Source organism: Schistocerca cancellata, chromosome 3 (genome assembly GCF_023864275.1).
Source record: "Schistocerca cancellata isolate TAMUIC-IGC-003103 chromosome 3, iqSchCanc2.1, whole genome shotgun sequence".
Lineage (NCBI taxonomy): Eukaryota > Metazoa > Arthropoda > Insecta > Orthoptera > Acrididae > Schistocerca > Schistocerca cancellata.
This window is the reverse complement of record NC_064628.1, coordinates 479001067-479073155: the sequence shown is the minus strand read 5'-3', so window position 1 is coordinate 479073155 and position 72089 is coordinate 479001067.

The window sequence follows — 72089 nt, the reverse complement described above, 5'->3', positions numbered from 1 at the left end:
TCGTTTCCTGGTCTGTTATTATTGTTTCAGGCACTCCAGATTTCATTATTCAATTAGTCACAAGTACTTGTGCCATTGTTGCTGTCTGCTGGCTTAGCATCGAGACCATTTCTACATGTCCTGAAAAATCATCTTTGATTGTGGGTTTGTACTTTCTCCCTGAAGGTGTTTCATTGAAAGGACCTCAAACATAAGTCAACAGGAATTAGAATGGTGCTAACGCTTCAGGTAACGTCCTCAGTGGTACTCTCATTCGACACAAATCCGCTCTCTGTGCACACTGTATGGTAATCCGCACTTACTGGTTTACGTCCGTCTGCTCATTCCCCCACCAGTACCTTTCTGCTACTCTACTGCTCGTAAATCTGCAACCTCCATGGCCCCCTAATAAGCGATCGTGAGCTTCTTGTAGCACTCTATTTCTTTTCTTTGCCACTACCCACTCACCCAGCTTAGTTTCTGTGCATAGCATCCCATCCTGCATACAAAACTGTGACTGCTTAAGATTCTGCTCTCTGTGCAATTTGCCCTTGCATATACTCATTACCCCAATACGTAATACTGCAAGCCATCCGCATTTCTGTGCTTCTTCCCAGGTTTATGTGTGACTTCGAAATGAAATTCACTTATTCTTACTGCCCAGCAGGTCAGTCTACTAGAAGGATCCTTTAACCCCATCAACTATTTTAATGCCAGATGATCTGTTATTACTATAAACTTTTTACCGTACTGATAACATTTGAAATATGTGATTCCATAAATAACGCCAACATATCTTTCTCCACTGTGGAACAATTTCTTTCTGCAGATTATAGTTGTCTTGATTCATAAGCTGCCGGATGTTCTATACCTTCTACTACTTGTTCTAACACACAGCCAAGTGCATGGTTTGTGCATCACATGATAAAACAAATTCTCTAACATACAGCCAAGTGCATGGTTTGATGCATCACACGATAAAACAAATTCTCTATTGAAGTTTAAAAACACAAATATTGGACTCTATGTTAAAGTTAATTTTAGTTCCTCGAAAGCATTCTGGCACTCTTCTGACCACAAAAATATTGTGCCCTTTCTTAACGACTGTGGTAATAGTCTGCAATATCTGCAATTCCTTTTACGAATCTGCAGTAATAGCTCACGACTCCTAAGAACGATTGCAACTCCTTTGTAGATTCAGGTATAGCAAATTCACATACAGCTCTAATTACTCTCGGGTCTGTCTTAATCCCATCTTTATTTACGATATTACTAAGGTACGCTAACTCTCTATCGCAACACTAAACTTTTGTGCAGTCAGTGTTAACTTCGCTGCTTTTGGCATTAGGACTACATCCCTTAATAGCTGCATATGCTGGCCAATATCACTCGGATAGACGATTCTGTCATCTAGATACATGAAGCATTCCCGTGGTTTTAAACCTCGGACTACTCCTTCCTACAATCTTCGAAATGTTGGAAGTTCATTTCTAAATCCTAATGGGATTATTACGAATTGTCAGTATCGCCAGGGTGCCAGAAACGCTACTGTGTGTCAATCCTGCAGTTTGACCCTATCTGGTGATAACCATTCTTCAAATCCATTGTTGAAACATATTTGCATTGCCCTAAATGGTCCAAGGTTTACTGTGATTTTTGGCAAAGAATGACAGTCCTGTAGGGTTTTCGCATTTAGATGTCTGTAATCAGAAAGAAACCCATATTTTCGTGTTCCATTCACTAAGTTTTTTGGCATGACGACTATTCTTGCTCCCCATGCGCTATTACTTTATCATTTGTTCCATCTTTCAGCTGTTGATCGATAAATTCCTCCGAAATTGGCTGTAAGTACTTACGCATTGTGTGTGTACTGCTGTGCAATATGCATAGCTGGTAATGGCCCTTTAGTTTCAATGGCACCAGGTGATTGTTCGTGGCTGGTACCAATCGTGTTCCATTATTCTTCCTCCAGGATATCCATATAAGCCATTAACAACGCCTTTGTTAAACTTATGTCTTCTACGCTAAAATTATGTATAGAAACATGTACCTTCTTTTCACCATTTTATTTCTTATAAATGTACAATACTTCTGTTAATGAAACAACCTTCTAAAAAATTATCCCCCACTCCGTGCAATCTGTACCGTGATAGGTCCCATTGCTTACTCTTCCACCAGATTACTACTGGCGACCGACACATGCGCCCATTTATCCAGTAATACCGTGCAACCCATTTTTCCTACTATTCCTATTATCGCACACTCCACCTCTGCATACGATTTCGTAGTATCTAATCTTACTGCAAATAACCGTAGGTAGACCAGAGATTCTCACTGGCTCTTAATGACTTATTCTTTCCCAGTCCTTTACTTCTATAACTATTACTTCTCGTTACTTTCTTCACATCACCCTGAGGCTGGCGACAATGCCTCCTTGCATTCCCTATTCGTCCACACCTGAAACATTAGACCTAGCAGAAAAGCATGTCCGTTTACCTCGCATTCCAGTCGACAAATCGATCTCCTCTCTCTCTATAGCTAACCGCACTGCTGTGTGCAAATCTAGTGAACCGCCTGTTGGTTCACGTCTCGACGTTTCTGCAAGTAAGCTTCTCAGAAGTGCATCGATGCTCTCTGCTCAGCTTCTTGCAAAATATTTTCGTTGACTGCACCATGCTGTCCTAATCCATGCTGTCCTTATCCTATCTGCAAACTGTTCCAAAGTTTCCCTATTTCTTTTAGTTATTACCCATATTTGTTTCCTATTGTGTCTAGCACTGTTTCGTTTCGTATATCTTTGAATTAACCCTTCTTTAAATTCACCGAATATTGTGGCTCCGTTAAGAGTATACGCTACATAAGCTTTAGCTTCCCATGTTCGTCTCAGTTTTGCAACACTCAGTAACTCCTTATCAGACAAACCTTCCACCTCAGCCAGATTTCAAAGGCCTCCTACAAAAGCCCGCCCATCCTCAGTTGCCTTGCCAGAAAAACGAGCAATTAAAAACATGCGAATGACAAATATACACCCCGTTGTGACAATTGGAATTTTACCAACCCATATAGTTCTGCATTATCCACTGTTAATTCTGCTACCTTTCCTAACAAATATGTGTGTTGCTTTCAGCTTTGACATACCTTGTGTCTGGTTCTGCCAAAGTTTTGTAGACAGCACTCATTTTCGGAGCTAACATTCACAAGACCAGAAAACAAAATACATTAATTTAGTTCTTATGTTCAATCATGAGTCATCTCGATCCCGGCTTTGCCTAGCCATGTGACCCTAACGATTAAATGTACAACATTTTGCTAGAATCGATTCTGTACGTTGTACTGTGTGGCCCTCAAAGTTACACTATCCACATGTAACAGGAACTAAGTAGTCATGACTTCCATTAGGTCTAAGACGAGACAAATCACCTGGTTCTCTACTCATAATAAAATCTGCCCTTCAAAATGTGTGATCGGCAAAGCTTTTCACCATGAGTAAAATGCAAAAACAAATTTTTGGTGATACCATACCAAAGGCCATAGGTTCAAATGTTGATCTAAGAAGTTGATGATTTGACACCATTATTAGATGACCCATGATTATCATCCATTGGAGAGTGAAAAGAGACACCAGGAAAATCACAGATAATTATAATAAACTTCTTTATTCCGGCTGTCGACCGTAATACATCAGGAACAGCTTGGTGGATGTATCCGTTGCCTCTCATGCGAAACAATAGATGTCTGACAATGCCGCAAAGAGTAGGGCTGAGCGCGGCATCATTCGAATGCAGCTCTCAGACACGACTCCAGCTCTCAGACACGACTCCAGCTGCGACGCTGGCTACAATACGGCAGCGCGGCTGACAATAACCTGAAGGTGGCCATGACCTCCATCCAGTTAGCAGGCGGCTCTCTGCTCCGGCGGTGGCAGTTCCCATGACTCAGGGCAGGCTGCCCCCTCCCGTGGTCAAACTGTGGACCCTCTACTGCATTCTGGAATGTCGCTCCGGGTGTCACAGGCTCTTGGTGTAAGTTGTGATACTGCGAAGCGAATATTTTAGTACATGAAAGGCTGAGTACTTATACACTCCAGACTATGTTCGTTTAGGGCTTATGTGGCGACGAATGAGGAAAGGCTTCCATACTTCAGGCAGCGTATTGCAGCATCGGCTGTTGCTGTATCAAGTGCAGATGCCCCTGCTTCGAAACACCTGTAGCTTTGCTTTGCTTCGCACTGCACTTCTGCTTTGGCGTACTTTTCGACCAAATACAGTCGATACACTACAACATGCTATATTTATCTTGATTAAATAGCGGTTGTACGGAAGGAATCAGGAATGAGGTGCTTTGAAGTGTTAGCCAAAGAAAAGAAAAGGTCGCAGTAAGACACACAGCCTACTCCTCAGTGTCATGTGTCAAGAGAAATCAGCGTAATGAAAAAGCTGTGCAATGTCAACGATTGGCGTTCTGTAATTTATTTCAATATGTGTGTTCTTTAATTTCGTTTGCATAATGCTATACGCTTATAACAAACGTAGAATAGAACTGCGTGCTTATTTCATTGCATTTACTGATACAAAATGTGAATGTAATCACTAGCAAATTATTCCTGTATTTACACATTAGTTATTAATTGGGATCAGTATATTCTTGTCCATTGTATTACAAACTTTGGACAGGCGTGCAGAAGAAGCTGAGATTAAATACTAATTATACTCCGGGTCCTGATCACATTACTGAACGCACCGTATGGTACGTACGAATTTCGAAGTGCAAAACAATAATTATTTGGGCAACTTATCTACTTTTTTCCTTTTTTTGGTCGTCTTACACAGGTCATATAGTTTATACAGTGCTGGGAATAAGAATAAGGGAAACACCTGTCTCTGCATTACCTGAGGTTGCCTGTGGTGGCGTATATTGGCGATAGTGCACAAAGTTTTGAGCTACTGGATCAGTTGATGTAAGTCTCTCAGTCTCCCAGCCTCTTACTTTTCAGCAGGATATGTAACTGCCCCCTAGAGGAGAAAATATCGTCTCCTTTTGTTGAGAACAGTCATTCGAAAGTACTACTGTGGCGTCAGCTTCAAGGCGGAAAATGGGGAGATGTTATATGGTAGATTAAGTCTTATGAGGTAGAAGAGCTTTGGTCCAAATTTAGTTTGATTTTAAGTACAAGCAAACTCTCTTTCTGAAACAGTGTATTTTGATTTCAATACATACTGTATTGTTACATATGTGAAAGATGTAAATTCACTACAGAGGGAAAAAGCACAGCGATACCGTCTGAAGAGCTGTTCCATATTCTGTGTTGCATGGAGATGTGAGACATCTTCCGGGCTGCGCGGCTCCCTGAAAAGTGTCGCTTTGGCAGAAAGGCAAGCTGCGGAGTGTTGCGAAGTTTGCACTGGGTTCTAAGGTGCACATGCTTTGACATTCGCATAGCGTTCGGTAGGTACAGACAGACTGCATTTATAATGTTAGTGTACGTGTTCAACTTTATGCCAACCACTGATTTTGCAGTGTGTTAGGAACCATTGGAACCATTTTCCACAATAAATCCAAATTTGTGCCTGTAACGTAAAGAAATAGCTGTTTCCGACTTTTGTGGTACTCATAGTTATCAGATACGGGAGGATACCGTGTCTCTTAAATGAAAGTATTAGAAACTCTTACTCTTTGCAGTAGTGCTTCCAAACTACGATCACTGTGTTTTTATATTTTGTGCTTGCAGCAATTCACTCATGAGGTAAGGAGAAAGAATCTGCAAAACGTACCACGCAAGAAATATATCTTATCTTTATTCTGTCTTTAGTGTACTCACTAGAACTGTTCAAATCATATGTAAAAATCGAATAGCGAGCAACGTATACCTAGGATAGTATTTCCTCTGTTGGTCTCTAAGCAGTAGTGAGAAATACGCCGCTACGGTCACAGGTTCGAATCCGGCCTCGGGCATGGAAATGTGTGCTGTCCTTAGGTTAGTTAGGTTTAAATAGTTCTAAGCTCTAGGCGACTGATGACCTCAGCAGTTAGGTCGCATAGTGCTCAGAGCCACTTTTTGAGAAATAGGTTTGAGGAAGAAATTCCTGTACTACAGAGTTTCTCTTTCAGCGACAGATCAAGTTAGCTGAATATCATTTCCCAAATAAGCAAGACTTTATGAAAGTTTAGTGCACATAAACATAAAACTCTCGACTACATAAAATATTAATTCTGCATGACAGTCGTTTACTTCATTTTCCATGTCTGAATGCGTTCCCATTCAAAAATCTCTTTGCTTAAATAAGGTGAAGAGTCAATCATTTCAGAACAGATAGACAGAAGGCAAAGCGAGCCTTGCCGTTTCATTTCTCGGTCCAACGCAGTCCACCTTAGTATTTTTGCACTTTTCAGGGAATGCAGCAGTCGCAACAGGTGCTATGTTTCCGTCTTCGCCGGCCGCGGTGGCCGTGCGGTTCTGGCGCTGCGGTCCGGAACCGCGGGACTGCTACGGTCGCAGGTTCGAATCCTGCCTCGGGCATGGGTGTGTGTGATGTCCTTAGGTTAGTTAGGTTTAAGTAGTTATAAGTTCTAGGGGACTTACGACCTAAGATGTTGAGTCCCATAGTGCTCAGAGCCATTTGAACCATTTTTTTTTTTCCGTCTTCAGTTAGTTTTCAGGAAATAACACATTTACTTTGGCTTTACCCGCATGAAGCAGTTCATAGTAAACGAAAGTTTCTCAAACAAACGTTGACAACTTGTGGGTGTCTGAGTTAAGTGTTAATCAAACTGCTACGCAGAAGTAAAGATTTATTGGGAAAAAGTGCCTATTCCGTACCGGAGCTGAAAAACTGTATACAGAGATAAGTAATTTTCTATCAGTAATCGAAGCAACAAAATTAAACAGAAATTTCAGAAATGAAAGGAGTCTTGTGGACATAGCGCGTGTTAATGCTTAGCATTGAAGACGATAGCCAGATATTGCTCAACCAATAATTGAAATAAATAAATGAACGAACGAACACGTTGAGCATAGAATCGATCGATAGCCTGAGGAACAGAGCTTCTGAACAAGCAGAAGCTGCAGTGAAGAGGCAAGATTGAAGTGAAAATGAAATTCAACAAGTCAATAAAATGAAATTATGCACTTGTGATTCAAATGTTACACACAAATGTACTAGAAATCAAAAGGAAAATAGAACCAACTATTCATTCAGAGTTATTATATTCACAAAACTGTCTTTTAAATCAGAGAAGGTAAAAACTGCCATGGGAAGTCTCGCTGAACGGAAATTTTAATCTTACTTTGAAGCAATAGTTTTTGACAACGTAGCTCAAAGACGAGCACTTACAGGTAACATGAATGCGTGATATCTACTCTCTCGGACATTTCCGACAGAACAGGCACCACGCATTCACATAATTTGATTGGCCTAGACGGACAATGGATTCACCTTCTTCAGTGAGGATGCACAAATACGTCCGACCTCCTGTGGGAGTCTCAGGGGGGGAATGTGCAGGAAATGGACAGGGATTGCTGATAGGTAGGGCTCAATGGGAATGGGAATCGGCCGTGACGCGTGCCGAGATCTTACGAACAGTTGCAATATCCCTGTGTCCCGGATGGCGCAATGGTTGCTGCACCTGTCTATGCCGGCACGGGCAGCTCAGCGTGTTCGTCAGAGAGGCCCTGGTCCTCTAAAATAAAATAAAAATTGAGTAGAGGAATCAGCGATCAAATTGAACGGATGTCCTGTGACGTCCGCCGCGACCAAACACCAGTAACATTACCGAACTAAATGAAAAATAAAAATAAAACGAAAAGTAAACAACCCGAAGATCGAGTGTTCGAATCTCGTTTCGATGCACATTTATACTCGTTGCCGCTGATTCCGTGTAACGTCCCGAAAATGCTGAGAGCAGTTCTCCCCTTCCTTTCCTCTCTTTCCCTCTCCACCTCCAATTTACACATAACATTTCGTTTTTTTTTTTTTTTTTTTTTTGGAAGCAGACTTGTTATTACGCTCTGGACGATGGAAAGAAGAAATTATTTTCAGAAATGGTTGTGATATGAAGGTGAACTGTAAGAATATAGAAAAAACTACTTAAGTCTCGAAAAGAAACTTTTTGTTTGGATTCGAAGTCAATGAACTTCGAACTGTAACTTAGAACGAAAAAGTCAGCAACACAAGGAGCAAGTCGATACACCACTACTCACATATTTTTTTCCGTCTATTTTGAGAGAATAAAATGCTAGAGAGGATTTTTTAAACGCTATTTCGTGAACAAACTGTATGTGCCTGTGCACGGTGGTTTGGGAAAGCGTTTCAATTTTGGAAGATATTTATGTTCCGTGATTAATTTGAATTAAGACTACAAGAAGAGAATGAAATTTGAGTTTGGTGCATTTAACTAGGAGCCGTGGTGGCTCGCTCCGAGCAGGCAGTCGGGAAGGGGCGTGCTTGGCCGTGCATTGCGGCGATTGCAGGTGTGTTTTGCCGTGGGTCTGGCAGTGTATTGGAATTGTTGCTGTGTTTATCTTGCCGCCGTGGATTTGTCGCATTTTTTCTTAAACGTAAGTGCCTTAGCTTCTTCTCGCATCAAACGATAGCTGTTTTTGGGCAGACCTGAAGGTGAAGATTTCTACTGTTTGGAAACTAGGATGTAATACATGGGTGTACCCTTATTCTATGCTTTGTGCCCGCTTCTGCCTGAATGGTTTCTTGCTCATTGTGTGAAGAGGGAAGTGACCTCTGAATTATTTTGAGGGGTTTGACCCCTGATATATTTAAAATATGTTATTGCTTCTCGAGACTAGTATGTGAGCAGCTTGATTCACTTCTTAAAAGATATTGCTTTACGTAACGAACAGCTCCTTGTCATACTGACTGTAAATTTACGTGCTGTGGCTTGTCTAATGTTGCATTTTAGTGTGTTTTAGTGTTGCGTACGGAAGTCCGGTAAGACTCAGTGTGTACACGGCGTCAGTGTGCAGTCGTGTCGATTGATATTCAAATGGCTCTGAGCACTATCGGACCTAACTTCTGAGATCATCAGTCCCCTAGAACTTAGAACTACTTAAACCCTACTAACCTAAGGACATCACACACATCCATGCCCGAGGCAGGATTCGAACCTGCGACCGTAGCAGTCATGCGGTTACAGGCTGAAGCTCCTAGAGCCGCTCGGCCACTTCGGCCGGCGATTGATTTTCAGGACGCGTTATTTTGCCCATCTGTCTGCTTGTGAGAGCGGGGAAAACTGTAAGCCATAGGCAAATTTATAACTCCTCTGAGTACGTAAGCCTTATTGAATTTCAGTCTGGGACATACGCCCTCTTAAGACTCTGAGCTGTTTGTAGTTTTAAGGTTCTATTAAGTTGCTTTTAGTTCCTAATTGGTAAGAAAGGTGTTTATTTGGAATTACCAGTCATGCTTATCTGTGTTCTTAAGGCGAAAAATTGAAGACACTCTTATATTTAGGCTGATCTGTTTGGCATGCTTGTTAGCTCAACCGCATGCAAGGTGCAGGAAATATTGTTTCAGCGTCACTGTAGATAGACAATAGCTGTGAAATTGTATTTTCGCTTTTTGGGCGTTATTTGGACAATTGTTCGCAATAAAATTTTGCACTTTGGTTACCGAGCGTCTCCTGCTCGCACGTGAGATTTGTTCTTCAGCAACAAGTTTGTAGTTCCAGTGCGCCTGCCGTATTTGTTATTCAGAGGTATAGATAAATCTCGTGCCCTGCGTGTGTGGCCTGGCCGGGCCTTGTATCCAAATGAGCAAGTACGACTGCCTTTCGGAGTGATCGGTCGGTGGCACCGGCTCCTTGGTATCCGGTCATCCGGACAGACAGTCAACACATTGGAAGTGTCAGCCAGGGTGTTTAACGGGGGACGGGCATCCCCATCCTATAATTAAATCCTAACGCTTGTAATCTGCGGCCTCTACAGAGAAGTTAATTTTCGGCAACTCTGAAATCTTGACTAACTGTCTAATTTGTCTACTTGTATTTTTTGTATGTAAATGAGCCTCGGCCTTTGAAAACCTTGGGGGAGGGGGGATTAGCGATATTCACAAATATTATTGTTATGATCTTTTAATTTGTATGTGCGGTGATCGTATGTAACTAATGTTGCATTGTGTTGCGCGCTACATAAGAAGAAAGTGTATGTAGCCTCAATCATGATTTCAGAGATGTGATTATATATCGTCAAGGACAGAAATTTTTTTCAAGGTCTTGGCCTAATTCCAAGCCGTGTAACCAGTCGATGCTTCTGTCTTCAGCTTAAATCAGAGCCTGTACTTGCTCAGAATGTTTTAAATGCTACTAAGATTTTCCTTATCACCAAGTTTGACCCAGATAATGGTTATTAGAGCCCTTTTAAATTATTTCTATTATTTAATCTGTCACATTTATTTTCGAAATTTATTTGTTGGTACAATAAAATTGTACTCGTAATTTTGGTGTAACGGTGAAAGTCGTTGAGAAGAAAACCTCTGGGGTGCAGTCTTCCCATTTGGGCCGTTTCCCGGGTTTCTTTTGGAATTGAATCTCTGGGTAAATGAGAGTGGTCTCAGACACGCAGAGGACATGATAAATATTTTTCTCCAAAGCGATCAACGAAATCATTGTGCGCTTCATGCTGTATCCGACAATTATCATACGTTTCCAGTCGATAAAAAGAGATTTTATTAACGAAGAAGAAATTTTAAAATAAAGTTTCAGTTTGTTTGGGAACGTGAACTCCATGAATGGCGCAAATTGCCTACAAGTAGCCGAACACAAACATTTTCCGTGGAAGATCGATTATCAGTGGATGATAGATTCAGTTCGACTACAGGATCCAGTCCATTACATGTAGACACAGTTCACTCCATTATGGAGCCACCATCAGCTTGCACAATGCGCTGTTGACAATCTGAATCCAAGGGTCTTCGTGGTGCCTATGCGGCAATCGAATCATACCATCACTGCTTACCAACTGAAATCGACACTCATCTGACAAGGCCGCGGTTTTCCTGTCGACTAAGGTCCAACCGATATGTTACGAGCCCGGGAGAGGCATTGCAGACGATGTCGTGTTCTCAGCAAAGGCACTCGCGTCGGTCGTTTGCTGCCATAACCCATTAACACCAAATTTCGCCCCACTGTGATTCATCGAACGTCCCACATTGATTTATGCGGTTATTTACGCGGGGTTGTTTGTCTGTCAGCAGAGACACCGCAGCTGTCGGTCGTTAAATAAAGGCCGTCGGCTACGGTGTTGCCGTGATGAGAGGTAAGGCATGAAATTTCATATTCTCGGCATACTCTTGACACTGTGGATCTCAAAATATTGGATCTATAAAAATTTCAGAAACGGAATGTCCCATGCGTCTATGTCCAACTACCATTCCGCGCTCAAAGTCTTTTAATTACCATTGTGCGACCATCACCATGTCGGGAACCCTTCCACCTGAATCACATGAGTACAAATTGACAACTCCACTGATTCTCTGCCCTTTTATACGCTGTGTACACCATACTACCGCCATTTGTAAAAGTGAATGTCACTGTCCCACGAATTTTGTCACCTCAGTGTTTTGCTGTCTTTATCCTTACGCTCCATTTATACACCTTTATTACAGTGTTTCGATCCTCTGTTCTTTTGTGTGACCTGTCAAATATTAATATGTTTGCTGTAAATGGCTGAAGAGTAATGAATAGATATAGTGATACTATTTGCCAACGGCCTTGCCGCAGTGGTAACACCGGTTCCCGTCAGATCACCGAAGTTAAGTGCCGTCAGACTGGGCTAGCACTTGGATGAGTGACCGTCCGGTCTGCCGAGCGTTGTTGGCAAGCGGAGTGCACTCAGCCCTTGTGAGGCAAACTGAGGAGCTACTTGACTGAGAAGCAGCGGCTTCGGTCACGAAAACTGAAAACGGCCGGGAGAGCTATGTGCTGACCACGTGCCCCTCCGAACCCACATGCAGTGATGTCCCTGGGCTTGGAGGAGTAAACGGCGCCCGGTGTGTACCGTTGGGCGTTCCAAGACCGGACGGAGCTAATGCTACTATTTAACATTTAAAGAGTAAAGTGGAATAAGGTATTCGAAATCACGAGTGCTGTAGTGATGACGCGTAATAGCCAGGAGCATCCAACGCTATGGGACATGTTTCATACCTTGTCGACAGAGACGTCTTTAGAGACGGAGCAGATGGTCGGATCGGGAAAAGATTTGGAGGGATGTCGCTCGTGGCCATTTTAAAAGAACCACCCTGACATTTACTTTAACCGAATAAGGAATTGACGGAAAATTTACATTTCGTTGGCTGGACAGTAATTTGAACCACTATCTTCTTGAATTAGAGTCTAGAGACTTTTAAACTATATTGATAAAGTCTGAGCACAAGAAAGATAATAACATACATGAGTAAACGTGCTCGGTTGGTGCGTTAGTAAAGAGATAACATCATACTGTGGAGTGAATAAACATTCCAGGCACTATTGCAAGTGGTGTTTATCTGGATATGTCATATTGTACAGCTTATGTCGCATCAGCCTCCCTTGTCCTTCCAATCATTTGACAAGGAATCTACCCATATCGGGTGTGAAGAGTAGGGGATTTGGAGCAGACGTATTTAAATGAACGTGGCGTGCTGCTGCTCCAGGGATTACAGGTGCTGAGTAAGGCGAACCTGAGGGTTGTGGACCGTGTTTACCGTCGCGGTATAGTGAAGCATCCTTGCGTGTCGTCGGTCCACAGACAAGACATTGAGGTAACTATTGCGACGAAATCCTTTGCCGTTGTTGGGTTGGGTAAGTATTTCCATGGTACCTCGCATTTTACTCTTGAAAACATTTTCCTAATAGGTACGGCATGCACGTGTGTGTAACTGTAACTACGTGACGAACCGCATTTATTTTTGTTCCTTCGCCATTTTCTAATTTACGATAAGTAACTAGCACTCATTTTCAGCTTCAGATAAAATACTACTGTCGACAAATTCTTTGAAACACTTTGACAACGTCGCTTCAGCAAAACACAACGAACATATCCACTTTAGGAATCACTACAAAGAAAGCAATGCTGCAGTTCAAATTAAGACTTGACGAAGGATATTGTGCGATGTGTGCCACAATAACGATAGAAGAACTTCATACTTATAACACCAGTAACTGTTAACATGACTCTCCTAGCATCATAACAGCACACAAAGTTCGTTTGGTCGCCTCATCTTAAACATTAGCATCGAACCAATTACTCTGCTACGAAAGTAACTACTGAGCACAAAATGCGTGTAAAGAATAGAATCTCAACGCAAGTAATGCCTTTGGAATACTTAAATGATACATCTCTTTGGAAAAGAAAGGTTTAGCTTGACAGTCTCTATTGCTTATACACAAATCAAAAAAAGTTTTGCAATACTCCGGTACGCAGAACTCCTATAGATAGACGTTGACTGTGGATATTGTATCACAGACACAGTCCATTTGACTGTTGAGGGATGTCACTAAACCCACCCAAAGATGTACATAACCATGCATGAGCAGCGTATATTAGACAAAGAGTTCCGATAGCCGATCAGTTCCGGTCATTCCACCAGGAAGGAGGTACACGTCTCGTGTTATCTGTAACCATGCCTAGACGGTCAATACCGCGGTTCGATCGCGTCCGCATTGTTACTTTGTGGCAGGGAGCGTTCTTAATAAGGGAAGTGTCGAGGTGTCTCGGAGTGAACCCAAGCGATGTTGTTCGGACATGGAGGAGATACAGAGAGACAGGAACTTTAGATGACATGCCTCGCTCAGGCCGCCCAAGGTCTACTACTGCAGTGAATGACCGCTACCTACGGTCTGTAACTCGGAGGAACCCTGACAGCAACGCCACCACGTTGAATAATGTTTTTCGTGCACCCACAGGACGACTCAAACAGTGCGCAATAGGCTTCATGATGCGCAACTTCACCCCGACGTCCATGGCGAGGTCCATCTTTGCAACCACGACACCATGCAGCGAGGTACAGATGATGCCAACAATATGCCGAATGGATCGCTCAGGATTGGCATCACATTCTCTTCACCGATGAGTGTCACTTATGCCTTCAACCAGACAATCGTCGGAGACGTGTTTGGAGGCAACCCGGTCAGTCTGAACGCCTTAGACACACTGTCCAGCGAGTGCAGCGAGGTGGAGGTTCCCTGCTGTTTAGTGGTTGCATTATGTGGGGCCGACGAACGGCGCTGATGGTCATGAAAGGCACCGTAACGGCTGTACGATACGTGAATACCATCTTCCAACCGATAGTGCAACCATATCGGCAGCATATTAATGACGCGTTCGTCTTCATGGACGGCAATTCGCGCTCCCATCGTGCGCATCTTGTGAATGACTTCCTTGAGGATAACGACATCGCCCGACTAGAGTGGCCTGCATGTTCTCCAGATATGAACCCTATCGAAAATGCCTGGGATAGATTGAAAAGGGCTGTTTATGAACTACATGATCCACCAACCACTCTGAGGGTTCAAAATGGTTCAAATGGCTCTGAGCACTATGGGACTGAACATCTTAGGTCATCAGTCCCCTAGAACTTAGAGCTAATGAAACCTAACTAACCTAAGGACATCACACACATCCATGCCCGAGGCATGATTCGAACCTGCGACAGTAGCAGTCACGCGGTTCCGGACTGAGGTGCCTAGAACCGCACGGCCAACGCGGCCGGCCACTCAGAGGGATCTACGCCGAATCGCCATTGAGGAGTGGGACAATCTTGACAAACAGTGCCTTGATAAACATGTGGTTAGTATGCCACGCCGAATACAGGCATGCATCAGTGCAAGAGGACGTGCTACTGGGTATTAAAGGTACCGGTGTATACAGCAATCTGGACTACCACCACAGCTGAAGGTCTCATTGTGTTGTAGTACAACATGCAATGTGTTGTTTTCATGAGCAATAAAATGGGCGGAAATGATTTTTATGTTGATCTCTATTCCAATTTTCTGTACAGGTTCCGCAACTCTCGGAACCGAGGTGATGCAAAACTTCTTTGATGTGTGTATTATAAATTGTGGTTGGTTTCGATCATAGATCGTCTACAGGTCAAGAGATCACAAATCTTAATGATATAAAATTGCAATCTTTGATTAATCAGACCTTAAGATGATCACTTAGTAGTAGCAATCATTTCTAATAAGTGTAAGTGAGACAGTGAAAGTATTTCTTTAATGCAACGAAATGTTGCCCATTATCAATTTATGAAAAGTAGCTATTCAGAGACACCCAAACAACGTTAACGCAAAGGAAAGCCTACAGCGATACGAGGAGATTTCATATCTGGACTTCGGACTGCCCAAGATATAATATATTCCGAAGACTCCAGTTTACATCCTCGTGTATCGCTGAAGTTATTCATTCACGCCGAACACCAAACTGGTACCTTCCAACCATGAAGCTTGTTGGAAGTTTGTTCTCAATATCTGAATCGCCGTAAATGGAGTTAAATTTCCAACAATGGTTTGATAAGCGTGTGGATGAAATATCAATTTGTCTCTGGCCTCAACATCGGCTATCGAGCCATCGAGCTAGATACTAGGTAACAAACTATCATTTGATGTTTCCTTTAATCTCGTAGATGTATTAATCAGTTAATTTGTTAGTATTGTTGCTAACTGTTCGGGATTTATTTCCACCAATCACGATAACTTAATGGCGCCGTGTCATATTAGATAGTTTCTGTATAATTACGTCCAGTCTCCTCTAAGTGCGTGTTTGAGTCACCATAGCAATAGGAATTGGGTCATGGATATCTGTTCTAGTGGACTCTGTTCTTCTGCTGATTTGTTAACACTCGCACATGTCACAAGGAGTGCAGGTGCTGAGCAATTTACTGTCAACTTGCAGTGACTGCTAATGTCTTAAAAACGCACTATGGGCTGTTGACTACTGTAACTTTTTGGTAAAAATTACAACGCCCTGAATCAGACCTGGCTTCAAGTGTACTGCATATTTGAACATGGCAGGCAAAACTGCAAAATGTACTAAGAGGTTATGATTTAAGTGCAGCTACTCAAAGAGGCCCATACGTCAGCGAAACTTGGTAGATATTCTAATCCGTTAATGCAGAATCGAGCTACACTGGAGAAATAGTTCTAGTTTTGGCTACCAAGTGCAAAGGGGGCACTGTGAATGTAAGGAATACGTAATGGATTAGGAACGGGACTTGTTCAGAAAAGGTCAAAAATGAGAAAGGCATAATGTTTATTTTATTATTAACTGTCACTTACATAATTGGTGCCATATGAGCACCGGAGACGTCGACGAGATGCTGCACCCGTAAAACGAGCTTATCGAAAGTTGCTCGCAGCAGCTCCGGTGGAATCTGAGCGTTCAAAGAACGTTGTGTTAAACAGATGTGGGTGAACGACATAAAGTGTTGGCCCATCTTTCATGAGAAGGAGAGGTTTTTGAAAAGCTGCGTTCTTCCAAAACAGGTATCACATGCATGCAAGGAGGCATCGAAAATGCGCAGACGTCACGATACACCTGGCAGAGCCTTTGAGTGTATTCTCTTCTGAGAAGAACGTATCGAGAATAAAGGTTAATCTACATCACACAGCTCATATACGGTGCCGTCAATGGCTCTTCATGCACAACACGCAGTTTAACAGTACCTCGAATTCGGGAATTCTGTGCATTCACTGCACTCTGTGGCGTAAAATGCGCTTCGCCACTCCGTGGAGTACTGCCGGGCTACATGTCAGCAACTTCGATCCGTGCCAAAAACCGAAGAGGAAAGTCATAACCCTGCAGCGAATCATGAGGTTCCAGTTGCTGGATCGTCTGGAACTTGTACGACTACAATGTGAAATAGACCTCTATACTTTCTGTAATGTTGACCGTGGGAGGGACAATTCTCGTGACACTGCAAGTGTGCAAGCACTATCCCAGTTCAATTGCTGCATAATCTCTTGCAACCTTGTCAACACCTTTTTCTTCAAGATTAGTCTTGTTTGCTAACTTATTTATTATCAGTATGCGTTTCTCCCTTTTGGGGCATCACCAGATTGTGCGAAAGTAGCTGGATATAAGATCCATTCGTCGTAAAGCAATGACAAATGGCACTTTATATCCAACTACATTTAAAGAATGTGATGATGCCAGAAAAGGGTAAAACGCGCCATTGCCATTAAATAATTTCGCAACCGAGTCTATTTATATCCTCAAATACACTGCCGTTTGTGAAAAGTGCAACACCGAGAATGAATTAACCGAATAGCCCCACACTTCGTGGAAGTGACGACGGGTGTGAAAGCAATACGTGATACGTTTAAGAGATGGGGTACACGTAGGCCGAGCAGAGGCTTCTCGTGTCGGTCCCACAGGATCGCTGTTGTGCCCAGTTTAGTCGGTGCAGAGCTGTCACACAAGGTGGAAACAATACAGTGAGTGCTAGTATGCCTCGTCGCCGTCAGAGGGAGCCATATCGGCATTATCGGCATGTGAGCGAGCTCGAACGGGGCAGATTGATCGGTCTCCGGTAAAAGGGGATGTCATACTGTGACATTTAGGATCGCACAGGGCATGCTGCTACGACAGTGATGCGTATGTGGAAGCAGTGGATAGAGGAAGGTCGTGCGCAGCGACGAGTGGGATCTGGACCACGGAACCTTATCACCGCACGGGATGACCGTCATATTGTCCGCATGGCCATTACGGACCATACACCGTCATCCAGAGTGTTGGGTAGTCGCAGGAGCACTGCAGCAGGTGTGAACGTGTCTGCATCGACGGTTCGGCGCCGTCTGCTGCAAGTTGGACTGGTTGCACGCATGGCATTACGTCGGCTTCCATTGTCCAGAAACCACAAGTTCCTGAGACTGCAATGGGCACGTGAATAATGTCACTGGCGTACTGAGTGGCAACATGTAATCTTTTCAGATGAGTTCCGCTTCATCGTGTCCTCCAGTGATGGCCGCATACGTGTCCGGCGGAAACCGTGGTGAGCACAACCTGGAGGGCAGCATTGTGGAACGGCATAGCGGACAAACACTAAGTGTGATGGTTTGGGGCGCCATTGGTTACAACAACTGATCTCGCCTCGTACGTATTGCGGGCACTTTGAACAGCAACCGGTACCTAACGGAGGTTATGCAGCCTGAGGTACTCCCCGTGCGTCAGGCATTTCCACAGGCCAAATTTCAACAGGACAATGCCCGGCCACGTATTGCGAGGAATGTGCAGGCCTTCTTCGAAGAGCGACGGGTACCATTTGTTCCCAGGCCTGCACGTTCGCCAGACATATCGACCATAGAACATGTCTGGGATATGGTTGGTCGGCACCTGGTGCGTCGCGGTCCTCCATTACCCGGTCACGGATTTGTGGGCTCGGATACAAATTGCGTGGAGGGAAATCCCTCAAGAACGTATTCAGAACCTTATTGATTCAATGCCACGGAGTGTAGCAGCTCTAATTGCAGCGCATGTGGGCCACACGACATACTGAATAGTAGGGCTCGAAGGACATGTTCAGATTTGAAAAGGTAATCACTTGTTACTTGTCATGTACCTAACCTTTGGTATTAAAATAATTGTATTCATGGGTTTCTTTCTTGGTGTTGCGATTTCCACAAACGGAAGTGTATTTAGTATCTATTTGCTGTAGCACCCTGCCACAGTGGAATGGAGTCATTTTGGCTCGTCAATAACTTCCACCGAGATAGGATGTCTTCCTCTTCCAGGAACCACACCAAGCTCACCTTTGCGTTCGGATTTCGTTATCCTATACGTACAGGAATCTACGCTTGATATGGGTATGCATGCACCAAACGAACTGACAACACAGTTAGTATTTGGCACTCGAAAAGGAACTACGATTGGATGGCGACTGGCCCCCAGTGCTCGACTCGGCGATATTTCAAAGTTATTTCAAAAAATTGCTCTGAGCACTATGGGACTCAACATCTTAGGTCATAAGTCCCCTACAACTTAGAACTACTTAAACCTAACTAACCTAAGGACATCACACACACCCATGCCCGAGGCAGGATTCGAACCTGCGACCGTAGCAGTCCCGCGGTTCCGGACTGCAGCGCCAGACCGCACGGACATCGCGGCCGGCAAAGTTATTTCAATCGAGGTATAAATTATTTATGCATGGAAAGATTACGCAGCCAATTTCTCATGTAGACACATCATTTGAAGGTTTTATTTTGTGCGATGATCATGTTTAGCCGCATGTGAGGAAGATAAACGCCTACCAGCAAGTGGCCTATCTACACTGCGGCTTATCATAGAGCGATATTGCTAATTGAATTTGTCGGAATCACACGTATATGTAATAGGCGACTTAATAGGTCCCCTACATCTAGCGCTAAACAGAACTGATAAATTGTTCACTTGAGTCGGAATAGGTGTTTATTTGCACAAAGTATCGATGTGGAGAGTGTGATGTGATCTCCCCCACCATAGTTTACACAGCTACCATTACTAGCGGCTTTTCCTATTTACAAGGTAGCGAAGAGGGGTGCACCAATGACACCTCTCGACACATGAGTGGTACTAGCAACCGTTACGTGTTAAGCCGTACTACAATGATCCATCTTTGAGATATTCGCAACATTACCTCTAAACAAGATTTCACAAGACCGCGTATTACTTCTGATGTTTTGGCATTCCCTGATAAGGAGCATGTTCGACTGCTTCCCTTGTCAACACGATACTCAGATCGCTCTCGCTATGGGTTGCCTATTGATGAACGCTGATACAGATTATCCGCATCTGTGTCATCGAAGTTCATTTCATATCGATGTCCATACGTGTTAGAGTCGTTGTTACCATATTTCGCAGTTCTGTGGACTAAATTTCGCTTATTTTCATCGTCCCAATTCACCTACAAATTTAATCATTTAAATTTTTATCAAAACTCTATGCATATGCACAATAAGTAATACAGGGTGTAAAAAAAGTGTTCGGCAGAAATTGAGGACACATTCCTCACACATAGACGAAGAAATTATGTTACATGGACATGGGTCTGGAAACGTTTTGTTTCGATGTTACAGCACATTTTCTCCAATGAGTTTGAACGATATCAGGTTGTAAATTTTCACAGTCGGCAAATATGGGCAAACATCAATCCTTACGCAATTGTTGAAACAACTCATCAACAACGATCTTCGGTCAATATTTGGGCCGACATTGTTGGTGATCGTTTGGTAGGGCCTCACTTCCACCCAGGCTGTATGACCTACCTGATGTGTTAGCAAAAGTGCCTTCAGCTATGCGACAAAACATGTACTTCAGGCACGATGGAGTAGATCTTCATTTTACTGTTACAGTCCGTCTCTTATAAATAACAGATTCGGTGACGCATGTATTGATAAGGAAGCACCAATTGTCTGGCCTCCACGGTCTCCGGACATAAAAAACGACTTTTATTTATAGGGACACTTGAAAGCTCTTGTATATGGATTCCCAGCACAAGACGTTCAGTCTCCGTGCCCGTATTGTGGAAGGCCGCGAGCCCGATACGCAGAACTCCAGGCAAACATCAGCGCATCCGAGATACACAACGACGGCGAGTTGGTACATGTAACAATGCCCACGGCGGGTGTATAGAATATCTTCTGTGAGAAAGAGTTTCTTGTGGTACGTTGGTGCGTTCTCTTCATGTGTGTTTCCGGTTATTAATGAGCCGGAGAAAATGAACTGTAACATGGAAACGAAATGTTTCCAGACCCATATTCGCATAACGTAATTTCTTCGTCTGTTTGTGAGGATTGTATCCTGCAATTTCTGCTGTACATTTTTGGTACATTCTGTATATTGTTATCTGGTACTTTTACTGATGTTGCAGTTTTATTGGCCAGCGGTGTACCTGTTGTAACCGCAGGTAGGAACTGTAGGATGATTCCCCTGTTCGGAAGAGAAGCGACGTATCACATTTCGTGCAGACGTCTGCGCTGGCGCGTAACTGCCGCGAGCGCTGTCATCCGCCGCGCTGGAAGCCTCTTGTTTGTGTTCGCATCTGTGCGTTTGTGTTTGCGCAGCACAGCAGCCCCGCGTCCGGCCTGAACACGGACGCCGCCGTCGCCGTGTTTCCTGGCGCTGAGCCCCGCCGTCGCGTCGCCGCGCCGCTCCAGCGGGGGCGGACGTCCGCCCCAGTCACAGCTGGCGGCTAGCGCGACTCTCTACCACCCCGCAGGGGAAAGGCTCTCCGCAGGAGCCAGAGCAAGACTGGGCGTAGAAGAGTAAATTTCGGTGGAAGGTTCTAGCCTAAAATTAATACTATATTCAACAACTCATTCGCAGAAGGTCTCGATGAAATCAGCTCTCACAAATATCTCAGTACAGGCTAATAACTTACCCCCGTATCATGTATGAGGGATTATCTAGCAATAAGTAGATATCTTGAATAATAACCACGTGGCTCCTCTTGTAAATAATCTATTTGACGACCGGTTTCGTAGCCTAGAAGCCACATCATCAGGTTAAATACGGTGGTGATGATGATGATAAAGTCCCATACTCTTTGACAGACCTACGGGAACGATGCGGGAGATCCGCACCGCAGTACTAGGCGAGGTCCTAGTGGAGGTGGTTTGCCATTGCCCTCCTCCGACCGTAATGGGTATGAATGATGATGATGAAGACGACACAACAATACCCAGTAATCTCGAGGCAGGTGAAATATCATGACATTAATGTTACAACATGGACGGGACCGAAAATTCCTTGCCTATGGGTAAAGGACTCAATAAGCGAAACTTGAGGCAAGACGAAAGTATCGGTCCACGGTTCCTCAAGCGTGGCATAAATCAAAACTGACGATACCCTTGAAGAACGGTGGACCCATACTTCCCGCTACGTTTCGATAATTCCGTCATTTACTCATGGACATGAAATGTTCGCTCCCGTTGATGTTGCAACTTCAGTGTCACAAGCACCAAATTTACTCTCACTAAGTATTTTCTAGGCTAAAAAACCTTCTAGGCTACGAAAGCAGTCATCAAATAAGTTATTTACAAGAGCAGCCAAAAGGTTATTATTGAAGACGTGTAATATAATTTGAGAGCTGTCCGATTACTCCTATCAGACGAAACAATATATAAAAGTCACTCCACGGACCACTCCTTGTAATGAAACGAATTGTCCACAACGCCCAAATAATCATCCATCGTTGTTCCAGTTCCAAATATTCTTGATGTACTGAAACGGGTTCCAGAAATTTTCAGTCGAGTGTCATTCACCTAATTTAAGAGGATAGCTTCTTCTCTGATACGTAGCAAGCTGGACTTGGGCAAAACTGTATGTCTCCAAACTGAATGTTATGAAATCAAACGTATAATGTTCCAATCTCATCAAAAGTTCCCACTTTGTTTATTTGGGTGATGACTGCGTCTAGAAGTTTATCTTTGGAAGTCGTAAACAGAGTTCTCTCTATTGAAAAGGGTAAACAACGATGTTCAGTTATGACTGTATGAGGCCAGCATAGTGTGCCCGATTATTATTAAGGCTATAGCACAACTGTACTTTCCAGTACACGTTCCCTCAAGCTCCATCTATAACTTCTGTTTCATGTCATCAATAATGTGAAGTTCAAAATATCTTGGATGAAGTATAATCTCATGCTCCATGGGGGTGTGCTGAAACATTATTCAGGAGTGTGTAAAACTTTTTTGCTCTGTGTTTCTGTTAACTGGACTCAAGGGTTTATTACACTCCGTTACATATATTTCCGAAATGATTCACCTCACTACCAACACTCAGGACTTTAACAAACAACACAGAAAATCGTAGATTACATTTTTGCTTCCTTTTGCTAAGAACTTGTTAAAGCCTTGTCGACAGTCTCGCGCGTCCTCTTTTCAAATGACCTCTGCCTTACCATACATCTCCTTCAATCCTTATCCCTTACAGTAATAAAATTAATTTAGACTTATTGAGATGCTCGGGAAAACTGCCGGGTGTGCAACGTGCATGACACAAACGAAAATCCGGCATATTTTAAGAAGAATATAACAATTCCTAATCCACAAAAGACAGTTGATTTTAAGCGGGAATACTACTGGACTATCAGTTTAATGAGTCATGGTTGCAAAATACTGGCGCCACTTCTTTACACAAGAATTAAAAAAAAAAATGACTAGAAGTCGACGACAGGCAAGATCAGTTTGGGTCCTGGGGAATTATACAAACATACTAGTCCATATTAACCCTAAAACATATCTTGGAAACAAAAATGCTAAAGAGAGGCGAACCTACCTTCATAACATTTCAACATTAAAAGAAAGCTTTCTACAAAATTGATTGGACTACGTCCTTTGAAACGGTGAAGATAGGAGAGGTAAAGTATATGGAGCGACGGGATTTTCAGAAACTGTACTGCAAATAGACTGCAGGAAATAAAGTGAAAGCAGGGACTGAGAAAAGCTTTTAGCCTATTCCAGATATCGTTCAATCTGTGCGTTGAGCAGGCTGTGGAGGAAATCAACGCGATATTTGAGTTCAAATGGTTCAAATGGCTCTGAGCACTATGGGACTTAACATCTATGGTCAACAGTCCCCTAGAACTTAGAACTACTTAAACCTAACTAACCTAAGGACATCACACAACACCCAGTCATCACGAGGCAGAGAACATCCCTGAACCCACCGGGAATCGAACTCGGGAACCCGATATTTGAGAAGTGATTTACAGTTCACAGAGAAGAAAGGAATCTCTGACGTTTGCTGACTACATTTTATTTCTGTCGGAGCGGCAAAGAAGTTGTAAGACTTGCTAAATGGCATGGATACTGTAAAAAGGTAATAAGACGAACATCGTTAAAAGTAGAACTACAATAATGTAAAGTAATCGATTTAAATCAAACGATGCTGAAGTAATTAGATGAGACGTTAAAATTCGTAGATGAGTTTCAAAATCTGGACAGGAAAACAACTAAAGATGACTGAAACAGAGAGGTTATGACATGGAGAATACGAAGAAAAAATTACGAAAAATAGAAATTGGTTAGCACGTAACTAAATTTCAATGTTAAGAAGTCATTTCTGAAGTCTAATGTCTGAAGTTTAGCCTTGTGTGGAAGTAAAATTTGGGTGATGAGAACTTCATTCAACAAGAGAATAGAAGCTTTTGAAAATTGGTGCTACAGAAGAATAATGAAGATTAGATGGATGGATTAAAACGTAAGGAAGAGATACTGAACAAAAGAGAGGAAAATATTAATTCGTGTCACAACTTGACTAAAAGAAGGCATCGGACGACAGGACACATCCTGAGACACCGAATAAGTTTTGTATGAACACCACGCATTCATGTAACTGATCCGCCTCGATGGACAATGTATCCACAACTTTCAGTGCAGAAAAGCCTAGTCTTCATTAGTTATTACACATGAGGAGAATGGGGCAAGATCACAGCCAGGGTGAGTATGGGCATGCCTGATCCCAGAGAAAAGAAAGAGACTACGAGATGACTGGTTGTTGTTGTTACGTTCGATTCGCAATGAGAATCTAAAATTAACGATCACGGAGTACGTTGACCTGGATTGCACACAGGTGGCACTAGGCGGGAGTGTGAGTCAGCCTGGCAACGTGTCGAGATAGTCCGCGCATTTGCGATGCCACTTGTGTGTGGATGGCATAGTGGTAAACGCCACTGCTAATAAGGAGGAGATTCCTGCTTCCATTCCGCGACCGGCACATATTTTAACTCGTCGTCGCTGATTCTGCGTAAAATCTCGATGCAGCTGATCCCATTATTTTCTTCGCTTTCCTTTGCTTTCTCCCATCCCCCTCCCCGCCCCCCCTCCCACCAATTGACACACAGTAATCTTTAATTTCCTTATGGAATGAAGAATGAAGGGAAAGATTGTAGAGAGACACCAAGGCATACAATAAGAAAGATGAAATGGGTGCGGGATGAAGCAGATATGGAGATATGAAGAGGTTCATTCTGGGTAGACTAGAGGGTAGAACTTCATGATATCAGTCTTCGGAAAGGAGACCGAAACAACAGCAGGCTCTGCCAGTCGTCTCGTAGTCTCTTTCTTTTCTCTTGGATCAAGCATTCCCATATTTTCCCTGGCTATGATCTTGCCCCATTCTCCTCACTTGTAAATACTAATAAGGGCTACGCTTTTCTGGTTTTTCGGGTTGATCTTTTTTTAACCGCATCTTACTTCATACTTCATTCTAATCTTCCATTTTACTTTAATTGTGAGAACTTTTTGTATGACATTGTGCCCACTGCGATGTGCTGTGCTGTTGTTGGTCACATCTCATTTCATCTCATTTTTTGCTGCGCTGGCGGAGCTCCCATTGGCTACATGGCAACCGAAGTGACTGAGGGAATAAATTACTGGTTCATACAAAGTGCGAAACTACATTCCAAAATATTTTAATTTAATAATGAGGTTATTTCGTAACCTTTTTTAGAAGTTTATACACTTTGGAACTCTGCTTGGCAAAGTTTTCATTCATAGATAGCAGTTTTAATGTGTATGATTCTCATAACTGTAAGACCACATACATCTTTTGTAATCCTACCATGTTAAGACGAGTGTATGTTACACTAAATTTTATGATTGTGGTATGTGGGTATCACTATAAAGCAGATATAATGAATGTCTGTCAAATTTTTCTGACCTCCCCGTCAACTAATTGCCATCATCTGAAAAGTTCTTTTCATTAGCAGGCAACTAATTATTTATTCGTTTTCTATAATCGAGGTTCGTTTTTATTCGTTTTCTATAATTCGAGGTTCGTAATGTAAAGAAATTGTTTCATTTCAGAAGTATGATTTTGTGTTAGAATTTGCGTAAAAACACATTGTATAGAACTTAAATTATTGGCACGCCAGTGTTGTGTTGTGTTGTGGTCTTCAGTCCGAACACTGGTTAGGTGTAGCTCTCCTAGCTAGTTTGTCTCCTGAAAGCCTCATCATTACTGCATTACTAATGCAGATTTGAAAAAGTTTACTACATTTACTCCTTGATCTCCGTCTATATATTTTACCACTAACCTTCCCTCCATTACCAAACTGAGAACCCTTGATGTATTCTGTCAGCCGATACATTTTCTCACTCTAGTTCCGTCACAATTTTTTTGTTTCCTCAATTCGATTCAGTTATTCGATCTGCCCACCTTACCTTCAGCATTCTTCTACAGCATCAGTTTTCAAAAGTGAGTACTCTCTTCTTATCTGAACTGTTCACCGTTTACGCTTCTTTTTCGCAACACTCTAAATACCTCCAGAAAAGCCTTTGCAACACTTAATTCGTATTTCTTCAGACATGCTTTTCTTACGGTAGCCAGTCTGCATTTTACTTCCTCTGCATTTCAGCCATCAGTTATTCTGCTGCCCAAAATTTAACTCATTTACTACTTCTAGTGTCATTCCTAGTCTAAATCTATTCTATTTCCCTTGCTTTATTTTTGTTGGTGTTAATATTATAATCTTTTCCTTCCATTTCCAGTAACTTGCCAGCAACCATTAAAAGCTTGGTTTCAGATGAAACACTGCTTAAACAGAGTTGGAAAGTATTTTTAATAGGTAACTCTTTTTACTCTATAGATCAATAGCTGGAGAGGGACTGTTACACCAGCTTAAAAAAAATCTGTTTTATTTCAGTTTTCACAGCACTTGGTCACAACAGCCAAGATTAGGAATTTTCTGTGTGGTACATTTATTAAAAGTGTATAGCTATGTTTCACTCTGACAGTACATTAACTCTGTAAATACGAGTATTAGCAGTTCCAATTTAGTGGAATGTATTCACTTATTTTGTCAGTCTCCTGACAAATGATCAGGGTAGTGAGTATTATATACAAATGATTTATGTTTTTTATGTTATATTTTCTGACCCACGAGGATCATCTCATTTCCGGTTGTTTCGATGGAAGTGATTCCCTGAGGCCTATCATCCTGTCCCTTTTCCTTCACAGTGTTTTCCTCTCCGATTCTGCGCAGGACGACCTCTTCCCTTACCTTGTCAGTCCAACTAATTTTCAACATTCGACTGTAGCACAACATCTCAAATGTTTCGATTGTCTTCGGTTCCAGTTTTCCCACAGTCCATGTTTCACTACCATGCAATGCTGTGCTCAAGACGTACATTCTCAGAAGTTTCTTCCTCAAATTAAAGCCTTGGTTTGATACTGGTAGACTTGTATTTTCCAGGAATGCCCTTTTTGCCAGTCCTGATGTTAAGTTCTTCGCTGTTCTCATTCGTGCTACTTCTCATTACTTTCGTCTTTCTGCGATTTACTCTCAATTCGTATTATGTACTCATTCCATTCAGCAGATCATGTAATTGTTTTTGACTTTCAGTCAGGATAGCAACGTCATCAGCGAATCGTATCATTGATATCCTTTCACCTTGAATTTTAATTCCACTACTGAAGCTTTCTCTTATATTCAGTATTGCTTCTTCGATCTAAAACTACATCCGGGTCTACAGCCTTTTTAATCTGAATATTTCGTTCTTCGTCGTCCACTCTTATTATTCCCTCCTGCTGTTTTGCATATTGTAACTACCCACCTCTCCCTATAGCTTGCCTCATATTCCTCAGAACTTTGAATGTCTTGCACCATTTTACATTGTCGAATGCTTTCTCCAGGTCGACAAATCCTATGAATGCGTGTTGATTTTTCTTTAGTCCTGCTTCCATTATCAACCGCAAATTCAGAATTGCCTCTCGGGTGCCTTTACCTTTTCTAAAGCGTAACTGATCTTCGTTTAACATATCCTCAATTTTATTTTCCATTCTTTTGTATATTATCCTTGTTAGCTACTTGGATGCATGAGCTGTAAGCTGATTGTGCCATAAATCTCGCACTTGTCAGCGCTTGCAGTCTTCGGAATTGTGTGGATGATATTTTTCCGAAAATCAGATGAAGTGTCGCCAATTCATACATCCTACACACCAAGAGTCGTTTCGTTGCCACTTCCCCCAATGTTTTTAGAAATTCTGATGGAATATTATCTACCCCTTATGCCTTATTTGATCTCAAGTCCTCCAAAGCTCTCTTAAATTCAGATTTAATTCTCGATCCCCTACCTCTTCTAAATCGACTCCTGTTTCAGACAAATCTTCCCCTTCATCGAGTCCTTTAATGTACTCTCTCCACCTATCCGCCCTGTCCTCTGCATTTAATAGTGGAATTACCGTGCAGTCTTTATGCTACAACCGTTGCTTTTGATGTCACCGAAGGTAGTTTTGCCATTACTATATGCTGAGTCAGTACTTCAGACAAATCTCTTTTTCGATTTCTTAACATTTTTCGTCTTAGCTTCCCTGCAATTCCTATTTATGTCATCACCCGGTCTTTTCCAAGTGTAACGCCTCCTCTTGTGAGTCTTCAACAAGTGTTCGCTATTACAAGCTGAAATTTATTACACAACACAGTTAGTCTTTCCGCTCTCTCATTCCTTGTCCCAAGCCCATATTCTCTTCTAATCTTGTCTTATGCTCTTCCCCTACAACTATATTCCAGTCCCCCATGACTATTAGATTTTCATCTCATTTTATATACTGTATTACCCTCTCAATATCCTCATGTATTTTCCTTTCCACTTCATCTTCAGCTTGCGATGTTGACTTCATTAAGGTACGCAAATTATACCACGAGCGGTATCGCTCAGCAAATATCACCATGGGGCGGAACACAACACAAATTTTGCTAAAAGTTGTATTACCTTTCACGTGCTATACAGTTCACACTGCCAATAATCTTCGTATCAAATATTCACATAAATGTACGATTACCATGACCCATTGAGCCTCATCGTCAGCATAACGTTCATGGGAGATTCTGGAACATCAGGCACACACAAACTCCACTGATGGCCTGGCAGTAGTACAGCGAGCAATGCGTGCACGGAACATGGCATACTGTGCTCACCAGACTGTCCAGTCGGATCCGATCGAAGGTAGAGGTTGACACGTAGATATTCTGCTTGGAACGTGTAGATGCGGTATATGGACTATAGAATACTGTATTTGTTATGAATGAAATTGGTGCATTCAGTTACAGAAATGACATTCGAGTGTTATAGATAGCATAAAGTTAATCAAAAAATGGAGAAAATGAATGCAAACAGCACGACCAATTACGTACAATTGTAAAGGAATAAGATTCCAGTAAAACGAAATTCTGTCTCAGGTAGAACAGTAAATTACTAATTAGAAAAAACGGTTCTCATAGGTGGCTGTAAAAAAAACTATAGCATTACATATGTAAGACATCTGAATTACCTGATTTGAGAGAAACATAATTTAGTAAAGATGAGATGGTTTTTATTAATACTAAAATGAATCAGTTGTGGTGCATAACATTTTCAGTATTGTCCTCTCAGAAAACTGGTGGCTGTATCCAACACAGCGTATGAATATTTACAGCACTGGAATAGCTTTAAGGACTGCGCAATTACACGTTCGTGTCACACGTAGTTAGGAACCTGTCAACCCTGGTGATATTTGCTGAGCGATACCGCTCGTGGTATAGTTTGCGTACCTTAATGAAGTCAACATCGCAAGCTGAAGATGAAGTGGAAAGGAAAATACATGAGGATATTGAGAGGGTAATACAGTATATAAAATGAGATGAAAATGTAATAGTCATGGGGGACTGGAATATAGTTGTAGGGGAAGAGCATGTTTATATATAAACTACAATTAACCGCATAGTAACTTTGAAATACAAATTAATTGTTTGCTCTATGGAGCCGGGGCCATGTTGCAGTGTACCCCCTCAGCCCCCGGGTAGGACTGCCTCTGGGTACGAGATGAGGAAATGCTACGTTGTATACTGGAACAGCGTTGTTGTGAAAGGCGGGGGCGCATTTGTTCTCACCTAACTTTGTAAACACCGTTAGGCACGCTACGAGAAGTTCCGCTCGCTCTCTGTTAGCATACAGTCTCAACTTTTGCTGCTAAAGGAGGGTCCTAGCGGTAGACATTTACACCTGCAACTCGGTCGATACGTATCGTTCATTTAATTTGTTCCTCAAAACACGCTCTACAGCTTCTAAAAGTTTGACACTATCATAATGTAAGAAAAGGGAAAAAAAGTCTTCCAAGTTAGAGACAAAGTAAGAACAAGAAATGGAGAAAAAGTCTTACAAGTTAGAGACAAAATGAGAACAGGAGCCGGCCGGAGTGGCCGAGGGGTTCTAGGCGCTACAGTTTGGAACCGCGCGACCACTACGGTCGCAGGTTCAAATCCTACCTCGAGCATGGATGTGTGTGATGTCCTTAAGTTAGTTAGGTTTAAGTAGTTCTAAGTTCTAGGGGACTGATGACCTTAGAAGTTAAGTCCCATAGTGCTCAGAGCCATTTGAACCATTCAGCACCTCTCTGGAATGGATGTACTATGTTCTCAAGAGTTGATAACACCCCCATTAACATGAAACAGTCTTACTTTCCCGTAGTGTCACAGTCCTCTTCCCCAAGAATATGCCATTGTCCAGCAGTCATTGTCTAGTATTAGCTTCCATCGCTTTTTGGATGTTGTGCCTACCATGTGCTCCCACATCCATGGTGAGTAAGGGCCTTCCATTCTGAATGTGGTGTAATCAATTTGCCTTAGGAAGTATACGTAGACCGAAACTGACTGTATATGCAAAAATTAATATTGAAGGAAATGTTTAAACTGATGTGACCAATTAGCTTAGTGTGGACAGAATTTTTGGTATCTTAGATCGATTCAGTCAAAAAGTACAAACAATTCTTAAAGAACAAACAAATTATAAGGGATGTGGAGAAGACCAGATTTTTGATGAAATGTGGAAATATGCAAGTGACACAGTCAAGACCTCCTTACACATGACTCTAACAAAACTTTGGGTAACTGAACGATTCCCCGAACATTGGACCACAGCTATCATCCACCCACTACACAAAAATGGAGATAAGAGCAACCCAGACAACTACAGAGGTATCTCTCTCCTGCATTGCACGTACAAAATTCTATCCAAGATCCTATATGAAAGAATCAAGGAGCAATTAGAACAGGAGTTAGGGGAATATCAGGGTGGTTTCAGAACCTGGAGAAGCTGTGCAGAGCAGATAATTAGTTTAAAATTGATTATGGCATACTACAAGAAACAGAACAAATCTCTGGCAATAACATTTGTAGATTTTAAGAAGGCATATGACTGTCTCCACAGATCTTCAGTATTAAAAATTTTAAGAAATCTAGGACTCCATCCAAAACTAATTAAAATAATACAACTCACTCTAACCAACACCAAATCAAAAGTGAAGTTTAGAGGAGGAATTTCGGAACCATTCCTCACAAAAACAGGCTTAAGACAAGGTGACAGCCTATCACCATTACTGTTCAACTGTGCACTGGAATACATAATGAGAGAATGGTACAAGGACAAACCAAAGATGATAAGAATTGGAAGTGCAAAAGTTGATATTAGCTTAGACTGCTTGGGATTCGCTGACGATCTTGCTCTCCTAGCCAACAACGTTCAAGAAGCCACGCAACAATTGAAATCACTTCAAGAAAGAGCAGAGAAAGTATGCCTTGGAATATCATTTGAAAAAACGGAGATTATGCTAACTCATCCACCACTTGCAAATAGAATTACAATAGGAGAACAGGAAATCAAAATTGTTGATAAATTTAAATATTTAGGCGAAATAATAACATACAATCTAAATGAGAAGCCATCATGGCAGAATAGAATAAAAAACTGAACTACGCAAATTACATTACCAAAACTACATACAACAAAAAAGCCTATCTATAGATGCTAAATTAAAACACTATAAAACAGCTACACAACCAGAAATAACGTATGCAGCTAAAACTATCTTCAAAACAACTAATACAGCCGAAATTCACAGAATACTAAAAATAGAAAGAAGAATAATTCGGACATGTATAAATAAACAGTACAAAATAAATGGACATTGGAGAATAGCATCAAATGAAACAGTACACAGGAAAATAGAATCAGTCATGAGCACGATCAGGAAGAAACGCATCTCATTCTTTGGACATCTGATGAGAACTCCAGAAAACAGAATTACTAAAAAAAATAATCCAAAAATTGTGGAATAGCAAGAGCGACATTAAATGGATCACAGAAATTAAGGAAGATATAAAAGAACTCCAAGTTACAGTAGATGACCTAAAAAATGCACGTAAAAAGTAAGACAGAGAAAACCAAAATACTGCAAGACCCGCAAACCAGACTAAAAGTGAAAATCAATAAAAGGAGTACAGGAAGAGTGGTCTCAGAGGAAGAAAGGAAGAAAATATTTGAAAGAATGAAGAAATATTGGGCAGACAGAAGAGCAAAACACCTTTCATATAAGAATAGACTTTGCTAATTATACTACCTAAATATCATATTAAGTTATTGTTGAGGCAAATTGTATCCCGGTGTAACAACTTGTTTACAACTTTGTATTTTTGACTAGAGTGGTCCAATGAAGGCCATAAAATAAATAATACTAATGCACATCTAGTGCATACAGCTACTTGCTGAAGCTGGCATCAAAGTCACAGCGTTGTCGATATTTCTAAGCCAGGAATAAAATCAGTGATGGCACTTTTTGGATGGAACGTGTGGTCCTAACAAACCGCCTGGTTGTCTGTATACTATATTTATTTCTATTGCCGGCCGCGGTGGCCTTGCGGTTCTGGCGCTGCAGTCCGGAACCGCGGGACTGCTACGGTCGCAGGTTCGAATCCTGCCTCGGGCATGGGTGTGTGTGATGTCCTTAGGTTAGTTAGGTTTAAGTAGTTCTAAGTTCTAGGGGACTTATGACCTAAGATGTTGAGTCCCATAGTGCTCAGAGCCATTTGAACCATTTTTGAATTTTTTTTTATTTCTATTATTCCGCATTCAGTTTGCATTTGAAATTTTACTAGGAGCAAATAGACAAGATGTGCCGATATTTTGGAGAAAATTACCATATGGCGTCATTATTTTGACTCGAATGCAGTTTTTCTTTGTCATAGTTATGCATACCATTGTCACCTATGAATTAATGAATGTTAACTAATGTCTATTGAAAGTCATTGATGTTAGTTGATGCTGATATAATTGTCTTGGCACATTTAGTTTCCGGGATTCCTGTCACATGCATTTTCTCTTCAAATCCATATTGGTCAAACATATTCCATACTGAACAATGGGATAAGTTTGTTTATCTTATCTACAAATTTTCTGGTGGATTCTGCAGTTTACTTTGCATCGTCGAGTTAATGCTTTGCTTGAAATTTCCTTACTTTCCGTCTTCACATTCCGTAAAACTGTTTGAAGTTATGAAGCCATATACTCCCTCCATTGAAATCTCTGTAATCTATGGTGCGCGCAATTTGATGTGCATAACGTAGTAGGTCATTACCATGCATGCCCTATAAATTGTATCAAGCCTCAGTGAAACATGGAAAAATCAGTTTTTGTAACAAGTCCGCCTTGTCCTCCCTTCAATATCGGTAATTTCTCTTATGCGCTACACGATTATATCGCTGCTGACTTATTCGAAACCTGTTCATAATGTTTTTCTTACTATGCTGCGGATGATCTTCCATGGACGTAATTATGTTTAGTACCGCCTCCTTGGACAACGGTTATCCTTTACTAATCTTCACTGGAGATTGGATATGTGGATGGCCCGGATGATAAACTACGTGGCTCTAAAACTGTTCAAATATCACTTTCACTTCTTAATAACGTATCGTCGTCGTTTTACTCCTCTTGTACACTGTCCGCACAGTCGAGCTTATACGACACCACACATTCCACTGACTCATCCTGCAGAAACGCTAATATTTCTTCTGGCCCTTCTTTCTCACTCTGCGAAATTCCTTGGGTTCCTTTGTGACGAAATGTCAACGCCGGACAATGTTATTGAAAATAAAATGCAGTGTATGCTTTTTTTTATCGTTCCCATTGGTCTGCTTTGTATCAACACCACCATCACTGTAATACTGTTGGGAGTTATTCGTCGACTACGCAGTTCAACTACGCTCCGTTGCCTCATGCTGCGCTCACCATTAGATACTCCAGTCCTGCCCCCTGTTGCTATTTTTCTTTCCTATCCTTTCCTTTATTTTTATTTATTTTTTTTTTTTTTCGAGTCATCATTCTTCTGACTAGTTTGATGCAGCCCGCCACGAATTCCTCTCCTGTGCCAACCTTTTCATCTCACAGTAGCAATTGAACAACCTACGCCCCCAATCATTTTCTAGATGTTTTCCAAACTCTGTTTTCCTCTACAGTTTTTCCATCTATAGCTCCCTCTATGACCATGGAAGCCACTGCATGGTGTATCAACAAATGTGCTATCAACCTGTCCCTTTTCCACATGTTCCTTTACTCTCCGATTCTGCGCAGAACCTCTTCAGTTCTTACCTTATCACCTCAACTAATTTTCAACATTCGTCTGTAGTACCACATCTCAAATGCTCCGATTCCCTTCTGTTCCTGTTTTCCCACAGTCCGTGATTCACTACTATACAATGTTGTGCTCTGGAAATTTCTTCCTCAAATTAAGGCCTATGTTTGATACTAGTAGACTTCTATTGACCAGGAATGCCTTTTTTGCCACTGCTAGTCCGCTTTTAATGTCCTCCTTGTTCCGACCACCATTTGTTATTTTCCTGTCTAGACAGCAGAATTCCTGAACTTCATCTACTTTGTGACCATCAATCCTGATGTTATGTTTCTCGCTGTTCTCATCTCTACTATACTTATTAGATAGTTCATTCCATTCAGCAGATCATCTAGTATTTCTTCACTTTCACTCCATTCAGCAGATCATGTAGTACTTCTTCACTTTCACTCAGGATAGCAATGTCATCAGCGAATCGTTTCATTGACATCATTTCACCTTGAATTTTAACCCTACTCCTGAACCTTTCTTTTATTTCCATCACTGCTTCTTCGATGTACAGATTGAATACCAAGCCTTAATGATTACATCTCTGTCTCACACCCTTTTGAAACCGAAGCACTACTTTTTTGGTCGTCCACTATTATTATTCCCTCTTGCCTCTTCTACATATTGTATATTACCCACCTCTCCCTATAGCTTAGCCCCATTTTCCACAGAATTTCGAATACCTCACACAATTTTACATTGTCGAACGCTTTTTCCAGGTCGGAAGGTCCTATGTATGTTTCTTGATTTTTCTTTAGTGTTGCTTCCATTATCAACCACAACGTCAGAATTGAATCTCTGGTGCCTTAGCCTTTCCTGAGACCAAACTGATTTTCATCTAACATATCTTCAGTTTTCGTTTTTATTCTTCTGTATATCACTGTTGTCTGTAACTTGGAATCATGAGCTGTTAAGCTGATTGTGCGACAATTCTCGCACCTGCAGTCTTCGGAGTTGTTAGGATCATATTTTTCCGAAAGTCAGATCGTATGTCGCCAGACTCAGACATTCCACACACCAATTTGAATAGTCGTCTTATTGCCACTTCCCCCTAATGAGTTTAGAAACTCTGATGAAATGTTATCTTTCCCTTCTGCCTCATTTGATCTTAAGTCCTCCAAAGGTCTTTTAAATTCTGATTCTAATACTTGATCCCCCATCTCTTCTAAATCGACTCCAGTTTCTTCTTTTATCACATCAGAGAAATCTTCCCCCTCATCGAAGCCTTCACTGTACTCTTTCCACTTATCCGCTCTGCGTTTGACAGTGGAATTCCGATTGCACTCTTAATGTTACCACCCTTGATTTTAATTTCACGGAAGGTTGTTTGGACTTACTATGTGCTGAGATATTCCTTTCGGCAATCGTTTCTTTCTCGATTTTTTCACATTTTTCATGCAGTCATTTCGCCGTGGTTCCCCTCCACTTTCTGTTTATTTCATTCCTCAGTGATTTGTATTTCCATATTCCTGAATCCCCCTGAACGTTTTGGCACCTCCTTCTTTCATTGATCAACTGAAATATTTCATCTGTTACCCACTCTTTCTTCCCTGTTACCTTCCTTGCACATATGTTTTTCTTTCCAACTGCTGTGATTTTAGAGACGTCCATTCAACTGTACTGCTATTGAGCTATTCCTTATTGCTGTATATATTGCTAGGTACGCCTTACAATCCGATCTGGTTTCGGAATCTATAGGAAAAGAAATCCACTACTGTACAGCTACATTATTGATGGTAAACAGTTGGAGACAGCGTCTGCCGTAAAAACTTTTGACGTAACTATCCAAAGCGATCTTAGGTCGAATGACCATATAAAACGGATAGTGGGAAAAGCAGACAGCAAACTCAGATTCATCGGAAGAATCTTACCGAAATGTAACTCATCCACGATGGAAGTGGCTAACAAGGGCTTGTTCGCCCGATTCTTGAGTGTTGTTCATCTATCTTGGATCACTAACAAATAGGACTGATAGAGAAGACAGAGAAGATCCAACGAAGAGGGGCGCGTTTCGTCACGGGATCGCCTAGCTGACGAGAGAGTGTTACGGAGATGCTAAACAAACTCCACTGGCTGACGTTCCAAGAGAGGCGTTGTGAATAACGGAGAGATTTACTATTGAAATTTAGGGACAGCACTTTTCAGGAGTCGGACAACATATTACTTCCCTCCCCCACCCCCACCCCTCCCACATACATCTCGCTTATTGACCATTAGAAGAAAAATCGAGAAATTAGCGCCAATACAGAGGGTTATCGAAAAAAATTCTTCCTACGCGGCTTTCGAGAGTGGAACAGGACTGGAGGGATCAGATAATGGTAACGAAAGTACCCTTCCCCACACACCGTTAGGTGACTTGCGAAGTATGATGTAGATGTAGAAGTATGATCATGAGGTAATCTAACTGAAATCTTCCAGTAAAACCCGGCCTTTTCTAAGTATACCTCCTCCTCTTGTGGTTCTTGAACTGTGTTCGCAATTACCAGCTGAAATTTATTACAGAACTCAATTAGTCTTTTTCCTCTCTCACTCCTTGTTCCAAGTCCATATTGTCCTGTAACCATTTCTCCTGCTCCTCGCCCTACAATTGCAGTCCAGTCCCCCACGACTATTACATTCTCCTCTCCCTTTACGTACTGTATTACCCCTTCAGTATCTTCATATCCTTTCTCTATCTCTTCATTTTCAGCTTGCCACGCTGCCATTTATACCTGAACTGTCGTTTCCTGTCGATTCTGATAATAACAACCCTATCACTGAACTGCTCACAATAACACACTCTCGGTCCTGTCTTCCAATTCATAACGAGTCCTAATCCCGTAATACCATTTTCAGCTGCTGTTGATATTACCCTATACCTATCCGACCATACATCCTTGTCTACTTTCCATTTTACTTCATTGAGTGCTACTACATCGAGACTGAGTCTCTGCATTTTCCTTTTCAGATTTTCTAGCTTGCCTACGACGTTCGAGCTCCGGCTCGTACAACGTTATCCTTTCACTGATTATTTAGTCTTTTTCTCATGGTCACCTCCCCCACGGCAGTCCCCTCCTGGAGATCCGAAGGAGGGACTATTCGGGAATCTTTTGCCAATGGAGAGATCATCATGACACTTTTTTAACTAAAGGCCACATGTTCTGTGGACACACGTTATGTGTTTCCCATTGACTTTTGCCTCCTCATGCCGTTGATCATTGCTGATCTTTCCGCCTTTAGAGGCAGTTTCCCACAGGACAAGAGAGTACCCTATATCTCGGTCCGATCCTCCACTTCCTTTGACAAGGCTGTTGGTATAATGGGGTGACTTCTCATTCCGTAAGTCTTCGACCGCCAACGCTGATTATTAATCAAAATTTAAGCAGTGGCGGGTTTAGAACCCGCGACCGAGGACGTTTCGATTACTAATCAAAGACACTACAACCCTACCGTCTTTTTCTGCGTATCAGGTGATCTTTAATGAAAAGATCCACTTCACTACCAAATATTTGGAGTGAAATATGAATACACATTTACATTATAAGTTTATCAGCGCTTTAGTGTTATGCAACGCGTTTAGTTAGATGAAAAACTCCTGTGACGTCATTTACATTTTGATGTAACGTACTTAGCGAGGCATGTTTTCTTGTAATTTATTTGTCATTACGTATTACAAAACTTTGAAGACCACGGGTGCCACTAGCATCCAAAGTTGTGGTTTCATGCTACACAATATGTGGGGCGTCAAATGCTGTAAACGTCATCGGCTCTTTGCGACCTCATACTCAAGGGGTTCCTTATGATAGATGACTTGCTTATCATATGCTGCGTTGAAGAAAAGGTCGTAATATTCTAATCTATTTATGTGCGTCATTCTCTCAATGAAATTTAATAACGTACATTCAAATGTTTGAAGCGACAGAGCTTTATTTCTCTGCAAGGAAATCCATATGACGAACGGCTGTAACAATGTAAGACTATGTAGCGGACAGTATCACAAAGACAGAAACTACTGGTTGATTAAGTGGTCCGTTGAGATACGAGACGTTATTAGATACGATAGTGTCTGCCTAAGACATGGTTCGAAGTTCGATTATCACCATGTCAGGAGGAAATTATTTTATATCATCTCTTGCCTTAAGATGTAAATATGCAACGATCGTATCTATTCACATTTCTACACTAATACACACTGCACAGTAATTTGGTGGAGAGTATTTAGTTTCACTAAAGACTCTATGCTGTTGCAGGATCATTCGTTGTAGCTTTCACGTGGAAGTATTAGTGTACAATGGAACAACGTAGAATGGGTAACGATTCATGTAAGAGATTTCACTTCTTACGGTAAGTATAGGGAGCTAGATAACGCATTGTTAAACAGGCTAATTACGTAGCACATAATATTTGCCAAAATTTTTGGAAGTAAAATGAAAGTGAGAGGGAGTGACAGAAAGCGGAATAATCACTTGCTGAGAATGAAAGTACAGCATGAATGCGACAAGACATTTCTTCTAGTCAGGAAGGAAATGTTACATCTATGAATGGAAGGTGGAAGCATATTGACGCTGGTAACAGTACCCTTTTTAAACGAATGTTGCCTAAAGGTATGAAATAATGGAATAGAACTTAGATATTTGGCCTGAGTGCATCGTACCAAGCTGAAATGCGCATTTATTAAAATCCGAAGAAAGACACGGAGTTGATCACGCTCTTATCCCCAATTTACATACCGTTTGCTGAAGGCTTGTCACGAGGATTAAATAGCAAAATTTACTGTAATCGTAAAGGGCTGAATGATGAGCAAGCAGTGATGGTGTTTTATGTTTTCTACGGTTTCAACTAGCTGGTGTGCGTGCTACATCAGGAGCTTCTACATTCGTCGTTCTCTTCTTTCAAATAATAACTCAATACGTTCCCTTAGATAATGACTTAATTATTGTCATAATTTGCTTTTCTCTGAAAAGATGAGCACCTCTGCGAAAATCAAACTTCCTTATGTGCTGCTGTTATACTCACTTTGAGGAAATCAATAAACTTCATCCTGTGTTTGCATAAGTTTTCATGGGATAAGAAAACAGATTCGACAAGTAATGGTACTAGGATCACATTACATAGTTACATTTTTTAAATATTGAAAAAATCTGTACAGGGTTGGATCTACTATATAGGATGAAAGAGACACTCTTCATTTGTGACTATATGCGGTTTAGCATTGGTCACAATGTGTGATAAACAACAAGAATACCAATCGTAAAAGTGAGCAGCTCAAGAAGCTCGACCCCCAGAAAAGTATGGCCGAAGAAATGAATAGTTATTCTATTAAGGCCGACTTCAGTCTACACTTGTTTATCTGAAGTAAGAAATATACATATAAGTGAGGAAAACATATCCGATGGATTCATTGTTCGACTGCTCAGAAATGCAAATATCACTTGAGATTATTCCGTTACTGAAATAGTGAGACCAATTTCGATTTTCTGCACTGCTTTTTAAGTTAGCTGAACTAATTTAAGGAAGACAACTGAAACGTATACCTTTCTTCATTATCATTACAGCTGTTTGCACAGTTTTCTGTGAAGCAGCTGGAAGGAGTTCCCTTGCATCAAACATCTGTAATTACGCGCTGCTGACGGTGCAGACAGTGACAGGTAGACACGACGGTCTGGTTGGGACACTGTCTGCCACAAATGAGCTGCAGGACCTGCTGTATTAGCAGCGTGGGCGTCGGGTCGAGATCTTGCAGGCGTTGCCGTGGCAACTGCACTTAGCGGGATACCGGCCCGGCTGGTTAGCCAGGTAAACTTGCAGGACGCTTGCTGTGCACGCCCTCTGTGTCACGACTGTGTACAGACGCCGTTGGCCCGACACAGGACACAGCACACCTAACTGCGTAGGGCTGCGGCTGCGGCACTGCTAGCTACTAACGTACGGCTGGGAAGTACGAAAGGGCTTCAGTCGTCAAGAAATGTAAAAAGCAGAATCAAGGTAGCACCGCACAGTTGTTAACTGTGTGACACAGTAACCGTATTAATTGTACACTTCCGTTTATAATGTATCCATGGACGCCATAAGAGTAGTAGAAGAATATTTGTCTAAGAATCATTTTATACCGATATTGAATACCAAGTTTTTGCCTGCAACTAGATCTGCGTCCGCACATGTCACTTATATTTCACACATATACAGGGAGACTTTTATGGACATTTGAAAATAAAGTAACCTAAGCGGCGTGGATAATGCTGAGGCAAGCAATTTCATATAACACACATGTGGCAGCAAATCTCGGCTCAGCGGTTGGGCTTGTCAATACTACCCTTGCTGATAGGAGGGAAAGTTGCACATCTCTCCACCAGTGTACACTTTTTCTGTGGTAAATGTGATCTCTTGCAAACGTAAAAGTTACAAAATTATTGTCCTCGCTGAAGCCAAGTAAAAGCTGTTCTTATTTTGGGTTTCTTCACTTTTGTCCCCCACCTTCTTTTTCTTTTTGTTTACGGCCTTTGTTTTGTAAGTAAAATTAAGTAATTTACTGGTAACGATGCCATTCGATAACTTATACTCATTTAACGTTTACTTTTGACGCAAAACACTAGGTTTTTGTTGTACCGTACTTTGCATTAAACCAGTGGAGATTGGAAGAACGTCAAATAAATTAATAAAGCTTACCCCATGAATTTCTAGCGCTGTGAGAAAGAATAGTGCCTGCCACAAGCAGGACTCGATCAGTCGTAAACTTTTTACTTTGATTGGGATGACCGATGGGTTCAACCGCTACACATGGGGCGAGGTACGTCATCTAGTGACGTCACACGTATCAGTCGAGATTATTCCATTAGTCTAATACTGAGACCAATTTCGATTTGTCATCCACTTTTTGGGTAGTTCCAGAAATTTGTGACCACACGTGTCTTGTATTAAATTCCTTGTCCCAGACTCGTACATCGCTTCCAGAGTATTTAAACGTTAATAAGAATAACTCTATATATTTTACGTACATTAAACGTGTTTCACACACATTCATACAAATATTTCATCCGTATCTGTAGCGATTTTCGCCCTTGCGTTTCGTTTGAAATCTGAGGAAACTTTTTATTCTGCCTGGGTACAGACAATACAAAATGTCGTGGAAAATGGTTTATCTTTTGTCTGAAGATGCAACCACCTTTTAAATTTGTTATACGGTACGCATTTCACATTCAAAGTCATTCTGAGTGCGCCTCATAACTTTTAAATTATTCCCAGTTAACTAATTACAATAAATAATTACTGAAAAGTCATTTTAGAATACTCCTAATGTCATAGCTTCTAATTCCCTTCCCCATCCCTAGGGACAACTTTCTCCAGTTTATCCTGAGTCATGCCTATGTGTCATCCTCTGCCTCATCTATAGAGATTATAATGGTGTCTTACGCCACACTGTTTTTCTTCGTAGCAACTGATGCGTGTGCGAAGTTTGTTAGATATTGCGTCATGCGTTATAAAGATTTCCAGACATGTTACATTCCCCACGATTTCTTACCCGCCCCTCGGGGTGAAAAGTTATTGTGATTATCACCAGTGACAATATTCATTACGAAAACTATGGCTGCGATCAATTTAATTTTTTTTACGTGTTACCGGCTACCAGGTCGTGAGGCATGTGTAGTAAATTCGGCTGAAGTCGATCCAGTCGTTTAGAGGGAGGTATGGACTGTACACATGTAAATTTATTTATTTGCTTGAGACGTAAGTATTCTGACTGGTTTGACGCAGCCCGCCATGAACTCCCTGTCTCAACCTTTTCATATCAGAGTGCCAGTTTGCAGCCTACGTCCTCAATTATTTGCTGAATCACGTTACCTTCCATTAGGAACGTGGGTGCACTCAGCGACTGTGATCTGATTTAGAAATTATAGAGCGCAGCAGTCAGTCGTCATTTCTTTTGCAGGTTTTATTTGGCAAATTCAATGCACTGTTTTCTAATCTCAATAAATCTCATTTCCCTGTTGTTCAGTCGCCCGATTCAGTACTGCACATTTTACAAATTTATGAAGTTACCATGAACTAAAGTAGGAAACTCTGGACGATAAGACAATAAGAAAAATTATTTATCTTGTAGATTAGAATAATTTCTATTATGCAACATCAATTACAATTTTTCAGAACCTGAAAATATGAATGTGACATTTGTTGCGAAATGTCTCATTCAATGTTAAGACTAATTTTTGGGTTAAGTTCCATGGAAAAATTTAAAAAGTTATGGAATCTGATACAATAAATCATTAAAAGCGATGAATATACTTTTCAAAATTTCAAAATATAAAGTATCAGACTAGATTAAGATACAATACTGGCCATTAAAATTGCTACACCATGAAGATGACGTACTATATATTGGCCACGACATCTTGGTAGATGATTGTTGCAGTGTCTGTGTGTTTATGGGTTGCATTTTTTCATATGACTTGTCAAGCCAATGGCAAAACGGCGTCTATTGCCGCAATTGTCAGAAGTGTATCTGGCCGCTGAGGCAGGAGCAGTGGTAGCACTGCGAAGCTTTTTCTGCTTTAATCTGTCTAACAAGCCTTCTTCATGCTTCGACATTCCAGATGATATATCATCACGCCACTCTGGTCTCATGCTAGCCCGTGCCTCCCATCTGTTTGTGTCGATTCCAAAGCTCTCCATATCTCGTTTACAGGAGTCCTTGAACCTCAATACAGGACGTCCTACACGTCTTTCGGCTATAGAGGTCTCTCCAAGTATCACCTCACGTGGTAATCTGTCAGGATCCACACAGTGGACGTCTCCCAGCCAGCGGAGTCGTCTCTGCTTCAAAGTAGCTGAAATATTGTTGCAGACGCGAAATTTAACCGACAGGAGGAAGATGCTGTGATATGCAAATCATTAGCATTTCAGAGCATTCACACAAGGTTGGCGCCGCTGGCGAAACCTACAACGTGCTGACATGAGAAAAGTTTTCAACCGATTTCTCATATACAAACATCAATTGACCAACGTTACCTAGTGAAACGTAGTTGTGATGCCTAATGTAAGGAGGAGAAATGCGTACCATCAAGTTTCCGACTTTGAGATAGGTCGAACTGTAGCCTATTCTGATTGCGGTTTATCGTATGGCAACATTGCTGCTCGCGTTGGTCGAGATCCAATGACTGTTAGCAGAATATGGAATCGGTGGGTTCAGGAGGGTAATGCGGAACGCCGTGCTGGATCCCAACGGCCTCGTATCACTAGCAGTCGAGATGACAGGTATCTTATCCGCATGTCTATAATGGATCGTACAGCCACGTCTCGATCCCTTAGTCAACAGATGGGGACGTTTGCAAGACAACAACCATCTTCACGAACAATGCGAAGACGTTTGCAGCAGCATGGACTATCAGCTCGGAGACCAGGGCTGAAATTACCCTTGACGCTGCATCACAGACAAGAGCGCCAGCGACGGTGTACTCAACGACGAACCTCGGTGCACGAATGGCAAAACGTCATTTTTTCGGATGAATCCAGGTTCTGTTTACAGCATCATGATGGTCGCATCCGTGTTTGGCGACATCGTGGTGAACGCACATTGGAAGCGTGTATTCGTCATCGCCATGCTGATGTATCACCCGGCGTGATGGTATGGGGTGCTATTGGTTACACGTCTCGCTCACCTCTTGTTCGCAATGACTGTACTTTGAACAGTGGACGCTACATTTCATATATGTTACGATCCGTGGCTCTACCCTTATTCGATCCCTGTGAAACCCTACATTTCAGCAGGATAATGCACGACCGCATGTTGCAGGTCCTGTACGGGCCTTTCAGGATACACAAAATATTCGACTGCTGCCCTCCCCAGCACATTCTCCAGATCTCTCACCAACTGAAAACTTCTGGTCAATGGTTTCCGCGCAACTGGATCGTCACAATACGCGTCACTACTCTTGATGAATTGTGGTATCGTGTTGAAGCTGCATGTGCAGCTGTACCTGTACACGCCATCCAAGCTCTGTTTGACTCAATGCCCAGGCGTATCAAAGCCGTTATTACTGCCAGAGGTGGTTGTTCTGGGTACTAATTTATCAGGATCTATGCACCCAAATTGCGTGAAAATGTAATCACATGTCAGTTCTAGTATAATGTATTTGTCCAATGAATACCCGTTTATCATCTGCATTTCACCTTGGTGTAGCAATTTTAACGGCCAGTAGTGTATATTCAAAAGGTGGGCACAAAAACCCTCTGCCCCCTTTTGTACTGCGTGGATTAAACGTATTTCATTAAAGAGTTTTAGGCATTCGAGAAGGAATTATTGTTATAACAATTGTTTAAAAGTACGGTATATCGGATTTAAAGATACAGCAACACTTTGATGTTAACACACCGTTAGTTGGAGTGTTAAAGCGTCCCGTCGGAGAAAGGAACCCAGTGGTTTTGCTGCAATAATCTATCTGCCTAGTGAGCAAGAAACCCTGGCTCGAGTCCCGACCGGGGCACAAATTTTAATTCATTTCTTCAGCTTCCATTTTTATCGTAATCTAAGGTTTTGTTGTATTTTTTGGAACCAGCTGTAAAGCTTGCCATTCTGTTGGTGAAAATGTTACAATATACTCGTACATGTCAAACGGTCCCGTGGTTCAAGCAATACGAGTCTTACGCAATACAGACCTTCGTTACCTGTGACGTAATGGATAAATATATTTCGTCTAGCTCATTGTAAAAAGCGTTACACGAGTAATTTAGAAGTTCATGCTGGTAAATAGCCTATACGCAGTTACTAAAAGAACAATAAAAGCGTTGATGTTCTTCAAGAAATTATTTTAATCTATAAACTGCTCAACGGTATTCTAGCACCATATCAGAAAATAGTGACGTTCATTTGTGAGACTTAGGTTGATAATCTTAACTGGACAAAATGTGCTGCCGCTACATACAGAAAAACTTCCGCATTCCTCTATGCCCACAAACATTTTCGTAAGATGCAACCATAGCAAGCCATTCTGTCGGATCTCCACCTGAGCGATGCAATCCAGTACGGTGCAACGAGAGACAAAACTAGGCATTTAGAACAAACCATGTGAGCTTTATATTGACAACACATTTCTTTTTGACCATATTAGTGATCCTTCTGTCATATTAGTGATCCTTCTGTCCAGTTTGGCTGTTTGAGGTCAGACAAATTACTTGACTGCTATACGTTGCATCTTCGACTGCTCACATCAAACATTAAGTATTTTTCATACCTCAATAATCGAATCAGTAGGTCTCACATATCTAGTATCACAGCTACACTTATTCACAAAACGAAAACACTGATACACTTCTTCTCTGTAGCAGCCATGGGGTGAGGGAGCGCATTGGTCAGAACACTAAGGTCGCGTTCGGGAGGACGACACTTCAGACCCGCGTCGGCCAACAAGATTCAGGTTTCAACTCTAGGCAAATACCGGGATGCTTCCTCTGAAACGGCCCTGCCGGATTTCTCCCCTATTCTTTTGTAATCCGATCCTGTGCTCCGTCGATGATGATCACCCTGTCGAAGGAACGTTACATTCTACCATTCCTTCCTTCCTTACTTTCTTCCTTCCTTGTTTCAGCAGTTGCTGCCCGCCACTGATAGAAGCCACCTTGCACAATCACCACCCAGTTTATTTAAGAAAAAAGAGGACGCGCTTGTTTCTGCCATATTCATCATATTACCCCAAAACTGACGTACATCGCCAGATTTCCCTCTGCAAAATAATAAAGTCAAAGGTCCAATCATTTCTCAGTAATACTTTAAACTCTTTCTGCTTCTCAGTCACTCACGTGATACAAATTTAGCTTATCGTCTTTAATTCTATTTTGTCATGTACCTCTTTTTCCCCCTCTTCTGTTCATTCTCTCACGTCCATTTCTCCTAGCGCTCATAGTTTAAATCTACCTTCAGTTTATTGTTTTAAGTCTCGTGAACGAAAATAAACTGTGTTTTTTCTGTTTCACAGTAACATATAAATATTATGTTCCATATCATATGTAAAATATAACATGGTTATAGTAAAACATGTAATCTAAAATATGTAGAAAGTCTGGTCGCATGTGAGTTGGGCCTGAAGACCGTAATCTTACCAGCTAAAATCCGTACATATTATAAATCTGGATGGATGTGGGTGGTCAGAATCAGTTTGAAAAGCTTGTAAGGGAGTATAAGGGTAGGTTGTGGTGATAAATATTTGTTAAGTTCAAAATTCGATACGTTACACCGTTTCCGAGTTAATTACAGTCGAAGTTAGCCTGTTAGGCCGTTGCGCGCGTTGTTCAAGCGGCTCGCCAGATATAATTAGTGTCAGTTGTTGACGTACCATAGATAGCACACGAGACTTCTCAGCTTCTGACTCATGTTCGATCCTTACAACTGTCCCGTGACCAATTTTCTGTATTGCTATCTTGTTCGGTTTTAAGGAACCAAACGCAAGCGCTACGGCCAGATAAGCCAAATTCAGTGCTAATTAACTCAGGAACTGTTCAACGTATCGACGTTTCTTCTTAGCAGTGACAAGGGCGTTTATAAGTAATGCTACACATTTTTTTCTAAAGCACTTTGATTTTACTAGGATTCCATTTCATCATATTCTTTCCCATTATTTAGGCTACAAAGCCCTATTTTTCTACATAATCTCTGCTCAATGTAACGGCCTTCCGCCACCTTACTCAAAGTGTTTGTATGCCCAAATGGTACCACTCTTCTGGTCAAAGTCGGAGCCAACACCTTCCTGCATCAACAACATCCCCATCATTCACGCAATGCCTCCCGCAGAGCCAATCCTTCATTGGGGATAATAGATGGAAGTCGGAAGGCGCGGTATCTGTAGTGTGGATGAGGAAGAACAGTCAAATGAAGTTTCTTAAGCTCCTCTCGATTCCACGTACTAGTATGAGGTCTTGCGTTGTCATGAGGAGATGTCCATTTACATTTTTGTGGCAAACGAACACGCTGAAGTTGTTCATTAAATTTCCTGATGGCAGCACAATGTAGTTTGGAGTTGATCATTGCACCATGGGGACATCGAACAGAGCAACCCCTTGAGAGTCCCAGAAGATCGTCGCCATGACTTTACAGGGTGAGGGTGTGGCTTTGAACAATTTTTTTGGAGGAGAGATAGTGTGGTGCCAATTCATAGATGGCCATATTGTTTCCAGCTCGAAGTCATGTACCCATATTTCATCGCCTTGACGATGTTCGACAAAAAAATGGCACGATCAGCCTCGTAAGGAGCAAGTAACTCCGCACAGATGGCCCGTTGTTGCTCTTTATGGTCTTCCATTTGGCACCGAGAAACCCAGTGGCATTGAGTATCCCAACTGGTGGACAAGTGTGTCAGAACCACCAAGAGAGACGTCAATGGAGCATGGAGGTCTTTGACCGTGACCCGTGCAAGACCTCGAATAAGAGTAGCCACACGTTCCAGCATTACAGGAGTTACAGCTGTGCATGGCTGGTAGGCTCGCGGGGATCTGGCAGGCTTGCGTGACCTTGTTGCGAAGATGACAGACGCTTCGTCCAACAATTTTTTTCACTGCCAGATTTCCGTGCCAATTCTGGAAGTGCTTATGAGGTCTGCGATGCTCTGGTTTTGAAAAGAAATTCAATGAAAATTCTCTGCTTGGAACGCACCTTCGTTACAGAAGCCATTTTCAATGCTACGCATAGCGCCCTTACCTATCGGAACATCATAAACCATAGCTGGCTGAAGTGATAATATTCTGCAGTGTACCACAACAAAATCCACATCTTTTCAACCGAAACTGACAAAGGAAAATGTGTTGCATTACTTACTGAGCGCCTGTTATAGATGAGTTAAATGGAAGGGGAGAATAACGTAATTGACTGCATAACGCTTTGGATTGAATGATCAGAACACGATCCTTTAACCAGCTGCTGACCCGATGAAAGCATGAAGTCCCCGAACTATTCTGTTACCACGTTCCTGAATATCAGCTCGCCTTCACAATACGCCGTAAGTTTAACAATCCAAATTAATCAAAAATGCAAGTCGTGGGATACCAGCAGGACACGAGTGATTTAACAGCAAAATTTTCGGTACCATAAGCCACTTCGGATAAATGAACTATCTCAGTAACACTGCCGAACCGCTGCTGTGGCGTCTGACATGCGTCCAGCCACAGACAGGTCTGCCGGAACGAGTGTCCTGTTCAAAGCTGCCGGCCGCGGTGGCCGAGCGGTTCTAGGCGCTTCAGTCCGGAACCACGCGACTGCTACGGTCGCAGGTTCGAATCCTGCCTCGGGCATGGATGTGTGTGATGTCCTTAGGTTAGTCAGGTTTAAGTAGTTCTAAGTCCTAGGGGACTGATGACCTTAGAAGTTAAGTCCCATACTGCTCAGAGCCATTTGAACCAGTTTTGTTCTAAGCTGTCCGCCAGCATGCACGCTTAACCACCAGTGGGGTGACTGGCTTAAATCTCCCAGTAAGTGGGCAAATGTGACCATGTCTTCGCCAAGACAGCTAGAGGGAACTTCAGTTGTATACCACGACACTACCTACAGACCATCTGTGCATCTAATTAGCACAGAAAAGCATCGTCACAGTATATTGTTCTGATTCATTGGAAAAGGCCGAAATCTCTCTTGGACTCAAATAAAAAAAACCTGTTAGGAACTCGCGTGGCTGTTCAGTAATTTACTTCCACTTATGACGGGAGGTCGGTCGGGGTTTTACGTGTATGTATAAGCGACGACTACCAGCGACATTTCTAGATGATGCCGCCTGTCTCGCTACAGCTAAAAGACACCCACCACCTGCCGCCTACAAATAGCCAATCAAGAAAACAAAATAATGTATGTAACCGAGCACGCCATAGATAGTCCAGTTGCCAATATCTCACCTGTCTCAGTGTAAATACATCTAAAACCGATGAAAAATAACTGGAGAATTTTCATTAAGATAATGGGCGCAACAATTTGTTATCATGGTAACGGATTCTACCAAAATTATTTTAACCGTCCTGTGCGAAACGTAACTCAATTCAGATAGGCGTAATCCAAAACAAAAGGTTACACAAATGGTTCTAATGGCTCTGAGCACAATGGGACTTAACATCTGAGGTCATCAATCCCTTAGAACTTAGAATTACTTAAACCTAACTAACCTACGGATAATACACACATCCATGCCCGAGGCAGGATTCGAACCTGCGACCGTAACAGCAGCGCGGTTCCGGACTGAAGCGCCTAGAATCACTCGACCATAACGGCTGGCCAAAAGATTACACAGAGAAACATATTTGAACTTTGTATCTTGCCACGAGGTGGAAGTATTTGTTCTATACTAAATCGCACACGGTGACGGCGAAAATGAAATCGGAACTATTCCATCACGCATCAGTTTTTCTGGAAAAGATAGGCTGCATATACTTGTTAATGGCTCAGTAACAATACAGGAGGAGTCTGTAATTGAGTAATATACAGATTATATAACAAAAATAACTGTCTGTATTAGAATACATAAAATAAAATAAAAATAGTGCGAGAAAGCTCAATAAAGCTTGAAATGTACTTCCTAGTTACAAAACTTTTCCTGGAAGCTTTCCGTTTGTGGATGGATGATGAAACTTCCTGTAGGAGTGTCCAACAGGAATCCGCTAAACGGTTTGGTGATGATCTTCCCTTGTATCGTCTTTCCATGGCACCGACGTCTTGGTGAAATCGCTCACCGTGTTCGTCACTCCCAACTCTAAGATAAGGTGGAAAGAAATCCAAATGGGAATGAAGGAAATGTAATTTCAGAGACATGTTGCACCCCATAGCCTTTTAACAGATCAGCATGTGTTGCGTCAGTTCCCTGTAATTCTCAGATATTACGTTTCCCAAGAAGTTGTAGTACACATCTTTGAAAGCAAGCCATGCTGACTCTCATTATCTCTCAGCAACTGTTCAAAGGTAATATCTTTCTTCAAGTCTCGAATCTGAAGCCCAATGAAATTTCCTTCTTTAATTTTTGCAGTGGTAACAGCAGGAAATTTAGATAGAAAAATTTAAAACCATGGCCATCTTTGTTCATTGCTCTCTCAAAATTCTTCATAAAGCCCGGAGTATTGGTAACAGCACACTGTCTTTGTCAGCAATGGGTTCATGAGACACCTTTTTTTTTCTACCTGGATTTAAAATATCTCTCAACGTCTTTGTCTACGTGATGCTCTTTCCTTGCACTACTATCTCGGTGACACAAGAAACAGCAATTTTTTCTGTAAGAAGTCTGCATTCCCAGAAGAAGTCCTAGATCTTTGAGAGCACCACGAATTTTCCATTTGTTATTCGAATACCCAGTAGACTTCAGGGGTAGCCTCATTTTCTCGTAGGTTTCTTTTAACTGAACGGAATGGGCTACTGGACTGAATGTTTCTCGTTTTCGTTATGTAAGAGAATAGCAGTGAGACTACTCTTTACGGAATCTATAAATAGGTATTATTTTTCCGCATGGTAAACCCTCCCAAAATTTGTATGCAGTTCGTTTATGTCATTACAATCTATCATAAAAATGTGGGAGGACCAAACTGTCGTTTACGGAGTCTAATATTAGAGTTTGGATGTAACAGGTTCTTTTATTGAAGACGAGACGCAAGTAAATCTGCTTGCCCCCTTTTAAAGATTTAGATCTCTTATAAGTTCGTTCGATTTTGCCTCTGCCGATGGCTGTGGCTGTGGTCGTACTGCAGGTGGCGTGTACTCGAGATCTTCAAGATCTCTATGGTGTGTTGATTTGTCACTACCAACCGTCTGATCTTCCCGTGTGCACCACCGTTAGTGGTTTTGGAACAGGGAGAGAATCAAAATGCGGAATTGGGCGAATTGTAGATTCCAAATTTGGATAAGAAACCGGGGGGTTTGATTTACTTGAGATTTCTTTTACTTTCGTTAAACAAAAGTAGTCATTTGTAACATGGTCTTTAGGTTCCCTCCAGAACTGTGGTACGGCAGATGGCATATATGGGTGGATTTCACGCCTTTTAAGTAGTGAGAGTAACGTGAATAACGGATCTGTGATGCCCAGTACTTACACTCATGTAACTTTAATTAAAAATACAACTCGTATGCCTTTTTCACGATCGGCGAAATGGGATATATTTTAAAGTTAGTCGTAATCTCACCACACATATAACAGAAAAGTTCTGGTGAATTAACAAACATCCTAGACATCCCTGAGCATGAGACACACGCGAAGACGTAAAAACGATATTATTCACGTTAGTGGATGAACAAAAGTAAAAAATCAGCGCTGTGTGATCTCATTGTGAGACAGTCGATAGTCGATTTACAGTTAACTAGTGCAACTGTAAATGCCCTTTATGTACCCCAAGTTACTATCTCCGATTCCTCTGTCTATTTCCACCACCGGTCAATAATATTCCTAAAATGACTGTGATAAGCGCCGCAACAACGTAAACAACCCAACCGAGTGCAGATAAACTGGGATTCCAGAAGAAGGCTTAGCTGGTAGTGGACAATGGTTTTCACCACTGCTATCGGGTCATTGAACTACATTACAATCACATCTTTTTTGTTCTGTGGCAAATTCTATTGATACAATGGGTTATAGGCAAATAGAGTGATTGTAGTGTAATTAATTTACTGTACTGCAGCTGGCGCACATAGAACCTGTATTTATGAACGTAATTGGTAATTCTAATTGTTCGTGTATTCCGTGTGCAAGTAATTGCCATTCAACTGCACTGCATACTATAAGTGATATTACAGTCACTTTACTTTATTACAGTTTTATAATCGTAATTGAAATCATGTTGTATTCTGCGTATGATGAGCTTTATTTATGCATTGTTGGTGATATTCTTGCATAAAGAATTATGAACGTAGTGAGGAAATATGCGAAGAAAGCCGTAGCTTCTGAATCTATAGACGATTATGATTGCTCTTCGAACAATTCATTTCATTGTTTGGCTAATGAATTGTTTGGCCTGTGAAAGAATGGACAAATTCATGTTACGTAATCGTTGCGGTAGTCGTTACTTCGGCGCAGCACTAAGAGTATGCTGTCTAAAGGTAATACAGAGTTTGAGTTCTGGGTGGAGTATCACCCAGTAGACAGCAATATCATGTCCAATTAGAGGGAACAGTGCCATCCATAATGGGTGGAGGAATGACATTGGGCCTGTGACAGTCGAGGCAATCTCCGCCGTTCAGCAGAACGGACGGAGTCAACGCGGGAGCTGTCACACGGAGAAGCTTAAATGCACAAGCTCGTGCAGAGTGTGACGCAGTTAATTATGCGGTCCCGCCTGTAACTGTCAAACGTAACAGTAATCGTATTATAGGTGGGAGGGAACAAGAAATACGTGCGCTAAACAGCTTACAAACAACATTTGGTCCCACCAGAGAACAGCATTAGTATACGCTGTATCTAAATTCCGGAGAGCATAAATGGCAACGCTGGAATGGAAAATTGCGTACTGATATAACCTGTTACAACACAGTTACAACATTCCACAGTGACACGAAATTTATGAAATTACGTGTCACTGTGGAAAGACGTATATCGGTCAAACTATTCGAACTATTCAGGACCGGTGCGTGGAACATCATCGGCACACTTGGTTGTTTCAGCCTGAGAAGTCGGCAGTGGTGGAACATTGCCTTAACGAAGGACACAGGATAATGTATGACAAGACACATTGATTTCTCCTGCTTCTCGCTATTGGGAATGTGTTCTTAAAGAATACATTGAAATTAGATTATCCAGTAATATTATTAACAAGGATAAAAGTTTTCCACTAAGTAAGATATGAAATCTGATTTTGTCCGACATTAAACAACAACGGTCTTCTTTTCTATCATTGGATTCTTCCAACTAATGCTGTTGCGATTTATTGTTTCTGCCGTTTCTGCCACCGACGCGCTGCGTGTCTACTTGCCGCAAGGAGGCGCTGCCCATCATCTCACGCACGTGCGGTACTCTGTTCGTGGTGTATAAAGGTTTCCGTCGTTGTGGCTGGAATTCCTTCTCCTTTTCCTTGAACACATCCGCACACTAGATACTGTCCGCCGCCTTGATCCCCCTCACCCCCTGGTGTCTCCCTTACTCTCCACCCCCAACCAGTTGCCGCGCCTTTACCGTTGTGTCCCACCCTCTCTCCATCTCCACACCCTCCATCTCCTTTCCCAACATAACTTCCACCGTCTACCCCTCCCGGATGATGAGCTTCGCCCTGACATCTACCCTTCCTACCACCTCTGACCCCATCTTCCTGCCTCCTCCTCAGGGCTCCCTCTCCTCCCCCTCCCTCCTCCTGAGCGGCTTCCTCCTCCTACTCCCCCTCCATCTCTTGTGCCTCCTATCAGTGTCTCTGCACTCCCTCCTGCCCTGTCTTCCCTCTTCATCTCCCGCCCCACATGTCTCCTGCCTCTTCGTGAACCCACTGATGCCCCTCCTCTCTTCCTCCCACCGCTTCCCCAGCTGCCCCATGCTCTCCCCTCCTTTTCCATCCTCTCTGACCTTTCCCTCGGCAGGTCCCACCTGGCAGTTTTATTCTTCGTCACGTGTGCTCCAAGTGGGTTTTAAGTGTGTTGTTCCAAAGTGTTTTTAATACTGTGGCCGACCTTTAACCTATGCATGCGCATTCAGCGTCTTCTCTGTGGTTTAAGAATCGCCAACTGTGTTTTTTAACTTTCTGGTGACTTTTTTAACTGTCCCCCATGAACGTCTCCATGTCTGTATATTTTTACCTCCATTTTCTCCCTTTACTCTGTTTTATGTTCCCCTTTTTTATCTCCTTGTGTATGTATCATTTTATTCTTGTTTTAGCTGTCGTGTCACTCGGCTGAAGAGCGACAGATGGTGCCACTGACAGCCCTCCCCTGCCCATATGGGGCAGGGGAATGAAATCACGCCGGTCGAAGTGGCCGTGCGGTTAAAGGCGCTGCAGTCTGGAACCGCAAGACCGCTACGGTCGCAGGTTCGAATCCTGCCCCGGGCATGGATGTTTGTGATGTCCTTAGGTTAGTTAGGTTTAACTAGTTCTAAGTTCTAGGGGACTAATGACCTCAGCAGTTGAGTCCCATGGTGCTCAGAGCCAGCCAATGAAATCACAATAAAGAAAAAAAAGGCTGGAATTCAGTTCCGGCGAGGCAGTGCACTAGCATTAACTTACCTGAAGATGGCGACCGGCCGGTCCGCCGAAATATTGTGTCTGGACGACGACATGATCTGGCTGCAAACCTGTGAAGAGTATCAGAAGTTATTACGCCGGGAAAGTCTACGAAATCAAGATTTATTATTAACTATATCATCAAATACAATAAAAAAGATATTGAGCTATACTCTGAATTTATAGAGAACTAAATATAAATCTAAGTAATACATGAAAATATAAAACGTTTTTATCGACAACCTCATGTCGAGAAAGAGGCACACTGTTCTATCTTACAGAATCTAAAAAACTGTTTAATACATTATGTATATTAAAATCAATGATCCAAAATTTTTTCTCCACACATTTAATGAGCCATAAGTGTTCCTTGTGGTCCAACAACATGGTTTTAATCAAGAGAAACATACGTTTGTTACATTCATTTACATCTTATACACAAATAAATCATTATATACAAAGCAGGATGCTACCGATGTACTTAAAACATCTGTGTTTATCGTACTGCAATCAACTTCTTACTGGATGAGTATGTCGCTTGGTGTCGAAGTGGAATTAACAGAACACAAGTATTGAAAAGCATAAGCATGTATCATGTGTATAAGGTCGAGAAATTGTATTACCGATTGCCTGGCACGTTGTGTAGTAGATAAGTATCTATCGTAAGACATACCATGAAGATGAATACAGTCTGACCTCATTTCGAAGTGAATCATCGACCAAGGGGGCCACTCAGTGACAAACCCGTACATGAGAGATAAGGAACGAAAGCATCCTGCATATCTGCCCTGTATGCGATTGGCCAGTTGATGAGAGTACACGCAATGCGACATTTTTAAGTCACCATAGGTAATACTTTAAGTCGCCCAACGTCTGGGTGAGAGGGAGGAGGAGGACTTCACCCAGCAACAATTCTATAATAATGCTGAGAGTTCACATGAGGAGGCAGTTGACACGATACACCCTGTATGGAACCGCTACCACACAAACACTAAGGGATAGAAACTGGAAAAAATTGTTAGACGTCACTCACATTGCCACAGGAAATGCAAGTAATGCCAGAGACAGAGGCATAAGCAGGAAGCGAGCCTGTTACGTCGCAAGTGGGTTAGGCCGCCTAGCGTCGATGACGCATCACTGTTTCCCAACAGTCGTCTTGACTTCACGTAGAGGTGTCTCTGCTCTGCCCTCCGTAAATTGGTGCCAGAAGCAATCACTCCGACTCCGTCATCAGAGAATTCGTCATCGGAAGTTTTCGACTACAACGCCGAGAATTTTGAGACAGTTGACCGCATCTGTGACGATCGCATATCGCACATTGCGGTAAGCGCAAAGGACATTTCTCTCTTTCTTTGTTTGAGACACGGCAGAGTTTAGGCGTATCGATGGATGTTGTACCTCTGATGTATATTTTGGAAGCTACGGAACCTGTTGATTTATCAGAGTTCAGAGGAAGTTTTAAAAAGACGTATTTGGTATCAGTGAGATGTTCTGCTTCAAATTTAGCGGGTCATAGAGAACGAGATGTTGTATTTTCACACCGCCAAATCTCGTCACATAAGTCACTGATTTCAGCAACGAAAGAGGCCCAGAGCCATTTATTTGTCACTGTATAATACTTCACTACGCATTTTAATGATGTATTTTGACGATTTACAAGGAAAAATGAATTCAGCACCACTGACGCGCCTAAGAAACTATAGACTAATTCAGCGCACATGTGAAAACATCGATATTAAAGACAGGCACTGAGGACATTTGAAAATTAAAAAAAAGGAAAAAAAGAACAAGCGCTAAACCCATCTTCCACTACCGGACGATATCACTCTCTTTTAATCTCCTCTATAATACGGACGCACCATTACATAGGCATCATTATAAGATTTTTAATTTGTTTAAATCTTTTGATAAATACTGTTATTTTGTTGCGTGTGAGGCTAGTATGTGTGAAAAACACAGAGTGGTTAATGAATGGACATTTCTACGTGATTTCTAAACTTTTCAAACCACTCAAGCTCTGTCATTGTTATTGGCGTAAGTGTTAACATGAGTGCCAAACACTCTAAATTTGTGTTTGCTTAATCATTTACTTTATATGTGCCAAGTTTTTTTAAAAGAGCCAACCGTGTCCGACGTGTCATTGTGCGGACAGAACAGTCGTGGTCGACGTTAACGTACTACTTATGTCTCTCTCCCCCCCCCCCCCCCAATTGAAATATTCGACAAACTCAGTTTTACATTGGCCCTTAGGTATATTTTCAGTACGAGTGACGTACTGGAATTTCTTAGCAAACTTTACTTGTCCAACCGCACATCGCTATAATTATAATATTTCCTTACATCAGACGAAGCATGTACTAAGTCCGCAGCGGCAACTGGTTCTACATGTAGACGGCCTGGTGATGCAGAGAATGACTGTAGTAAATGTCATTGGGCATTGATAAGGAAAAGGAAGTAGTTGGGTCTAGTTTCTTACAATGCAAATTGTGTTTCTTTGTTGTTTGGTATATGTTGCTCTGCTGGAAGGACGTTTTCCAGTAAAAGATAATGGTAAATTGCACAAAAATGCTGCGCAGAAAGTCAGCTACTGCTAGTGATACTACAGCCGCCCTGACGCACCATATGACAATTGTTAGAGGAAAATGTTCAATAAAAGTTATTCCATAATCAACTGATAGTTCTAACAGGACCTTTGCGGGCTGCGAAAGAGTCACAGTCGGGCTCGAGAGAATTTGAGTCGCCAGTTGCAATGCCGCTTATTAAAGTACACTACTGGCCATTAAAATTGCTACACCAAGAAGAAATACAGATGATTAACGGGCATTCATTGGACAAATATATTACACTAGAACTGACATGTGATTACATTTTCACGCAATTTGAGTGCATAGATCCTGAGAAATCAGAACCCAGAACAATCACCTCTGGCCGTAATAACGGCCTTGATACGCCTGGGCATTGAGTCAAACAGAGCTTGGATGGCGTGTAGAGGTACAGTTGCCTATGCAGCTTCAACACGATACCACAGTTCATCAAGAGTAGTGACTGGTGTATTGTGACGAGCCAGTTGCTTGGCCACCATTGACCAGACGTTTTGAGTTGGTGAGAGGTCTGGAGATTTGGAGATCTGGCCAGGGCAGCAGTCGAACATTTTCTGTATCCTGAAAGGCCCGTACAGGACTTGCAATATGCGGTCGTGCGCTATCCTGCTGAAATGGAGGGTTTCACAGGGATCGAATGAAGGGTAGAGCCACGGGTCGTAAAACATATGAAATGTAACGTCCACAGTGCAAAGTGCTGTCAATGCGAGCAAGAGGTGACCGAGACGTGTAACCAATGGCACTCCGTACCATCACGCCGGGTGATACGCCAGTATGGCGATGACGAATACACGCTTCCAATGTGCGTTCACCGCGATGTCGCCAAACACGGATGCGACCATCATGATGCTATAAACAGAACCTGGATTCATCTGAAAAAATGACGTTTTGCTATTCGTGCACCCAGGTTCATCGTTGATTACACAATCGCCGGCGCTCTTGTCTGTGATGCAGCGTCAGGGATTACCGCAGCCATGGTCTCCAAGCTTTTAGTCCATGCTGCTGCAAACGTCGCCGAACTGGTCGTGCAGATGGTTGTTGTGTTGCAAACGTCCCCATCTGTTGACTCAGGGATCGAGACGTGGCTGCACAATCCGTTGCAGCCATGCGGATAAGATGCCTGTCATCTCGACTGCTGGTTATACGAGGCCATTGGGATCCAGCACGGCGTTCAGTATTACCCTCCTGAACCCACCGATTCCATATTCTGCTAACAGTCATTGGATCTCGACCAACGCGACGAGCAATGTCGCGATACGATAAACCGCAATCGCGATAGGCTACAATCCGACCTTTAGCAAAGTCGGAAACGTGATGGTACGCGTTTCTCCTCCTTACACGGGGCATCACAACAACGTTTCACTAGGCAACGCCGGTCAACTGCTGTTTGTATATGAGAAATCGGTTGGAAACTTTCCTCATGTCATCACGCTGTGGATGTCGCCACCGGCGCCAACTTTGTGTGAATGCTCTGAAAAGCTAATCATTTATATATCACAGCATCTTCTCCCTGTCTGTTAAAGTTCGCGTCTGTAGCACGTCATCTCCATGGTGTAGCATTTTTAATGGTCGGTAGTGTAGATCCTTCAGTTGCTAACCTAATCTCAACCTTCTCCGACAAAACGGCATGAGACATAACGATATTCCTCAATAGTGTACTGGTTGCAGCCAGAATGAGTTATTGGTCAAATGAAACTATTCTGCAGATGACTAGTTTATGCATCATGGGCGAAGCCAAGACGTACGTGGAGTATCACGGAACGCTGAGCAAGGTAAATGCATTTGAACAATGAGCGAAAAGCTTGCTTCAGAGATACCGTAAGCAGAATTGTCCAAGGGTGTTTAGAGAAAAGTTGAGTGGGTTGACGCAGAAGATAAAATGAGACTGTGGAGACGTCTTCCATCAGAAACCGTAAAGTAAACGGTCAAACACATCAATTGACAGAGGATCTAGAAGCGGATCGTGTCATGCTCAGGGACGCAAAAATAGAGCCCTCACTGTGATTTTGCGAGAAATTCCTGCGAAGCTTCTGCGAAGAGTGGGAATGGAAAATCCATAGAATTTGGGTACAGCCCTATGCGTTGCTACGCCTTTTCAGGATATGTGTACTACTACACGAGTACGCAGCTATAAGCGATTTTTTTCTTAGGAATAGAACTGTTATCATTGTGGGAAGAAAGGGCATTTGAAGGCGCAGTGCAGTGAACCACAATGGTACAAAATTTTAGACGACAATACTTACATGTTACACAGGATCTGGGCTAAAGGACACGTGAAGGACAGATCATACCAATTCATCTCCCAACCAATATATACATCTAAACGACTTCATAATATGCAATGACGAATATTTGAAGACGAACGTTTATATTTGCCTATTGGTGTAATGTCTCTGTATATTTACGTTCATCGCTTGACGTCTAAATAAGTTCACTTGTAAGAAGCATTTTAATTTTTAAAAGCATATATTTTAATACACACATTAAAAAAACTTTTGCATCACCCCGGTTCCCAGAACTCCTGAAAGTAAACGTTTACTGTGGATATTGTATCAAAGACACAGTCCCTTTGAATGTTCCGAGATGTCACTAACCCCCCCCCCCCCCCAAAGTGTAAACAATCATGCATGAGCAGCGCCTATCAGACGGAGAGTGTCCGAAGGTCGATCAGTTCCAGTCATTCCACAAGGAAGGAGGTACACAGCTCGTATTGTCTGTAGTTCAACCATGGCTAGACGGTGAATACCGTGGTTCGATCACGTCCGCATTGTTACTTTGTGCCAGGAATGCCTCTAAACAAAGCGATGTTTTTCGGACATGGTGGAGATACAGAGAGACAGGAACTGTCGATGACATGCCTCGCTCAGGCCGCCTAAGGACTACTACTGCAGTGTGTGGCCGCTAGCAACGGATTATGGCTCGGAGGAACCCTGACAGTAACGCCACCATGTTGAATAATGCTTTTCGGGCAGCCACAGGATGTCATGTTATGACTCAAACTGTGCGCAATAGGCTGTATGATGCGCAACTTCACTCCCGACGTCCATGGCGAGGTCCATCTTTGCAACCACGACACCATGTAGCGCGGTACAGATGGGCCCAACAACATGCCGAATGGACCACTCGGGATTGGCATCACGTTGTCTTCACCGATGAGTGTCGCATATGTATTCAACCAGACAATCCCCGAAGACGAGTTTGGAGGCAGCCCTGTCAGGCTGAACGCCTTACGCACACTGTCCAGCGAGTGCAGCAAGGTGGAGGTTCCCTGCTGTTTTGGGGTGGCATTATGTAGGGCCGACGTAGGCCGCTGGTGGTCATGGAAGGCGCCGTAACGGCTGTACGGCACATGAATACCATTCTCCGACCGATAGCGCAACCATATCGGCAGCATATTGGCTAGGCATTCGTCTTCATGGACATGAAATGTCCCCATCGTGCACATCTTGTGAATGACTTCCTTCAGGATAACGACATCGGTCGACCAGAGTGGCCAGCATGTTACCCAGATATGAACCCTATAGAACATGCTTGGGATAGTTTTAAAACAGCTGTTTACGGACGACATGACCCATCAACCACTCTGAGGCATCTTTTCCAAATCGCCGTTGAGGAGTAGGACAATCCGGTCCAACAGTGCGTTGATGAACTTGATAGTATGCCACGACGAATACAGGCATGCATCAGTGCAAGAGGATGTGCTGCTGGTTATTAAAGGAACCGGCGTGTACAGCAATCTGGACCACCACTTCATCTCTACTCTAGTTTTCTGTACAGGTTCCGGAACTATCGGAACCGAGGTTATGCGAAACTTTTTTTTGACGTGTGTATATCAATGAATCATCCAAAACAACAGTCCTTATACTGTCCTTCATTTTTCAAAAATTCTATGTTAATACATACGTCATATACCATTTAATGTCAAAACCATATAAATGTTGTCTTCCATCTCATATAAAACGTAAAATATCATGCGCAAAGAAGGATATTGCTGTTGTATACTGAACACCTGTGTTTCCTGGGTAAGAAATTTTTCGGTGTATAAACATGGCGTTGAACGTCTAGGTGAAATCAATGGAATACAGGTATTAAAAAGCACACTTATGCATGATTCGTACAGGGCAAGAGTACAGAACTAACGACAGCACAGTGCGTCGTGTAAAAATCGAGTCTCATCACAATATGTACACACCAGATATGCGGTCTACCACCAGATGTCGAAGCAATTCTCATGTAAATATACATTGGAATGGCTCTGAGCACCATGGGACTCAACTGCTGTGGTCATAAGTCCCCTAGAACTTAGAACTACTTAAACCTAACTAACCTAAGGACAGCACACAACACCCAGCCATCACGAGGCAGAGAAAATCCCTGACCCCGCCGAAAATCGAACCCGGGAACCCGGGCGTGGGAAGCGAGAACGCTACCACACGACCACGAGATGCGGGCAAATATACATTGGCTGTAAGGCCAGTTCACTGACGTAACCTCACATATGAGTGCTACACGAACAGATACCTATAGCATATAGCAATTCTGCGATTCATAAGTAGTTAGCAGAAGTGAATGTACACTCTTTGACATAAAACTCAACCGGCGGCCGGCCGCTTCAGAGGCTAAGTCCGCGCCGATCGCGACATGGGACAAAAAAACTGGCCAACCCGCTAATTCTCTAAGACCGGTTATCTGCACAATCTGGCAACACTGTAGACTGCGGCACTTCCTGGAGGAAAACTTGTCCCAAGATAGAAAGACTCTAGGCTGATTACGCCTGTGGTCTAGCGGTAGCGTGCGTTGTTTCTGTTCATAATGTCAGTGAATCGAGAGCAGCTGGCATTAAATATTTTTACAGCCTCTTCTGTCTGAATGCTGGAGACGTGAATGTAATGGTAGCGCAGATTCAATCTATTTCGCTTTGTGACACACCGATATCAAAATTTTATCTAGTAACGATTTTGCGGCAGATTTCCTGCAGACTGTCCTCCTCTGGACGCCGTATGCGGCAAAGCTCCGGGATCCATTTGCTGGCTACTGGCAGCGGCCGTGGCGACAGCAGCGGCGCTGCACTCCCCCGTTCTTTATCGAAAGCGCCTGCTACCGCTCATCGCTTTTGATGATTTAAAACGCTTTATTATTAAATGTTGCTCCACAGAAAATTTCTACAATTTCCATTCACGCTCAAAAGCAACGGAGACAGACGCCCTGATTAGTAGGCGGGTAATCGGCAAGAGCTGAGTATGGCCCGAAATTAATTTTATAGACTGGGACGAAATTAAACCACCTCACTACATTCGATGAATTTATAAATGCTTCATACCTCGTTTCTTTTCCTTTCAAACTTAATTATTTGTGCAACTTTTGGTCAATGTTTGGATGTTTTCGTCAAGCCAGAGTGAGCGTCTGTGGTGTAAAGTGTATTACAGTTCTTGTTTCATTCCTTATGGTAAGTCTATGCGATAAACTGTGTGAATACCTTGCAATGCATGCTCTGTAGCAGTGCAGGCACACTGCACATTTGGAGTTCCATGTATAGGTTCATGAAGTATTTATTGTTGATCGGAAGTGATAGTTAAGGTCATCAGATTTAAACCAGAAAAATTTGTCGTTTTGAAGGTTTCAGAGAACGGAAAGGAATTGCTAACGCCGGTGTTAGAAAACGTCTACAGTTAAATGCTATTGCAAAATTTTAGAAGATGGGAACTATATTAATGAACATGTGCACTTCATAAACAACCTTCTGACATGTTAGACCTATATGACGAACAAAGCTCAAATTTATATTGTTGACAATCGGTTTGAATCTTTTCAGGACCTATTTTACAGTGAAGCACCTCGGAATTTGCAAAGCAGAAATCCATGATATTAACTTAATTTACTAAGTCGAAATCGGACGAAGATTGATGTTTAAAGGCATTCTTCAGATTTCGCATAAGAAATTTTTACTAGCAGTTTGCAACTCCATTAATTAAAATGGAAAATAAAAGGCTGCTACCGTGATTCGAACTTATAGTACAAGCACTGCAACGCACAAGGGAACATCTGAGCTAACGACACACTGGCGGCCAGAGGCGGACTATAGTCACTGCGATGTTGCCTGAGCCTCAAAACGCAACCTTAAACACACAAACAGAGGAGGTGGAGATTACTGTTTTAACGTCCCGTCGACAACGATGTCATTAGAGACGGAGCAGAAGCTCGGATTAGGGAAGGATGGGGAAGGAAATCGGCCGTGCCCTTCCTAAGGAACCATCCCGGCATTTGCCTGAAGCGATTTAGGGAAATCATTGAAAACCTAAATCAGGATGGCCGGGCGCGGGATTGCACCGTCGTCCTCCCGAATGCACACACAAACAGGTGTTACTTATGTGAAGAACGCCGTTCTTGGAGTCCAGAAATTAAATATACTTTCTAATTGTGTCATCTTGCAGTGGATTATATCGTACGAGTCTTCGATGTGGAAAACGAATGCCAAGTGAATTTAGCGAGGTAACGCCGACCTACACCCGGAAGTAAATGCACTATCAGAGTGTTGACAAATACTTGCTACGACGCTGCCATTTCTCGGCTCTCTGACGAGGCAGCTCTTCAGCGAAATGCTTGCCGTGATTCTCCGATACGGTTCTTCAGAGTGGAGACGCGCGCGCACGTTTGGTTTTTATGCGGCGTTCTCCCCTGATGGTTTCTGACGTCGCCTTGTGGGCTATGTATACATATGAGACATTCAATTATCATTAATCCAGAATGATACAAGTTTCAGCTTCCGGCGTGGAAGAAGGCTGTTGACGCCGACATTATATCATTTCAACGTAGGGAAAGCAAAACGGATCATTCAATGTTTCTCATTCAACATAAAGCATGTGAGATAAATTTCCGTAACGTTCATAATCATCTAAAAATACAAACGAAGTAAAAATACACCGGAAGCTTATTCGAATTGAATATAATGTAAGATACCAAACGCTTTGCACCTCGATGCCGAATTTGTCCACTTGCAATCGCTTGCAGCATGCACATAGAATGTCATGATTACCACGAGAATGAAGAAATATGTTGGTAAGGATGGAAGCAAGAAGAGACGCAGTCAACAAATATTCTATTCCTCATGGCATTCATTTCATTTGACACGTAAGAAGAGGTAAAGCGGGAATTTACTTTCGTTAACACGAAAGGTATGCCGCACATATTGATAACGAGGAAGTCTGCGTCTTCATACGTTTCCTCCTTGAAATCTGTATGCTCTATTATATACTAAGTAGCCCGATCATTGTTTCAGTAATGTTACCCTCTTGTTTGATCCCGAACGATGAACAGATTCCAAATGCATGTCTCTGCGTGAAAGTAGCTGTTCGAACCCTTCCTGGGTTGTTTTTTGTGTTTTATTGCTTGGAATTCCTGAAGTAGACCACTGTGCCTTCCCCCCTCGTGGGTTAGGTCTCAAAACTAAACCGCTTTGTATCCAATGGCATAATGTAATCATACAGCATCAGCATAAGACTCTTGCGAGTGAGAGAATGACAATAACAATCGTAACAAGAACAAGCAAATAATGAATGATGTTTATTCGAACGCAGAACATGAATGGCTTTAAATACAAAAATCTATATCTATATCCATATCTATTGATCTTTGAGTTGGCACAATGCAAATATATTCTTAGCATTTAGTTACTGAATTTAGTTCTGGATGTTTGCAGAGAAAAGGAAAAGTCGGTACTTCTCGCTAGTGTAATATAATGTGAACCAGCAACTACCCTTTCCTTAGAACACGACTCAAGCAGGTCCTCAAGTAGGCACTGCTGCATTCTGTTCCCTGACATTGCTCTGATGACGGTTAATGCAGATAGTTCCGATTATGAAATACAAAACGTATTGCAGGTTAGTTCCTAGGATAGTAACACTAAATTTGCGTTGTAGACGGCACATAAACATGACGACTATCCATATTACTCATCAATATAGAAAGACAATATTGTGGGAATTTAGCAGGATTACTCAAAATGAATTCTGAAATTGAGTGACTGACCGCACAGGTGCTAAACGTCGTCAAGAGTATACGATGTCCTAATCGCATTAGGAATATGAAGATCGTCTTCGACAGCTCGCAACTTTCACATTGCTATCTCCACCCTACTCCAGACAGCTCTCGGTGGAGTTGCACTACGTTGCCGATGTTATGGAAGGCCTTCAAACCGACAACATTTTTTGGTTGTTTGGGGGAAGAGACCAAACAGCGAGGTCATCGGTCTCATTGGATAAGGGAAGGATGGGGAAGGAAGTCGGCCGTGCCCTTTCAAAGGAACCATCCCAGCATTTGCCTGCAGCGATTTAGGGAAATCACGGAAAACCTAAATCAGGACGGCCGGACGCGGGATTGAACCGTCGTCCTCCCGAATGCGAGTCCAGTGTGCTACCACTGCGCCACCTCGCTCGGTAAACCGACAACAGACCACATATTGAAAAATACAAGTGAATTCTCTTGCAGCGTAAGCTTATTGTAACTAATCTAAAAATTATTGGAGAGGAACATAGCCCTATTCAAAAAAAGTAAAATGTTACACACTGTTGACGTCAAACGGACATTATCTATGTCCTGTCTTGTGTCCTACTCATCTATAATATCAAGTGTACTATGAAAATGATTATATATAATGGATTATAAGGTAATGCATTGATACCAGATGGTGGGGGCCGGCCGATGTGGCCGTGCGGTTCTAGGCGCTTCAGTCTGGAACCGCGTGACCGCTACGGTCGCAGGTTCGAATCCTGCCTCGGGCATGGATGTGTGTGATGTCCTTAGGTTAGTTAGGTTTAAGTAGTTCTAAGTTCTAGGGGACTGATGACCTTAGAAAATAAGACCCCATAGTGCTCAGAGCCATTTGAACCATTTGCACAATTTAACACAAAATGACATTAAAAATTTAAGTTATTCACGAGCAGCTAGTTGAGAATATGTATGAACATTAAATGACACGACGAACCGTCTTGTTCTGCATATGGATTCAAACCCAGCTCATGCAGACTAAGCAAAGATTTCGTGACTGACGGAAACTAACAGTCATTCCTGATTAGGCATACAGAGAGTGATATACCTCGATTTTAGACAGTATCAGTTAGCAAATATCAACTTTAAATTGCATAACGCAAACATTTTTAACAGACGCGAATTCCTACCCAGCATCTATTGTCCCTGTTAACGAACTACGAGAGATGTTAAATATTGCTTCTTCACAAGTAACTTACTTGAAATGCCGTGAGGTAAAGCTGTGTGTTGGACACGGATTCGAACCCGGAACCTAATCGGATTGCTATCGAAGCACAGTCAAATGTGACATATCGGAATTTCGCGGCAGTAACTAGATGTTTTAACTGAAATGACGAGACGAAACATTAATTTTTTCCTTCCCAGGACTCCAACCCGGCACCTATCGCTGTTATATTCTAGAGAAAACTAACATTAAATATGGGTTTGTTGCACCAGCAGTGACATGTGAGCATGTTTGAACTGAAATAATATGACGAAGAGTTCAGCGCTCACTGGGAATAGAGCCCCACACATATCGTTGTTGACTACACACAAAGAGACGTCAGCTACCGCAGTTTTCTCCACCAGCTGCTCAGAATAGCATCTTGAACTTACAGTCATCTCGCAAATAGTTCTGTGTCTCACTGGGCGTTAAAAACGTCGGATATCGTTAGTGTTGACAGCGAATGAAAATACATTAAAAATCAAAATTATTATCCACCAGCAGATAGGTGTTCTCATGCTAGAGCTTGATAATACATAATTAAATCTTTAGTGCCGGGCCAGGATTCGATCCCATTCACGCATAATATGTGAAGGTGTTGAGGAATCTGCAATTTTGAACAAACAACAAATTGTAGCCGAGCTGTATTGCCACGAAGGGATCAAATTCCGCGTTAAGGGCGGTCTGAGTTGCATTCGCACCTACCATCCGTCCAACAGACCACGAAATCCTCTTCTCTGCGAGTCATTTTTCTACCGTAACGCAGTTGCGCCACACTGGATGAGAATTCTGACACACAGGCTCCCTGTAGTAATTAGCAGCATGTTCAGTAAATTCATTTACTTGGTTGACCGAATCACCATGAACTAGCTGCCTCGGCTACCCAGTGCATACGTTCGACTATTTTGTAATCACAGAAATAAAATCACGTTACTGCCACCTACACACAACTGCCAACATTGTAGGATGCAGAAGTTTAAATAGGAAGTGTTCCTTTCCACTTGAGCTATTCTATTGCGCTATCTGTTACTAGAAAACGTCGTTCAGTCCAAAAGAAAAGCAGTAACTGTTTGTCTCTCAGAAGTCAAGACCTGGCCATATGCATAATCTCACAGTGCTGTGGAATCCAAAAGTTCTGGAGGAATAGTTGCCGAGCTCTGGAGCTGTTGTAGCTACGTCTCAGCTTGTGGCATAGATAAGATGTCGCGAGCTCGAATACATTCAGTGCTACATTTTTTAAAACGCAATTCTGCTCTCTGCTGAAGTTATCAATCTAATGGAACTTTGAACATAATTCCCTTCACTTCTCAACCCAAAGTAGTCGCATGTGGAAAAAGGACTAACTACTGTGACATTTTGTTCTATTCAGGTTTAATAGACAGCAGGCAGCAGATGCATCTCGAAGATGTGCAGGGAGAGCGCATCGTGCCATAATATGTCAGAAAAGTATTTTCTACATTAGCCGTCGTGTGGTAGTGATATTTTATTCTTCTTCAAACTTTGATTGACAGCTTCAACTCAGAACAAATTTTCTACATGCATGTAATCAATAATCTGCATGTGCATTGTCAGACTGTCATAGGTAACATCAGAGAATTCGCATATATCGTTGATGATTAATTTCTCTCTCATGTTTACTATTGTTTTAACAACACTAAAGGAAACCTTACGAAAATTGTGCACTGTATTATAAGAAATGAAATAAAACTAACCATGATAACCTTACGACGGAAGTATCTGTACACAAGCATGCCTCTATCGATAAGGAATTAGTAAAATACTACTCACTTAGATTTTGATTGGGTCTGTGTTTAATTGGTATGCTGTGTCATACTCAAGAGGTATGCAAAAGTGGCATTTCATAAATATAGTTACGTATTCCTAGAAACCCAAAATTCGCTTGTCAGCAGCGGAAACAGGCGTTACCTGTTGTGCAGCATTGTAAGTTTTTCAACATTGCACTATGAGCTGAAAGCATTTTCTTGCGATTTCCTTATTGATGTTTGATCTGACTGCTTGTAGCTCTTTCACAGAAGGGATAAAAACGTTTCAGTCAGTGAAACTGGAACTGCGAACCGTAACAGACGCTGTTTCACAGGTCAGCACGTTACCACAGAGCTGGCGAGGAGGTATGGGTCTCAGCTTCCTATTACGACGGAAATAGTAACTAGAACTCGTAAACCGCTATTTAAAGGTCGAGATTAGTTGCGATTTCCACCTGCAACGACTTTCCTGGGCTGAAAACCGTAAATTTTCAATCTTTTGTTACCCTTCAAGCTATAATAACTCAGATTATTCAATGGAAATGGCAGGTAAAATCAAGTGAACTTTGAGGCTTAATTCCGTGCACACCAGGAAGTAACTCGTCGATCACAGAGTTGCCAAACATACGTTGCCTTGTTGCCAAATCTCAGTTACAGTACCAGCAGGAAGAAGACGAACCGATGTGATCCTACAGCGGTCTGGGAAGTGACCATAGCTGGTGTCTCCAAGTCGCGGCTGCTACGGCCTGGAATACGTAATGCGTCTGATTCGCTTTCTGTAACTAGGTTTAGGGACTGGAGCGTAGTTACTAATAATACTCAGAACTGACTGCAAACTGAGCATCATAAATCAGTAACTCTCATTGTTGTTTTTATATTTCTTTCGTAAGTGCACTCAAAACTAAGAAAGTCATTCACAGGCGTTTTCGTGCCTCGCCGATAGTCGAGCACAACATACAAATAAAAATAAAAAAGAATGTGTGTGTGTGTGTGTGTTTGTGTGTGTTTGTGTGTGTGTGTGTGTGTGTGTGTGAGAGAGAGAGAGAGAGAGAGAGAGAGAGAGAGAGAGAGAAATAAAAAGCAATGAGAGAGAGTGTAAAAAATTGTTGTAAAGAAATTGAATCATGGTATTTAAAGAAATCTTTCATTAAAATGACACGTTCCACATCATTACGAAATGTCGTATTCATGATCTATGGAAAAAGAGTTAATCTAATGTAATCTAATCTAATCTAATCACATCATATTGATGATTAGCCATGAAGAGTCATGAATTACCGAAAGTTTTGCCAATACCAGTAACCAAATCTAAACTTGAAAATAAAAGACGACAATTTTTGTAATAAACCGTGACTCCTATCAAGACCCTTTCATCCCTGTTATCTAACCACGAAAGATGTCTGATATACCTCCACTCTGAAGTAACAAAGTGTGCATGCATTTAAAGATGAAGTGCATGATGTGAAGTTCTGTGACGGAGATACGAACCCAACACGTAATCCGATTGTTAACTAAGAAAAATCAAATGTTACGTATCGGTTTTTCTTACGAGCCGCTAGGTGTCTGAATCTAAAATAAGGATACAAACTTTTGTGCCTAAGCGACAATCGAACTGTACACCTACCGTGCATCCACGAATATAGCTTAAGTATCAGTTGCTTACTCATGAACAGTAAGATGTGTGCGTGTTTGACCAGAAATAACGACACCTGTTGCGATTGTTGGCAACACATGAACAGACATTGAAATTGCGTGTTAATTTTCACTAGCAGGTGGGTGTGCACTTGATAAAGCTAGAAATGAAATTATGAATATTTTTGAACTGGATCAGGTTTCAGACCCACATACTTACCTTTGGAGGAGACCTAGAGAAGATTGCAGTCTTGGGAAAAGGAACGAAATGACTGAACTATACTGTTCCGAGAGATTCAGATCCTCGAAAGAGGAGATACGAATTCGAATCACAGTCCAGAACCAAATTTTTAAACGTCTCTAGTTCAATCAAGTACAAGAAAAATAAGAGCCCTGTCCCTTTAAATGGCTATCGGTTCATCAAATAAAATAAAATTTTCTAATGTAAGTAAGCTTACTGGCGACTGTATTTCTTTTTACCATGACTTCCGCTGTGTCATTTCCCAACGTAAACCGGCTCTGCCCAGTTGGTAATGAAGTAACGTGATGTTTAATGCGGATTCTGGATTATAACGTCTTTCTCTTGAGGTTACCAGAGGTAAAATAAATCTGTTTGTGCCTCTTAAAAGTAAATGCCTGAACCCACGCATTGCACCTGTGATAGCTCGTTCCACCAGACCATTGTGGCCACATTACCCAGCCCCAGGAGTGTGCTGTAACGGATGATGTGCTTAGCTTACAAAATTAGTCACGGTGGAAAAAATGCGAGTCTATTAAATGGTCAAGTAGAAGCAAGCTTCGAACGCAGAGATTATGCTATTCTCATGTCAGCAGGATGTAAAGACTCTTCTAGGCATCATAGGCTGGATGTGAAGCCATTTTGATTTTTCACAAATTCAGCAAATGATATTAATAATAACAGTAATAATCGAATTATCCGGCAACTTCACACTTCACAGTGGATTTTCTCGAACTAAGAAATTTGCTGAATTTGTGAAAAACCAACTGGGCAGAGCCGGTTTACGTTGGGAAATGACACAGCGGAAGTCATGGTAAAAAGAAATACAGTCGCCAGTAAGCTTACTTACATTAGAAAATTTTATTTTATTTGACGAACCAATAGCCATTTAAAGGGACAGGGCTCTTATTTTTCTTGTACTTGATTGAACTAGAGACGTTTAAAAATTTGGTTCTGGACTGTGATACGAATTCGTATCTCCTCTTTCGAGGATCTGAATCTCTCGGAACAGTATAGTTCAGTCATTTCGGTCCTTTTCCCAAGACTGCAATCTTCTCTAGGTCTCCTCCAAAGGTAAGTATGTGGGTCTGAAACCTGATCCAGTACAAAAATATTCATAATTTCATTTCTAGCTTTATCAAGTGCACACCCACCTGCTAGTGAAAATTAACGCGCAATTTCAATGTCTGTTCATGTGTTGCCAACAATCGCAACAGGTGTCGTTATTTCTGGTCAAACACGCACACATCTTACTGTTCATGAGTAAGCAACTGATACTTAAGCTATATTCGTGGATGCACGGTAGGTGTACAGTTCGATTGTCGCTTAGGCACAAAAGTTTGTATCCTTATTTTAGATTCAGACACCTAGCGGCTCGTAAGAAAAACCGATACGTAACATTTGATTTTTCTTAGTTAACAATCGGATTACGTGTTGGGTTCGTATCTCCGTCACAGAACTTCACATCATGCACTTCATCTTTAAATGCATGCACACTTTGTTACTTCAGAGTGGAGGTATATCAGACATCTTTCGTGGTTAGATAACAGGGATGAAAGGGTCTTGATAGGAGTCACGGTTTATTACAAAAATTGTCGTCTTTTATTTTCAAGTTTAGATTTGGTTACTGGTATTGGCAAAACTTTCGGTAATTCATGACTCTTCATGGCTAATCATCAATATGATGTGATTAGATTAGATTAGATTACATTAGATTAACTCTTTTTCCATAGATCATGAATACGACATTTCGTAATGATGTGGAACGTGTCATTTTAATGAAAGATTTCTTTAAATACCATGATTCAATTTCTTTACAACAATTTTTTACACTCTCTCTCATTGCTTTTTATTTCTCTCTCTCTCTCTCTCTCTCTCTCTCTCTCTCTCTCACACACACACACACACACACACACAAACACACACAAACACACACACACACACACATTCTTTTTTATTTTTATTTGTATGTTGTGCTCGACTATCGGCGAGGCACGAAAACGCCTGTGAATGACTTTCTTAGTTTTGAGTGCACTTACGAAAGAAATATAAAAACAACAATGAGAGTTACTGATTTATGATGCTCAGTTTGCAGTCAGTTCTGAGTATTATTAGTAACTAC